The sequence below is a fragment of the Sus scrofa genome, chromosome 4, assembly GCF_000003025.6.
Source record: "Sus scrofa isolate TJ Tabasco breed Duroc chromosome 4, Sscrofa11.1, whole genome shotgun sequence".
Lineage (NCBI taxonomy): Eukaryota > Metazoa > Chordata > Mammalia > Artiodactyla > Suidae > Sus > Sus scrofa.
In genome coordinates this window covers 114,933,941-115,006,029 of record NC_010446.5, presented here as the reverse complement: position 1 = coordinate 115,006,029, position 72,089 = coordinate 114,933,941, and the positions used below count along the sequence as shown (strand labels likewise).

The window sequence follows — 72,089 nt, the reverse complement described above, 5'->3', positions numbered from 1 at the left end:
TGTTTTCCACTGATGTGCAACTGAACTGAAGGTACCATACCCTTTCTCTTCTTGAATATAGTATAGTTCTAATTTTATTGATGTTTTCAGGTTTGAGAAATTTTAAACAAACAACTAGTCTTTCTGTAATGCCCCATACTATGGATTTTGATTCAGATAAGAAATGGGTTTTATTTTTTTATTTTTTAATGATTTTTTATTTTGTTTATTATAGTTGGTTTACAGTGTTCTGTCACTTTTCTACTGTACAGCAGAGTGACCCAGTCTCAAACACACACGCACACACACACATATATACATATACATACATATGTGTGTATATATATATATATATACACACATTCTTTTTTTCACATTATCCTTCACCATGCTCCATCACAAGTGACTAGATATAGTTCCCAGTGCTATACAGCAGGATCTCATTACATATATACATATGCATACATATATATATACATATACATTCTTTTTTTCACATTATCCTTCACCATCCTCCATCACAAGTGACTAGATATAGTTCCCAGTGCTATACAGCAGGATCTCATTTTATATCCATTCCAAAGGCAATAGTTTGCATCTATTAACCCCAAACTTCCAGTCCATCCCACTCCCTCCCCCTCCCCCTTGGCAACCACAAATCTCTTATCCAAATCCATGAGTTTCTTTTCTGTGGAAAGGCTCCTTTGTGCCATATATTAGATTCCACATATAAGTATGGTATTTGTCTTTCTCTTTCTGGCTTAACTTCACTTAGTATAAGAGTCTCTAGTTCCATACATGTTGTGCAGATGGCATTATTTTGTTCTTTTTAATGGCTGAATAGTATTCTGTTGTGTATATATACCACATCTTCTTACTCCATTCATCTGTCTATGGACATTTTTGCTTCCATGTCTTGGCTATTGTGAATAGTGCTGAAATGAACATTTGGGTGCATGTGTCTTTTTCAAGGAAAGTTTTTTCTGGGATTCCTGGGTCATGTGGTAGTTTTATATTTAGTTTTCTGAGGTACCTCCATACTGTTTTCCATAGTGGTTGTACAAATTTACATTCCCACCAACAGTGCAGAAGGTTCCCTTTTCTCCACATCCTCTCCGGCATTTGTTATTTGTGGACTTATTAATGATGGCAATTCTTTTTTTTTTTTTTTTTTTTATTTTCACTGTACAGCAGGTCAGTCATCCTTAGATGTATACATTGCAGTTACAGTTTTTTTCCCCAACCCTTTCTTCTGTTGCGACATGAGTATCTAGACATAGTTCTCAATGCTATTCAGCAGGATCTCCTTATAAATCTATTCTAATGATGGCAATTCTGACAGGTGTGAGGTGGTATCTCATAGTACTTTTGATTGGCATTTCTCTAATAATCAGTGATGTTCAGCATTTTTTCATGTGCTTGTTGGTCATCTGTATATCTTCTTTGGAGAAATGTCTATTCAGGTCTTTTGCCCATTTTTCAATTGGCTTGTTGGTTTTTTTACTGTTGAGTTGTATAAATTGTTCATATATTTTAGAGATTAAGGCCTTGTCAGTTGCATCATTTGAAACTATTTTATCCCATTACATAGGTTGTCTTTTTTTTTTTTTAATGGTTTCCTTTGCTGTGCAGATAAGAAGTGGGTTTTATCATTTAAAAAAAAAATTTAGGGCTGCACCCATGGCACATGGAGGTTCCCAGGCAGGGGTCCAACTGGAACTATAGCCACTGGCCTACACCAGAGCCACAGCAACATGGGATCCAAGCCTTGTCTGCAACCTACACCACAGCTCACAGCAACACTGGATCCTTAACCACTAAGTGAGGCCAGGGATCAAACTTGTGTCCTCATGGATGCTAGTCAGGTTTGTTAACCACTGAGCCATGATGGAAACTCCAGAAGTGGGTTTTAACTTCAGTTTAAATTGTGCTCATCTAAGCCATGCAAGGTTGAAATCAATGAAATTAGAAACATCTGTTGAAGACTCTTACAAAATGGCAGTCATTAGGTAGCTACTACAGAGTATCATATAATTTAAATACTGCTCTAGCAGTTCTCTCAGAAGGCAAATAAAAGTCTTATATAGTTTTCATATTTTCTTGGCTTTGGAGCAACTATCATGATTTAAATCCATAGTTTATTGTCCTTGATAATTAACCTGCATGTTATTTCAGCATCATAATAGCTTTGTGTTTATGGTAAAATTGCTCAACAATAAAGACCTCTCTCCATAAATATATATGTATTTTAAACAAAAATGCAAACCTTCTCTGGGAATAAGTACAGATTTTTAAAGAAAATATAATTATCTAATTTTTTTTGGCCATGCCACTGGCTCGTGGAAATTCCCAAACAAGGGATGGCACTCATGCCATAGCAGTGACAATGCTGGAGACTTAAGTCACTGGGTCAATGATTATCTAATTGTAGAGAACTAAAACGTTGATGTTTCATGTGATGTTTAAATACAAATACAAATTGATAGTTAAAAAATGCATTAACATTTTTTAAAACATAGGTAGAAGTTTTGATTAAGAATTCAGAAGTTGGGGAACAGCAACAATTATTTCCTGATGGATAAGGAATTATAGAGGAAGAAAAGCTCCCTTAACTAAACGTCAGGTAACCTAACAGCTTCATTAGCTCAAACTCGCCATTCCCTTCTATAAATCATACTGATTAATGTCCCCCAAATGATCAAAACCAGTAACTAATATTCTCTTAAGTATGACCACACCTACTGCATCCAGCAGTTGAACTGAATGCCTACTAAGTGTCGAGTGTGTATCCTCAGATCTGTTTTTGCCAATAGTGTGTATTATTGTAATTACATGATTTATAATGTTGAAATATTGTATCTGTAAAAATCATGTTGAAATCTCTGGGAAGTTTTAATGAAATGACTATCTAAAAATTGCTTTCAGTATAGAAATGGGATAGATATTTTAAGACATTTGGAAAAAAAGCATCAAATTACTTCACATACATCTTTGTTCTTGCCACATTTCAAAGAAAACAATATTGAAAGCTGCATTCTGGGTGTGGTGAATAAATCAAAGATGGGAAAGTTAACCTTTATTTTATACATTTAAAAAAAATATTAAAGGTGTCTGTAGGTTACACTCTTCTAATTCATATTACTTTTGCACTTCATTTGATTCCAACAATTTTGCACAAGAGATAGGGTAGGTGTATCATCCTCTTTCTGCAAATGAAAATTAAGTTTTATTTAAGTTCTGACTCCCCAAGCCATGCAGCTAGAGAGTGACCAGAATGGAACTTTAACTTCAGTTGTTTAAAGTTAGACCCAATGTTTGTTCCTACCTCTTTTTAAGTAGAATATTTTGAAGAGAAGAATTAATTTGCTTTCCTGGAGTAAGTTGATTATGTATATGTTAAATATATATATGTATATATATATGAAAAATAATGAGATAAAATATTATTATCTAGTACACTAGTGAGTTGCATTGTGTCACCCCCAAAATCTTCCTCCACTTGGAACCTCGGAATGTGACTATATTTTCAGGTGTAATTAAGGAAAGGAGCCCAAGACGAGATCATTCTGGATTACGGTGGGCCCTATTTCAATGAGCATCCTTATGAGAGACAGAAAAGGAAAAAACATACAGAAACACAGGAGCTAGCCATGTGAATAAAGCTGGTTTGTAGAAATTAGAGTGTTGTGTTCACAAACTAAAAAATGCCAAGGATTGACAGAGCTACCAGAAGCGAGGAGAGAAATGTGAAGTGGAGTCTTCCTCAGAGACTCCAGAAGGAACAAATGCTTCCAAAACCTTGATTTCAGACTTCCTAATTCCAAAACTGTCAGTGAATAAATTTCCATTATTTTAAGCCACCAAGTTCAGGATAATTTGCTTTGGCAGCCCTTGAAAACTAACACATCTACTGAGACACATCAGTGAGCAGTAATAGGTGTACTTTCTGTCAGTATTAACTCATTTCAGGAATCTGATTACTAATTATGTGTTAGGCATGAAAAACTTCGCTATTATAAAGGCATTGCTTTTTTTTTAAAGAAACAGACAATATTTCTATACCTGTTCTTTTCTAAGGTCTCGGTTCCAGAAACAATGATTTTTTTTTTTTCTATTTAAAATGGCATTTTAACAAAAATCAAGAAAAATATCTATAAAAATACTTGAAAATTCCTGTGTGGTGCAGTGGGTTAAGGATCCGGTGTTGCCGCACCTCTGGCACAGGCCATAACTGTGGCATGGGTTGAATCCCCCAGCCTGGGAACTTCCACATGTCACAGGGTTGGCCAAAAAAAAAGAAAGAAAGAAAACTTGCAAGTACATGTCTTTTGTAGAAAGACCTCTTTTTAAAAATGATTTAAATAGCTGTTTTTAAATGAAAAATTCTGTGTTTTTATGTTGGTTCCAAGTGGTCCCACTTACAACTATTTTTGCTTACATTTACTTGTGAAGTAATGGGCTACCAAAGGCCAAAAGTGAAATGCAGATTTTTCTTTTCTAGTTTGACCCATACAATTGAAAATTTTAAGAGGATTGCAGTGGCCCAGGGAGAAATGGAAGGACTTGTATGCCTTGGAAATTGTGGTTAACTTGAATCAATTATAAATATTGATAAATTTTGAAAGGAAGTTTACTATTTATACGTTTAATCAAGTTAGTTCTTCAAAATGGGTTTTTTACTCTGAAAATTAATTCATGTTAGGAGAAAGGTGACACGAAAATAGTGTCCAAGCCCCTATTTAAGAGGCCACAAGTGAGATTCTTAAGTGTTTTAGCCAGGGTTCTTCAGAAAAACAGAACAATAGGGTATTAATTAATTAATCACAAGAGTTGGCTTATGTGATATGGACACTGCGATGACTCATGATTTACCGTCTGCAACCTGAAGAAACAGGAAAACTGGTGGTGTGATCCAGTCTGAATCTGAAGGCTTATGAACTAGGAGTACCAAGTTCTGAGAGCAGAACAACCCACTTCAGGAAGAAGAGGAAAATTCACACTTCCTCTTCATTTTAATTTATTCTGGGCCACAGCTGCTTGGATGGTGCCCACCTTCTTTTCTCAGTCTTTTGATTCAAAGGCTAATCTCTTCCAGAAAAACTCACAGAGACACATTTACAAATAATGTTTCACCAGCTCTCTGGGCATGCCTTAGTCCCCCCAGGTTGACGGATAAAATTAACCATCACATTAGGGTACCTGAAAAGTGCTCTTCTTTTACCTCTCAGCTGTGCTGCCACCCTGTTTTGGCTAATCATTGATCAATGTATTTGGTGAGTGATTTGCAATCTTGGCTATACATCAAAATTACCTGGAAGATTTTGTAAAATGGCTGGGCCTTACCTCCAGATATTCTTAGATAGTCTGGGGTGTGATTTGAGTATAAGGATGTTTTAAAATTACTCAGGTGATTATCAGCCAAGGTGGATAATCACTGAATTAGATAACCACCAACAACCAACCCCCAACCCAATGCTAGGAAAGAGTATCAGAGAGTGCTTTATTGAGATGGTCTGGCTGCTTCATGTAATTTTTAGCACATATGAATTTTTTTTTTTACCTAATATAATTTAACTTTTCTTAAGGAAAAATATAGATCACTCCACTCTGAAGAAAACTAGTATATTTATAGGCTTGGAGACAACAAACTCTATTCTATTCTACTTATAAGCGACAGAACAGAGCATAGTAAAATATTCCTTGGATATAGCACTGTTTCTCAAAGTATAATCTTTTATTATGAAAATAAAGTTAATTTACAATGTTGTGCCAATTTCTGCTGTACAGCAAAGCGACTCATTCTTTTTTAATATTATTTTCTATCATGGTCTATCCCAGGAGATTAGATATACTTCCCTGTGCTGACAGTAGTACCTTGTTGTCTATCCTTTCTAAATGCAATAATTTGCATGTACTAACGTCAGACTCCCAGTCCATCCCACTCTCTCCTCCCTCCCCCTTGGCAACCACAAGTCTGTTCTCTATGTCTGTGAGTCTGTTTCTGTTTTGTAGATGGGTTAATCTCTGTCGTATTTTAGATTCCACATATAAGTGACATTGTATGGTACTTGTCTTTCTCTTTCTTTCTTCACTTAGTATGATAATCTCTAGTTGCATCCAAGTTGCTACAAATTACATCATTTCATTCTTTGTATGGCTGAGTGGTATTCCATTGTCTATAGGTACCACATCTTTCAAAGTATAATAATCTAAATACTACCTACATTAATCAAATTGCTTACTAAGGATTAAATAAATGAACAAATACATAAATCAATCATATTCCTGAACTGCCCTCCAGACTTGCTGGAATTCTTATTCTGCACATCCCTGGTCCAGTCAGGCAATGCCAGAGTGACATGATGCAAAGCACTGTGATCTTTGGGACACATGTGACCTATAAGACCTCTTCTGGTTACTTTGTTCGTCTGAGGTTCGTGATAGACAGGTAAGAGTCATGTTCTGTAAAGTAAATGTTTAGAAGGGAACTGTTTTGGACAGATATTTGTCATTTACTGGTATTGGCCAAGCTGCTTCTAGATTTCAGATTTATGTCCATTAATATCTAGCTTAAATAGAATTCTTTCATTTTGTAAATAAATCCACTGTGTGATTAAAAAAGAAGTTCTAGGTATGTTCTTAAGAAGCAATCAGATTATTCTAGTGTCCATTAAGGTTAGAAACATGTTGGTATAAGAACTCTATCCTGTCTAAGCATTTACATTACTCACTTCTAAACTTCATTTTTACATCTCATTATATGTGTAAAGTAAAGCATAAATCTGAGAAGGAAGAAAATGAATACTTAATTTTAAAAAAGTTTAAATGTATCAAGTATTACAACTGGATTGGCTCTGAGAAAATCCAGTGCCAAATACTTGGAAATACAAGGTAATTACCTTGCTAATCTCCATTAATATGGAATCTATGGAAAAAGTTTAAATATACTCAAAGATTATTAAAAGACCACTTCAAATTTTTAAGTGATAATTTTATTAATAACATTTCTACATGTATATAGTTTTTGTATATGAAATCTCTGTTTTTTTCCTAGGGAATTATAAACTGACTTCAAGGAACATTAGAAGGTTAAGAAAAAACCTTTAAAGATGGAAATATCTTCATATATATTTAAATAGTTTAAATTCAGAGGAAAATGAGATATATAAGATTAAATTCCAAATTAGATTCTTCTCTAGTTTTTTCTACATTGACCACTTATCCTTTATGTCTTCCTTTCCTTTTCTGCCCTCTTAGGACCAATCTTTAATAATCTAATTTCTAAATAGTTTATTTCAAGCCATTATGGTTAAAGTTTCCATTGTCTCTCACCTGGACTATTTAAGTTCTTCAGTTTGCTACAGAAACACCCTCTAAATCATTCTGTACATTGGTAGACCAATTATATTTTCTAAAATATAAATGCTATCATGTTACTCTCTGGCTTAAAAATTTTCCATAGCTTCTTATTATACTAAAGATAAACCTCAAGTCATTTACATATATTACAAACTCTCCATGATTTGGCTCTTGCCTTAATTTCCAGTCTAACAGATGTGGTTCTCAATGGGAGCCTATAGAGAAATATTGAAATTTGTATGAGGTGTTATTCTTTGTCACAAGAACTGTGGGGGAAGGGACACTATAGGACTGGGATATTTTATATCCTTCATTTCGTAGAAAATGTCATATAATGAAAACTCCCTTGTAGCTCTTACATTTCTGATATTAGGTATATTAAAGACATCCACTTAAATTTTTTGAGCCAAGAGTGTAAATCACTTTTATACATGAAAAATATTATTTTTGAATGCTTTTAAGATTTTCTAATTTTTCCAGGTTACTGCTGTATAAATCAAGAGAAGAGTACACTTTATTTGGAAGGTTACCAAGAATTGCTTACCATTTTGGAAAGCCATGCCACTTGTGCAAAGCAATGGAGATTCAGCCAAGTTAAGAGGGGTTTGAACACTAATCTTCTCTGTAGTCTGGCACACTGGGTAGGAAAACTGACTTTTAATGATTAACTCCAACACAAGGACACAGTTTGGGGGAAAAAAAAACAGGCTGAAATTCAGTGTGCATATACTTACCAAAAAGTTAGTCAAGCATAATAGATACTAACTGTATAATATGCCTTGGTAAGTATACTGAATGGCAATATACTTACTCCTTGAGACAAAAAAAATCACCTAATTAAAACTGAACTCTGAGGAGTTCCCTGGTGGCTCAGCAGATGAAGGATCTGGTGTTACCACTGCTGTGGTTTGGGTCTCTGCTGTGGCATGGGTTTGATCCATATCCTGGGAAATTTCTGCATGCTGGGGCCCAGGCAAGCAAATAAACAAATGAAACAAAAATCCAAAACATCAACTCTGAGATTTATAAGGATCAGATAAGATTAAAAATATACAGAATTATCAGGGAGGTTTAGCAAGGAATTGAGATGAGTTGGCATTAGAAAATTTATAGCCTTTGATTAGGCAGGGTAGATGGCAAAGAAGAAAAAGAAAATTGTTAAAAACGCTGAAAGATAAATAGCAAAAAAAAAAGGCCCATTTTTTAAATTTGGAATCATGAAAACATAGTACCATCCAGAAAAATGGCAAAAACCATATATACATATGTCAACTTTGCCCTCTAATGGAAGAATCTTTTCAGTAGAGTTATGAACCACCATATTGCAGAATTCCTGTGGTTAATATTTCTATTGCATTTTGCATCACTCCCTGAAGTTGTGTAGAATAGAGGCCCCTCTTAGATTATTACCTCTTTGCTGGGGATATGCCTCTTAACAGGATAATTGTTTCAATTTTCAGTGCAACACTGTGTCCGTCATCTATTCATTCCACATACATTTTGTTACAGGCATATTTAATCATTTATTTCAAGCCTCAGTCATTTAAAGCTTTGAAATTGATTGAAAATAGAGGTCAGGTTAGAAAGAAGATATTTCTTTACCAGCAGAATGCTAATGTATTTGATTGAATGCATGAAGAATTGAACAGACTTTGAGTTGCATTTAAAGAAGAGGATAATGTAGTGTTCTCTTGCTTAAATATGCTGAAAATCCAGTGCATTCCTCTTAGAATGTTTTCTATTAATTCACTAAGAAAGAACATGTACATCTTTTCTGAGTGTTGGGGGAGGGAGGTAAGGATTGTCAAGAAGTTCAGCAAAACCAGAAGGGGACTTGATTATAGATTTCTGAACCAATTCGTCTGTTGTTCAGAGTAAGGAAGCTCCATACAAGAATATGCCTGTTTTTTCCACAGTCATTGGCTTTTCCCTCCTCAGAGCCATTTAGGGCTCAGTATTGCATATGAAAACCTTTTTTTAATGCCTTTCTCAAGCAGCTTCTGCAGTATGGATTTGCTCACTGAATCCCTAAAATATGGGTATTGTTGAAAATGCAGTTTATTGATAATTTTACTTCCTCTTAACATCCATGCATGGAATGAGGGTGAGCATTGAGTTTACAGCTTAAAATTGCACTAAAATTCTGATTATATAAAACTTAAGGAAGTTTCTATTGCAGCTCAGTTGTTAAGAACCTGACTAGTGTCCACGAGCATGTAGATTCAATCCCTGGCCTTGCTTGGTGGGTTAAGGATCCAGCTTTGCCTCAAGCTGCAGCCTAGGTGGAAAATGCAGCTTGGATCTGGCATTGCGATGGTTGTAGCGAAGGCCAGCAGCTACAGCTCTGGTTTGACCCCAGCACGGGAAATTTTATATATGGCTGGTGTGGACCTAAATAACAAAACAAACAAAAAAACTTAAAAATCATATTTTGCTTCTATTGTTTATTTGGCTGTAAGTTGTTGATGATAATCTTCTAAACAATTCTTATCAACCTTCTAAATTTAGTCCACATTCATTAAGATTTTAAAAGAGTGTATGGCTACCATCTTTTACTGTCAATCCTGGTGAAACAAATTAGGCTAATTATATCCTGAAGTTTAAAGTTTTGCTTGAGACTCTATTTGCTCTTGAATTGCAAACTTAAAGAGTCAATCTGTTCTTCCCAAGACGTAATATCCCTTAATTTTACTCTTGAGTTGGCCTACCAGCCTTGCAACCTATATGCCTTCTCTTTTCTCCCCATCTTCCACTATGTCTTATTTATACTGTTTAATCAACAGAGTGAATTGGAACACAGGTTCTGAAGTTAGACTCCCCAAGTTCAAATATCAGTGTATTCATTACTAGTTATGTGGCCTTTGAAAAGCCTTTTGTGGTTCAGATTTCTCATTTAAAATGAAAGTAAAGACACTTGATTTTATTCATCTGTTATGATGATTTGAGGAGAAAATGTATGTATGAAGGTTAGCACGGTAACTGACATGTAAACACATGCAAAAGGTATTAGTTATTGCTGTTGTTGATGGTGTTACCTAATTTCAATAAGTTTATTGTCTTAAATTATCCTATGTGCTATTTTTTTACAAATCGTAATAATATGGACATACGTAGATTTTAATATTCAAATAAACAATACATTTAACTTGTCTTTTTTTTTTTTTTTTTTTTTTTTTTGCCATGTCCATGTCCATGGCATGTGGAAATTCCCAGGCCAGAAATCAAACCCGCACCAGAGCAGTGACACAAGCCACAGCACTGACAATGCCTGATCCTAACTGTTAGGAAACATGGAAATCCTGTATTATTTCTTTAGTTATTTTTAGCATCATGACCAAATATCTAGTTTTAAATAGACATATTTTGCTGTGCTGTTTTCATGTAAAGTGCGCAAATAAGTGGCAAGCCATATTTCACAGAAAGTTAAAGTTATAATTATTTATTCCAGTAATTCTCAGGTTTTGGATTTTAAGAAATAATTTTAAAGGAAAAGTAGAAATCATGAATCCATTTCACTTTTAGTGTTTGTTTTTTAATCAAGAAAATATATGATTTTTCAAAGCTACTATAAATTACTTCTTTTAACAAGATGTATTAGTACTTCAAGATAATGATATTTAAATTTTTGTGTGTGTGTCTTTTTAGGGCTGTGCTGGAAGTTCCCAGGCTAGGGATCAAATTGGAGCTGCAGCTGCTGGCCTACACCACAGCCATAGCCACCCCAGAACAGAGCCACATCCACGACCTATGCCAGATCCTTTAACCCACTGAGCGAGGCCAGGGATCGAACCTGCATGCTCATGGATGCTGGTCAGGTTCTTAACCCACTGAGCCACAATGGGAACTCCAAAACAGTGATATTTAAACACTTATAATAAGGGTATGTGTGGAGCATACATGTATTCAGGGCGAGACAGTATTTGATGAACCAAACCTTCTAACTACTTGGTTGTTTCAGACAACTGATTTTACCTCCAGGAATACCACATCCAAAGAAATAGTGGACTCATTTCACTTACATTACCTTCTTAGTCCCTTTTTCCTAAACTTAACTAATCTGTAACCGTGGGAAACTTAAGCAAAAAACAGAAACAAACAAGTAAAATCAAGTAGTGAGTAGCATATAAAGTTTTGCCTCAGATACAGATAGCTGCTTTAGGAAGCAGAAAGCACGTCTTTTTTCATTTGATGATTAAAACATTTTTTTTGCCTGTTCCAATAAAATGTTCAAACCTTCACTTCTTAAACAAGAGGCAGCCATATTAGATCATTGATTTGAATTAATGTGATCACTAATAAATTTAAGTACAATTATGTGCTATATTTTTGCAAAGGAGAGAGCCCTTTAGGAGTGAGGAAAATAATTCAAAAGATATCAGACCCAGTGTAAGACTCTCTCAGGCTAATAAAAAAAATACATTTAAATATTAATCATAACTTTTCACATTCCTCATTTATTTATAGAAAGACCTCTCTTGACTGATGCTGGAAGTTACGGAGGTAAGAATTAAATTACTATCTTCTTAACAAGCATTTGATATGGCATTATTAATATCAGACAAAGGAGACTTTAAGGAAATGAGTTTGTTGCGAGATAGAAGAAAGCTTCAAAATGACAAAAAATGTCAACCTAAGAGGAATATATAACAGTATTTATTTTGTATTCCCCAGTATCAATATAAATGATGCAAAAAAATGAACTCAAAGAAAAAATAAGCAAATATCATAAATACCAACTTTAAGCCAGTTTTGTGTAATACCAACTTTAAGCCAGTTTTGTATAATTAACTACATAATAAATTAGCATATATAGAACATTACCAAACAAATTCAGAACACATGATTTTTTAGCTGTACATGGACTATATTTAATCAATTTTTAACTGTAGATATAGTATATGCTGGGCAGTAATGAAAACCTCAGTAAATTTCAAAATGTCAAAATCCTACAGATAATGTCTTTAGCACAGATTTTTCTTGGATCTGTTTTTTTAAAGGTTTTCTTTACTGTAGTTTTGTACATTTACCATTTATTAATATGCTTAGCATAAGACAATAAATATTCTGTTTTTACAAGTATTATTTGTCCCCAACTTTGCTGTTAACTATTTTCAGAATCCATTATTAAAGGACAAATTCAAAATTTAGCAGATACCTAAAGATTTAGTGAATCTGGTTAATTTTGATCATTTTAATTGTCATAATCAGAACATATTTTTGCTAGCTGTTTCTTGAGATATGAATATTAATTGCTCTTTTGTAATCACTTATGGCTGTTTTCATACACAAAATCTGTTCTAATCATCTTTTCCCAATCCTGCTGTCACAGAGATAGAAAACAGCATAAAACATTTTAAATCTCCACAGGTCACTTAATATTATCATCTGACCTAGCGGTAAAACAGGCTATGTCCTTTTACTAAACCCCAGGAGTCACTAATTTTTTTTTAGCATAATGAAATAATATAATTTACTTTTCTTGCTTAGAGTGCAGTGAAATTCACTTATCCAAATTACTAAGAACTTTGTTTCATTTATATATATAAATGACACAGCTGACACAACTTTGTTTCATTTATATATATACACACACATATATATTTTAATTTTTTCTTTTTAGGGCTGCACCCCCAGCTAGGTGTTGAATAGGAGCTGCAGCTGCCGGCCTACCAGAGCCACAGCAACAGCAACCCCAGATCTGAGTCGTATCTGTGACCTACACCACAGCTCACGGCAATGTCGGATCCTTAACCCACAGAGCAAGGCCAGGGATTGACCCTGAGTCCTCATAGATACTAGTGAGATTCGTTTCCGCTGAGCCATGATGGGAACTCCTTATATTCTTATTCTCTTTGTTTCATGAACATGAAAATCAATTCCATAGGATAATAATTTGTCTGGAAATAAGTGTTTTCCAACTATATAATATTCCTTCAATAAGAAGACAGAGCAGTGTAGAAGACAAGGACTGACCCCAAACCCAAAAGTGCTGCAAGGCAATGTCTTTCTATTCCCTTTACCGTCTCTGTGCTCTTTCTCTTCTCCTCTTCCCAAGTCTTATAGATCAGAAAACTCTCGTCAGACTTCCCACTTACACAGTCTCTCCTATAAATATAGATGTCCCACTACATACAGTAGAATCAGGAATACGCTATTGTTTTGATCTTTCCTGTCTCCCAATTTACTTTACTTAGCATATCTTCTAGATCAGAAACAGATCTTTATTCCTATGACATCAATGGATAATACAAAAAAAAAAATACTGCCTTTCTTTTTTGCTAAGATAATGTTTGAAATTTAAGCATCATCTTATAAAGGGTGACCCCCTTTTACATTGTCCGTCAGAAATACTTTAAGACAACATTTATAAATGTAGACCTGCTCTTTGATTTTGGTTCAATTTCTCAATTAAAGGATCACAATATACTAAAGTTGAATACCAGTTAATAGAAGACAAAAATTATAGCTGGTACTTTTACTATGGAGCTGTATATTTTTCACAGCTCTTTCTTCTTTCCCAATTTGAATTTACATAACAATAATACTCAAATTTAGATGTATTGCTCTTTTAAACATTCAGGGAACAGTCTTGAATTCTTATCATGTCAAAGTTCCTGTCATGGCTCAGTGGAAACAAATCTGACTAGCATCCATGAGATGCAGGTTCAGTCCCTGGCCTTGCCCATAGGGTTAAGGATCCTCCATTTTCCATGAGCTGTGGTATTGATTGCAAATGCAGCTCAGATCTGGCATTGCTGTGGCTGAGTCATAGGCTGGCAGCTATAGCTCCGATTCAATCCCTAGCCTGGTAACCTCCATATGCCGTGAATGTGGCCCTAAAAAGACAAAAACAAAAACAAAAACAAAACTTATCATGTCAAACTATATACTTTTAAGAAGAGATCCCACAATTTTATATATAACCTGTACTAAACTTTAAATATTTGTGCTTTAAAATAAAGTTTGTCAATGTTCACCAGGTGCCTGAGAAAGGCATATCTCTGAAATTTACTCATTCTTGCTTTTTTCATGTGCTTTATTTTTTTAAGCTGCTGAAGCTTAGATAGATAATACCGTAGTTAAAGAAACCACGAACTCTAATAAACACCAATCAAGTCACATATTTTCTATGGCACAACTAGAAGGTAAGAAGTAAATTTGCGCTAAGTAGGAAAACAGATATAATTGACATCCTATTATGAGAAAAAGATGTAAAAAAGAGTAAGTAGATGGTAACTGAAGAGGAAAAATACATCCAGATCACTCTGTGGATAAAATAGTACTGGTTTAATATTTCAAAGTCATGTCAAATTTGACATGTCTGAAAAGACATTTGCTGTCCCTCTTGCACCCCACCCATATCTGTTCTTTCTCTAGTCATCCCCATTTTAGAAAGTGACACTAATTTTCACATGGTCATTCAAGCCCAAATCCTTTAAGTTGTTTTTGAATCCTTTCAAACTTACTGTGTATTCGGTTCTTCAGCAAGTTCTGTTGGTTCCATCTTCAAAATATCCCCTGATTTTGATTGTTTCTTATCAGCCCCAGTTCTTCTCTACCTATCCAAACACCCCCTATTTCCTCAGACTGTGCAATTACTAAGTCTTCCTAGTAATTTTCATTTTTTTCAATACTTTTCCTTCTATACACACTTTTCTGCAAAGTAGCCAGACTGATCATTTATAAATGTAAATCCAATCACATACCCACCCTTCTGCTCAGATCCTGCTGTGTCTTCTTATGCATTCAGCATAAAACCCAAATTTTAACCTCACTTAAGTGGTTCTAGATGATTTTTCTACCAATCTCCTCTCCTATAAGTTTCTGGTTGACTTCCTTCTTTTGGTCACACCAGTTTTTTTTTTTTTGATGATTTTTCAATGAGCTGGGTTGATTCTGATTTCAGATTTCACACTTCATTTCTTCTTTGCTTACAATTCTCTTTTTCCAATTCTCCATGAAGCTCATTCCCTTATTTTATTCAGATTTCCATTCGTAGCATAATCGCATAATCTATGGAGAAAGGATTTCCTTGACCATCCCTTGTAAAATTCTTTGACCTGCTTTATTTCCTAAAAATAACCATCAACTTATCATTATATTGTTCTATATTTGTTTATTAGTTTATTATTTGCATCTTCGACTAGGACATAAACTCCATGAAGGATTTTAGCTAGTGGATCCTTCGTTTCCTCAGAAATAATATACTACACAGAGTATAATTAAATTAAATATATATTGACTAACTGTACCAATGAATAAACTGCAGTAGGCATCCACCCCCCCTCATGATCATCCAGTCTTTAGGCCTACAGTCTTAATTTCAGTACCACAAAGCCACATGTACTTGGATGACAGTACATAATTTTATTAAATATTAAGCTGCATGTCTCATCTTTAATTTCAAGTGTAGTGTTAACATATAAACATTCATTTTAAGAAAATATATTGTGTATCATTTCAATAAAAAATAGTACTAAGTAAGAGAATGACTCACTTTAGTCAAGAGATGGATAATGCAGCTCTAGAGATGACCATGCAAGGTATAGTATTAATAAATTACTTTCATTATTTGATAAATATAAAATCTTAGCATATAAATGTGACAAGTTCTGTAGCTCACATCCAACAACATTAGTATTGGCAGGCAAAGAAAACCAACTTCTCCCCAGAGGAACTTGGGAGAAATTTAGGTGTTCCTTAGTAGTTAGTATATGAGATTTCTTTCCAAACATTTTGAGTTTTAGAAAGGCAAACCAACATTTTAGACCAGTGGTTCTAAACTGGGGATGATTTACCCACCAGGAGACATCAGCAATGTTTTCAGACAGTTTTGGTTGTCACAGCTTGGAGAAAGGTGCCAATGGCATTTAATTCATAGAGACCAGGAATGCTGCTAAAATCCCACAACATGCAGGGGAGTCTCCAAACCAAACTACTAAAATGTTAGTAGTACCAAGGCTGAGAAACTGTGTTAGACAGGCAGGGCTGTAATATTGAGTCAGTCTGTTTGTTTAGTTTGGAACACAAAATAATTTTGAAACTCTTTCCAAACTTTGTGTTTACTACTCTGTGTTTATGAGTTCCAAGCTTCAAGCAGCCAGGGCCCTCTCATAACTTCTTTCTCTAATTCATGCAAACTCAAAGGAACTGCTCTTTCATCTTAATTCCTGCTACTCTTCCTGAAAATATGTAACTGACCGATCAATTGTGTAGTTCTGGAGACTATGGAGCCCAGCCGCCGCTTTTCTTTCCATGAGTTATTTGATTATTGCATTACTGTTGTACATGTCTTTTCACAGAAGTATTCATTGTCTTTTTCTCAAAACAGAGAAGGCCCTAAAATGACTATTGTGAACTATCAAGTAAAAACTGAGGTACGCTTATTGTAGGATTATTTAACTTTTCATGAAAAGAATAAATATTTTCTGTCCAAATAAGTTCACTATTTCTCTGTTTGAAAAAAGAAGCTCTGCCATTGAAAAACTTTGTTCATTTAGTCTGACATATATAAATAAATAAGCAACAGCATATTTAGAGCTGGAACTCTAGCTAATTCCATGACTTTTATGCCATCTTGATATACATTTGAATTAATAGTCTTTTGATTTCATATCACTTAATGTGTAACATGGTATATTTAAGTACTATATATATATCTAATATATATAGATATATATAGTTTTATTCAGTGAACAAAAATCTGAAATTGGCTTCATACAGACCTAGATTAAATCCATGCTCAAGCTACTAGAAGCTCTAATTTCTATTCTTTTCTTTTTTTCTTTCTATGGCTGCACCTGCAGCATATGGAAGTTCCTGGGCTAGGAGTCTGAATCAGAGCTGCAGGTGCAGCCTCTGCCACAGGCATGGCAATACCAGATTTGAACTGCTTCATCGAACTACACCAAATTGCATCAATGCCGGATCCTTACCCCACTGAGAAGCCAGGGATCAAACCCGCATCCTAGCATAGACAATGTCTGGTCCTTAACCTACTGAGCCACAACAGGAAGTCCCTAATTTCTTAATCTGACAGTGTTTTATAGAGTATTATAAAGAAAAATAAGGAACTCCGTTGTGGCACAGTGGAAAAGAATCCAACTAGGAACCACGAGGTTGTGGTTCCATCCTTGGCCTCGCTCAGTGGGTTAAGGATCTGGTGTTGCCGTGAGCTGTGGTGTTAGGTTGCAGACATGGCTCGGACCCTGCATGGCTGTGGCGTAGGCCAGGAGCTGTAGCTCCGATTAGACCCCTAGCCTGGGAACCTCCATATGCAGCAGGTGCGGCCTTAAAAAGCAAAAAAAAGAAAGAAACAAAGAAAATGATAGGTGCAAAATGTTTCACATATTCCCTGACACCCAGGAGGTACATAATAAAGAGGACTGGGTATTGTTATTAATATGTAAATATTTGATTTCCTAATGAAGCTGAAAGTTTCACAAATTTTTAGAAAATTCGGTCAGGACCTTTGTACCATATTGAGGTCCATGTTCCTCTTGATACCGAAGAAACATAATTTAATATATTCATTCATTTAATAAATACAATTCATCTTCTTTTTTTCATATGGATATTGAGTTATTCAGGCTTTTGTTTTGCTTTGTTTTCCCCAAGTACTTCAATTTCCCCGTTAGACTACTTTAAACTTCTGTAAATAAATAATACCAAATGATCTTATAGATGTGAATCTATTTCTGGCTTCTGTGTTGCATTTTATTGATGTATTTGTCTTTTTTATGCTAACATCACATAGAAAAGATGTTTATGCAATAACTGTAAATGGATAGTAACCTTTGAAAACTGTGTAAATGTTTTAAAAATTAAATTTTAAAACAGAAAAAAAGATATTTAAATATGAAAAAAGAAAACAAATTTCAAGTGTGGGTGAGATATGTTACATTTGCCATATAGTTCATTCAATTTTATTTAGGTTTTAAAAATCTGACATCTAAAATACCAACATGTTAGGCATTATTTTGATAACGCGTGTATTTCTGAGTGTATGAATAAAATAAATTTCTCAGGCCTCTTTAAGATAAACAAATTTTACACAAATGTTATTCTTGAGTAAACATTAAGCTGATTGATGACACTTGATATAGACAAGGTTTTATTTGTCATTCTTTGTCATGGACCATTTGTAGCTATCGACTAAAAATGTAAAAAAAAAAAGAAAAATGGAGAAACATTGTAGAATATTAGTCCCAATAGATTTTAAAGAGAAGAGAAGTCCTTATCACAGCTACTGACACAAAATAGGTGAAAAAAATACATGCGGGATGAATTGATACATGCGTGACAAAATGCATGTCCTGAAATACAGATGGCTCTGACCATACTCTCCACAATACTGTGATTGACATAATGGCAGCTTTCATATAATGGTAAAGGCTGAACATCCTAAGATAATATGTCAATTTTAAGAAATATCAGATATTGAAATGAGATAGGAATATGTAATGTGTTTATCTTTATTGCTCCTTTCATAACTATATAAGGCAGTTTACATTTAAACTTTTCTATTTCCAAAGTTTCTTTTAATCTCTTTTAAGGTGTTCTAGTAAAAAAAAAAAAAAAAAAAAAAGTCTCATACTGACTTACCTTCCTAACTTACTTTCCCAATTGTTACACAACAAAAGCAACAGTTTTCTTAAATCTTTGGATGGTTGGCTAATTCCAAGTCAGTTATGTGCTCACAGCAGGATAAAATTATAATGTATTTCTCTTTCTGAAGTTTGGATCTAATTCAGACCTTGGGTTGTGGAATTACAACAAAACAAATCTCACCATCTGGAGGTTTGCAAGTCATAATATTTTTTACCTTTATTGTCACTGCTTCTCTTTACAAATTCATAAGTACGTGAGAATAAACATACACTATTCCTGCAGTTTGTCAGTACAATAGACATTTATGACAAGTAAATTGCCAAGAAAACATTTACAATGAAAATGATTTTGATGATAAGTTGTACCTTAAAAGTAGAAATAAAATTTTCAGGCATCTAATTTTCATATTACAGATTTAGGAAGAGAATTTTCTCATTTGAAGGATTAAGTGTGTTGACAATTACAGAGTCACACAACCTACCAGCTAAAACTGCCTAACTGGTTGTAGAGCTCAACCCTTTGGAAAGCCTAGCTTCTGTTCCCTAGTTGCTAATGCTAATAAGCTTCCCGAATTGCTAAAAAAGCTGACTTACCGTTCAGACCATGCCTCATAAATGTTATACAACATCCTTGGGCAATCATGTTCAGATACTGCAGATTTTCAGGCTAATGAGTAAGACCTGTGAAGCTCGACATCAGTGAAATTTTGAAACACAAATGTTGATCGTTATTTCAAGGGTCTAGAAACATGAGACAAAAGCTTACCATTTGAAATTTTCTAATTGACTCAAAGTCCTAACAACATTTTTGGTTAAGAACTGAGGAAAGGTAAAGCTGTCATGAGTGGAGTCTCCTACAGGAGTTACTGGCTGTCTTATTTTTAGCTAGAAGCCTACTGAAACGGGTTTAAATGCTATAGAAGACAATATATTTACCCATCTGCTTTATTCCTTCCAGTAGTAATTGGGAGTCATAGTGGTTATTTATTCAATCTGCAGTTAAATTTTGCTCAAGTGAGCAATCTAAGATGCTATAGGAAATTTAGGACTCTTTAAATGAACATGACAAAAAAAAAAAAAAAAGGCAGAAAATAGCAAATGAGTACTCCCACAATATCAAGACTTTGCTTTTGTGAATACTGCCCACACCTGAAATCTAAAAATCAAGCAATATAGAGTATTTTAGATATATATCTTTTAACAAAGCTACTCATATAGTCATTCATTCAAAACATAATTCTTGAGAGCTGACTCAAAATTTCTTGTACTGTGCAAATTGCTGGTAAAACAGAATAAGGAAAGATACTATGCTCAAGGAAATTACCAAATCATAAAGACTTCAAATTAGTAATCAATGTTTGCAAACATGTTTTTATAGGTGCTATAATAAAGATAATGCAAGAAAGTGAATACAATGAAGAAAATCTTGTCATTCCTACTTGAGAGTGAGCAGGTGAAAACAAAGTTTTACCAAGAAGATGAAGTTTGAAAAGAATTTTAAAGAAACAAAGTTTTTTGAATCTATAAAGAGAAAGAAATTTGAGAATGAAGAAATGCACATTCTTGACCGATGATAAAAATGTAAGTTACAAAGCTAGCATGTCTTTTTGATGTAATATTTCTACAGAGAGCAATGATATGCAGTCTAACTTGAAATACCAAATGCCTTAAATTTAGGTGTGGGGACCATTGAAGCATTTTACTATCTTAACCTGGAGCCTATATTAAGCAAATAAGAATATAATCACATAATGTGGAACACTTTGCTGATGATTTCTGGGTTATTTCTTAGAAAAGAATTTTCTCTGTGCATAGGTGTTAATAGTCTGATCACATATTTCAAGAACAGAGAATCACATTTCTAACGTGTTATTGAAAGCAGTTGTTAAGTAGTTTTAGACTGTAATCTTCTGAAATATTGTAGAATTTCTTTGCATTAACCTGTGCACATTTGAGCTAATGTATTTTGCTACTAGAATTTCACAGATCAAATTCACCCGGTAGTTTATATTCTTTCCTCCTCAGACTTACTAATTTAACAAATGATTGGTTCGTTTTCAATCATAACACATATATGTAGCTGAGTTGCTTCCAGTTTGGAGGGAAAAATAATGCAATTTCTCAAAAGTATAACATGATGCCCCTGGACTACCAGAATTAAAGGTAAATTTGTCTTCTTTTCCTAATCCCCAGCTTTCTCTTGTATGTCCATTTCCAGGGGTGAGGGTAGGTGTCAGTATTTAAATTTATGGCCTTGATGGTATAGGACTATGAAACTCCTGTGTTAGCCTCCACAACTACTGGTTCTTTGTTACTGTTGCATGTTCAAAAGCGAGGTCTGCAACCACTTTTGAAGCATAAATTCCCCTTTATATTGCTTTTTTTTTTTTTTTTTTTAAGGGCCGCACCTGTGGCTTATGGAAGTTCCCAGGTTGGGGGTTGAATTGAAGCGGCAGCCGCCAGCCTACACCACATCCGCAGCAACGCCAAATCTGAGCCAATTCTGAGAACTACACTGCAGCTCATGGCAACGCTGGATCCTTAATCTATGGAGCAAGGCCAGGAAATGATCCCTCAGCCTCATGATACTAGCTGGGTTCATTACTGCTGAGCCACAACAGACTTTTACCGTTACTTAGTATAGGCTGATTATGGAAAGGGATTCTCCAGCGGGTACAATATTTCTAGTATTTCAGAGCTATAATGTAAATAGCAATGTAGGAACTGTGGAACTTGATGGTTGTTGCTAGGTGCCATTGATGTAATGAAGAGAGAAAATTGGAGACTTACAACCATGATCAGTCTTGTGAGGGTCAGAAAGCTTCCTGGGCAGGTTTTTTGGGACCTCGTATTGCCCACGGCCAAATGGAAGACAGCGGTGAAGACCAGTTACAGGACCAAATGATAAGACTGTGAGATCTGTAAAGAAGGTGGAAGTTTGGTCTAGACAGAGTCCAATGCCAAAACAGAGCTTTAATGAGAAAGGTGTAACCCTAAAACTTCAGACAGTGTATCTAAGCTGATGCGCTTGAGAATTTGGAGCCCTCAATTCACCCCGTAGCCTCAATACCAGTCTGCTCTGCCTCCCACCTGTGGAGAGTCCTCTGATGAGGCAGATGCCTTACAAAACAATGCTTTCCTTCCTCAAGATGAGATCTGCCCCACCTAATGTCTTTGTCATCCATAACTAGGGAATAATGTACCACATTTTCAAATGAAATTGTTTTCCAGTTAGAGAAAATATCTGAGCGAAAGTAATGATTTGAGTAAATAGCATTTTTGCTTAAAATGTAAAAATCACTATAGGAAAGCTGACCCTTATTTATTGTACTTAGTAGAGCCATGCTAATCAGCCAGCATTAAGCAAAGCCTGACTGTGAAAGAGCTTGGCCTTCTATGGGAGGAGATGGATTATATGCCAAATGAACTGCAAGACTCAGCTAACATGCATCAGCAGGAAAAACGAAAATACGCCCAGGAGTGTATTCTGAAAGTGCTGGAACAAAGAGGACAGACTAGAGACTGAAAAATGGGGTTTTTTTGATAGAAGAGTATTTTCTCTTGATACAGAATTTTACACACTGGCAAGCGGCTTGGAAACTATTCCTAATACACTCTTGGGTTGGCTCTTAAATTCTTAGAGAATTAAATGACCCACTTTAATTGAAATAGGGAAGCTAGATATCTGTGACAGGCTGACATAAAGGATAAAATTCTCAAAGAATTGGGTGTACGTGGTTCAGTCTACCATAAAAGATTGAAAACACACCAGATGACAATTTCTCAAGATGAAAAGACATGTACTCATAAGGGCACCAGCATCACTGAGAACCCCGCAGTGGTCAACCTTTCTCCATAGGGCTGGCGGGAGGACATGCTCTCTTGGATCCGTGGGGTGACAGGAACCCCACATAGCAAAAGCCAGGTGGCAGCACTTCATGCCAGAAGAAATGTGGATGCAGTCACTAAAATGAGCAGCAAGGTCAGAATAGCAGGCAGGGACACTTGCCTTGCCGTGATCTATGGAAATCCTAGTGCAACATGACGTTCTCAGTCAAAATAGATGGCTGCCGGCAAAAGAAATGAATGTGAACAGATTCCCCCACTATCTGATTGTAGCACATTCCTTTGAAAGCTTTCCCAAGCCTCAATGGCATACAGTGAAGAAGCCATAACTTAGGGATCATCTTGCTAATAGATGCTCTCATCTGTTATATAAAGGATTCGTAGTGAAGGTAGGGCAATTAAAATTAGAATAATAGCGGGCAGGATTGTTCAGATTGCCTCCACTTCTTGGGCATCTATGGTGCTGGTGTGTGTCAATTTTGTTGTTAGCATTAGTGAGGTAATATATAGTACTAATGAGCTAATTAAGAATACAATTATTAAAGTGTGATCGTAAAAATGTAGGAGTTCTTCTATAAATAAGTGGAGGTAAAGCACAAACACTCACACAGTTCAAAGCTCTGGCAGCTTGACGCTAAGATGCAGAGTGTATTCCAGGGAAGGGGTTTGGTGGTGCCATTCTTGCTGCTCAGGGTGTGCTGCCTCTGTAAAGTCTCCCTGCAAAACCAACTCTGAATGCTATTTTTGCTTTTCACCTTTTTTCATAAATGTGAAAAATGTTCTTCAGATTTATTCTAGCTAGTGAAAACAGGTACTAATGTAGGTCTTTTGTAAAGTGATGTGGCATAAAGCAAATTTTCAAAATTGGGAGATGCATGTATATATAACCAATGAACAGGCAGTGTGTTGCCCAATGTAGAGTCAAAATCCTTTGCCGAGTTTCAAGAAGTGAGCCTGTGTTCAGGGATAGAGCTGTTTGAGTAAAGAAGACATTGTGTCTCCATGAGGAAAGACCTTCCAAGAAGAGGTAGATGGCAATACATGCTGTTGGTGCCCCCTTATTGGGCCCTTTCCCCTGATGTTGGGAGGAGTTTCACAGGGCTCACAAATGCCTCTGGTGCAGCATATTGGCTTTGGCAGAGTGGGGCTACATTGCTTAGGAGATCCTGGGACCCCCATCTCCACCTCCAGGAGCTATTACTGGCTGATACAGGGTACAAAGGCCTCAATCGAGACCAACTATGTGGTGTAATCGCTGCTCCAGGATGAAGCCTGGTCTTCAGCTGAGACCACATCATTGCTTAACGTTCTTTCCCTGGCCTACCTTGCTTCCCTCTCTCCCTTTCTCCTAAAAGTACTCCCTCAGTAAATCGCTTCCACAAGTGATTTCACTTATGTCACTACATCAGGCTCTTCTTTTAGAGAACCCAACTTTAGAAGCATCCTCAAAGTGAGAATTTTATCTGAAACTGGAGGCAGGAAAATGGGTCTGATGGAAGGTTGTTGTATCCTGTGTGCCCAGTGTTTGGTCCATGGTTGAGGGGCAGTAAAAGTGATTCTGGTTCTCCCAGTTGCTGGAGAATGCAAGTGCTGGCTTCTTTACATATGCTTTAGTTCCATCATCTGTAAAATTAAGATAATAATAATGTATATGCAACTCATAAAATATACTCGTTACAGGGCCTGGCTCAGAATAAGTTCCAATACATGGTAGCTATTTTTATTATTTATTTTGTAATAGCTATTAGGAAGTAGTTCTTCATGAGACACATTAAATAAATAAACACTTTAATTTATTAATAATTATAAACAATAAATGAATGCTTCTCTATGTGCTAGCACCATCTTAAAGCACTTTGCCTGTATCCATATGATTGTTTGGTTTACTCTCTGAGATTAGTAATATCACATGTAGGTATTTTTGCAGAGGAGGAAACTGCGGAATGTATAGACACATGGCTTGCCCAAAGTCTCCCAACTAGTGGGCAGTAGAGATGGGATAACTCCAGACTCTGATTCCAGAGCGCACACTCTCAACCACTTTGCTGCCTCACCGTCATTAATCCTAAAGATGAGGGAGTTCCCGTTGTGGTGCAGTGGAAGCAAATCTGACTAGTATCCATGAGGATGTGGGTTCGATCCCTGGCCTCGCTCAATGGGTCAGGGGTCCAGCGTGCTATGAGCTGTGGTATAGGTCACAGAGGAGGCTCAGGTCCCACATTGCTGTGGCTGTGGCTATGGCTGCCAGCTACAGCTCCAATTCGACCCCTGGCCTGGAAACTTCCCTATGCCATGGGTGCAGCCCTAAAAAGCAAAAAAAAAAAAAGTCCTAATGATGACAAAAAATTTAAGAAAAAACTTGAAAGTAGATAGCATTTTTTAAGAAAGATGATATAAATATCGTGTCTCCCTTAATGCCACCATTTTCCTTTCAGTTTTTTGGTGGGAGTATTCAATCCTTTGGAGAGACTACATTTGCGGCACACACACAAAATCCCAGTAAATATCTTTTATTATTACTATTTGGTTCCTATTGTAATGCAAAAGTGGTTTGGATGGGAAATATGTGACTATTATGTTTTATCGGAAGAAATTTAGAAACAGCTTGGTGTTAAATCTGCTTATGTAAGTCATATTTTTTTCTATATAGAACTTGAAACTTTACGAATTCTTTCTTATTGTGAAGATTAGTTTCTGAGAACCATTTTGTATTTTGATTTGTAGGAAATTCTTTAAATAGTACAGGAAAGAAAATGCCTTCTTTGACTTCTGTTTCTTTTTAAATTTTTCTTTTGATGATAAAAACCAGAAAGCTGATGGTTAAACTTATATAATGATACATTTGTGGTCCATTTCATATAATCAACACATCTTCCTAGTTCTAAGTAAAGCATATTATTGAAGGCATAATTGTAATAGTAACTTAGAGTGTGTAGCCTGTCATTACGCTAAGCAGCTAATCTGTATAGTAATGTTATGAAGTAAGTATTATAACCCTCATTTTATACTGAAGAAGCGGGCCTCTGAGAGTGCAAGGAAGCAGTTACATTCACAGGGACTATAACACAGCAAAGCCCATTCTCATTTTAATCAACACGTTGTGCCATTTTCCTGAAGATGGAAGGCAGAATCGTTCAATTTTTAAGAAATGCAGGACCTACATTAGGCATATGGAGAAGTATTGGTAGGAGAAGGAATGTATTTTTTTGGTAGTTGTGTTATGCTGATCGATAGAGCTACCGCAATTCAGATACCTGCTTGTGATGTTTGGGCAAGTTTCTTTCCATTGATCTGTTAGAGGATGCGACTTTAAAGATCCAAACATATAGTCAATTCAATTAAGAAAAATTAGTCAAATTGTTTATTTTGGGGATCAATTTATTAGAAGGACTAAGGGTATTACATGCTATTGGATAGACCTGATTTGAATTGTGGCTTTTCTCCTTGTGAAAATTCTAACCTAGTTGTGCCTCATTTTCTTCTCCTATAAAATGACGGCGATACTGCTGAAAACATGTGGTTGTGAAGGCAATTAAAGATCATACGTTTGGAAGTTCCTTGGCGGCGGTGGGTTAAGGATCTGGTGTCACTACTGTGGCACAGGCTTGATTCCCTAGCCCAGTAACTTCTGCAGCTGTGGGTGCGGCCAAAAAACATTAAAAAAAAAAAGATAGTGCATTTGATACATAATAATTATTGCTACAGATTTTATATAGATTTTATGACAACCATACAGGAAGTTCAGGGATTTTTTTTCTGTGTTAATAGCATTATGCCACATAGAATCTAATCATTATGATCATCAAGCTAAGAGGATTAAAGTAATTAGTCTTTGTTGCTTTAGTACCTAGGAAGATATTTACATTAGTTTGCAAGTATTGCTGTCCAAACACCACAAACAAGTGACTTAAAACAACAGAAATTTATCCTTTCATAGTTCCAGAGGCCAGAAGTCTGAAATTGAGGTTTGGGCAGGACCACGTTCCCTCCAAAGGTTCCGGAGGAGGAGCCTCCCTTTGCCTCTTCCAGCTTCTGGTTGGCTTGTAGATGCGTCACTCCAGTCTCATGCCTCCAATGTCACATGGCTCTCTTCTTTGTGATTCAATTATACATATATACATATCCATTCTTTTTCAGATTCTTTTCCCATGTAGGTTATCACAGAATGTTGCATGGAGTTCCTTGTGCTGTTTAGCAGGTCTCATTGACCATCCGTTACATATACAGTAGTGTTTTTTTTACAATGTACAGAATTGTATGATCCATTCCAAAAGCAGGCTCAGACTTCTATAGAATTAGAAAATTGAAATTTCTCCAAGAAAACCCTTTGCTTTCTGTTGAAAGAACACAAAGTAATGTTTTCGCTCATTTCAAAGGTTTCAAAGGTTTTTACAATGACATATATACCCTTTTGTGTAACTAATTGATATCTTCATTGTTGAATAATGTACTATATTTGTTTAGCCTCTTTCCTAATCAAGTAATAAAAATTCTACCTAAGGTAACTATAGTGTAGCAAAAAGAGCCTTGAACTGGTACCAAAAGAGTTAGAAATCTGGGGTGGAGTCCCAGCTCTGTCATTACATAGTTAGTTACATGCTATCTGACAAATCTTACCTTCTTAGAACTGTATTCTTTTTGTCTTTAAAACAAGGATGATTATATGAGCTCTGAAAACTTACTTTGAGAATGGAAGATTAAAAACATGAAAATGCTTTCTAAATTATAAAGTGCTTATCTAAAAATGAATTGCTATTTTTACAATATTTACTATCAGGTCTTCTCTGTGGCTATACACTGCTTCTATTTTTTTTTTTTAATCCACTAGTGTACCATTAACTAGATTGCTGTGAGAATGATACCCCTTGGGAAGAAAAAAAAAAAATCTAACAAATGCTCCTACATCTAACCCTATTTTTAACTCTATAATAATCCTAGAATAACTTCTTGATCTTTTGGAAGTTTTCCAACCTGAATACCTGAATTAAAGCTTTAGAGATTTATCTTTTCCTTTACAGAGGGTTTCATGCTATGAGCAATATTTTGAAAGATGTCTAGGCCTCTAGCTCAATGTGCACTCTATATAGGGAGCAATGAAATATGATTTTTATTCTGATATACTTTTGAAAATATTTTAGTTATGAGAATGATTTTCATAGATTTCTTCTTTATGCCAAGTTTAATAGAGGTCTTCACAGAGCAATCACTTCATTTAAAGAAGAAAATATATTTTTGATCTATTATACACCTGCTGGTTTCTGTGAAATGCTATTTTCTCTGGTGTATAGTTTTTATTTTTTTGGCTAGTTACTGATGTGAAAGGTGTGGAGTTGGTAATATTTTAAAGATTTTAAATAAAAATTTAAAGGCTCCCGAGGCAGAAGATTCATGCTGCACCTTCATGAGATACTTTTGAAGGCTTTCATCTATAATAATCCTTTCAAAGTGAGAAGATAAGTTGGAAAAGGGGAGTTGATGTGAAAATAATTTTAAAAAGATAAAAATAGAAAAACTGATAAATAACAAACACTAAATCTCTGGTTAGTTCACAAGCTTACTTTTAGGTCATAATATTTGAATGCTGTAGATTTCCACTTTCTTCTTCTTTCCTCTTCTCTTTTTCCCTGTAAACCAACATCTATACTACTATTTCTCATCACTGACCACAAAAAGAAGAGGGCAGAACTAAAAAATGGAAATCTAACTAAATCGATGTGAGAAAAGCATCTCAATGTTATTCCATGGAAGTGTTACAATAGCAAGAAGTGGTAAGAAAGAAGTTAGTGAGAAATGTCGTCAATCTCTATTCTTTCCTCAGTGGATTCTAAGTGCATGAGCTACAGAAAGGAGACTCAACTTTATCCACCTTAGCTTAACCCTTGTAGACAACTGCCCAGATGTTGTTATCCTAAGAAAGAAGAGGACTCTAATAGCACATAACACAATTTCCCCTTCTGTTTCTGATTTTTAGCAGATCCTCCAAAAGTCAACTCAGTAGATGTGAAGTCCCCTTACTGAAGTGAAATTTCAGGTCACCTATGAAGGATGTTTAAAGAAAGTCTGAAACCAGTTCTGCAAGTGAAGTTTCATCAGTCACAACCTGCAATAAATGAGATGGGCATAGAATGTATTGGAGGTTTGATAAGACTGTTGAGAAAATCAGTTTAGAGAATACAAGTATACCATGTGGTTTCTCATTCCTTGGAGAAGGGCAAGTTGGCAGACTGGGGAGGTTAAGAGGAGTTTTTGCATCATCTAACACTCAGAAAATATAAGCAACAAGTACTGCCACACATGCACAAAATGGCATGCCTCTTATTTTTATGTCTAGTTTTCCTAAGAAATAATTAAATAAATTTTCTTTAGTCACATGGGACAGTAGTTTTTCAGCAAATAAAAGTTAGCGGGGAAATTTTATATCATTAAAAACTTGAAGCATGTAGTCAATGACAGATTCAATAAACATAAACATTTATTGATTTATGAATAGATGTTGGATTTTAGATAGAGCTGACAAACAGATAAGATGGCCCCAAAGAAACACATCTTTAGGGGATTAAGGAGCATCTAATGAAGGAACTTGTCCTAAAGGAAGACATAACAGGGAATGAATATCTAAATCTTAGAACAATATTGAAGTCCCCAGAGCGAGTCTTGAGAAGAAAGCCAGTTGCAATAGCATCAGAGTTCTGTTCTTCCTGGACACCTCCCTCCTCTCTCCTGTCTTGCTCTAGGATGGCTTGGACCAATGCAAAGCTTTAGCATTCTGAAGACCCAAAGGAGAGATCCTGACCCTGCTAGGCTAATAACGGTCCCAAGTGGATGGATATCCATGCTCCTGGGAACTCTCGTACTGAGGAGAAAATAGGGACTTTTCCCTGGTGCCTAGTATAGTGTTTGGACACCAGAGAAGTCCATTTGAGAGGTGCAATGTTGGGATTAAGTATGTCTTGAAGGATTTCTGGGGACTTGGCAGAGGGCTGAAGATAGCAGCTTGGTGAAAGAACTGGCATAGCATAGATAGCTAGTTTACGCATACCCCATTGAATGATGAGGAGTATAGAAATGCTGTTTACAGGGAGGAAGCTAATTTTTTTTGTTAGCCTGATTTTTTTTTTTTCAAAAATCTCAAAGAAGTAGGGAGGTAGCAGTAACTGAGTGGACTGTATAATATTTTATTTTAGCAGTGTGAAATAAATTTGTTATTCTGTAAGTGCCATCCTTCTACAATATTTGCATGGTCAAAATTCATTCTATTACAATTTCTTGTTCCACAAAAGAGGATTTATAAGGCAATGAAACCCTGAAAATAAATATTAGTCTATCTAAGCCTAATATGCCCCTAGATAAGTTAAAAAGGGGGAAAAAAAAAGGAAAGGAAAAATGCTAAAACAAGCACCTATGGCTCTATGCCCAGATGTTTTATTTCTTTGAAAAAAACCTGTTGGAGATCAACACCTGCATATTTTCCAACATGATCTCATTTTATAATAGGTGTTTGGTGAGTAGACTGTGGTTCCAGGTGTCATTGTCTCACCATTCTCTGGCATTCAGAAGTGTATCATTTGCATGACAAATGACTGCACCCATCTTGGCAGGGAAGAGTCTTTCTGCTGTAGGAAGATATGCAGAAAGGGACCTGCTGTTGAAGCCAGTTTAGCATAACTCCTGTCTGCTTGGCGAGCTCCTTTTGGACTTCTGTTTGTATCTATGGGGTAAAGGCCTGAATCTATTGATTCATGTTGCAGCTAAGGCAATAAACAGTAAGCTAAGAAATGCTTGCTACCCTTTGAGTTAAATCTGCTTTTATGTTAGTAATCCAACAGACGCTTCTGCTGTATAAATGGAACAGACTATTTCTGAAAAACAAACTGGGTCAGTGATGACATATCTTAATATTCCTCTAGTTCTTTAGAAGTATTCATGAAAACTGATATACTGGCCCCCATAGAGCATATAAAATCCATTCTTAATACTTTCCTTTCCAAAACTCTGTGTTACAGACTAAAGAAAAAAAAGAGCCCCCCCCAATAAACAAACAAAAAATCTACCTTTGTATCAATATTTCAATTGATCAGATGTGCAGCTATCAGATAGGCTCTTTTCCATATCCCACCTCCTCACCACAGCTTTGTTTCAATGTGAACACACTGCACAAAACTGTTTAGAAAAGATGTATGAAAATATATCCTTTTGGTTTTTCCTTAAGTGTATAGAAATGTGAGGGCACAGCTGTTTGTGGATAGTCTATTCTATGTGAGTAGTTGAACAAAGGAAAAAAAAACAGGCAGAATGGATAGAGACAGAACTAAAAGCCACATTTGAAACCACAGGAAAAGAAAAATTTCTCCAGTTAAAATGCTAGACAGATGATACTATTTGCAATCTTCATTTAGTAAGTAAATCTTATTAAACCTTTATCAATATAAGCTGCTATTCTAGGCACTGGAAGTAAATTTCCTGTCCTTCAAGAGCTTGTAAAACTTCTTGGGGGAAGAAAAGTTCTATATATAAGAAAAAGCTGATAACTATGGATTTTTTTTTATTATTATTATGAGAAGAAAAGAGATTCTAAAATGCTATCAGAGCAGGTTAAGTGCCTTTAAGAATTTATTTGTCCAAATTTAACTTAAAGGCCCATAAATGTATATTTCTAACCAAAGTTTATTTTCTAAATATCAAATATCCAACTGTATATTCAACATCTCCACTTGGATGTTTCAAGGACCTACAATAGGAACATGTTTAAGATCTAACTGGTAATTTTATAATGAAAACAGCTCGTGTTTCAGTGTTTTCTGTCACACTCACTGATCCTACCATGCATTCGGTTGCGCAAAACAGAAATCCTGTGTTTCTCTGAATCAGCTATGACATTCCTTCTTCCTCACTGGCATGTCTAATTCACTACCATTTCTTGTCTCTTCTGTTGAGCCTCTTAAATCTGAGCATCTTTCCTTATGTGCCACCACTGTACTCCCAGCTACAGTCTTCTGTCATTCAGGTTCCTCTGTTGACTTAGAAACTGGTCTTTTCCCATTGACTTTGGACTCTTCCCATTCTTTCTCTGTACTGCAGAGAAATTTTTACTTTTTTCAAAAAAACCATTCATATGGTATTCTCTCTAAAGGGATTCTTTCAATGCCTACCATGCTTTTAGGATAGAGATCAAATCCATTCCTAAAGCAGATCAGTTTAGGGGTTCCCTTGTGCAGTGAGTTAAGGATCCGCTGTTGTCACTGCAGTGGCTCTGGTCTCTGCCCTGGTGCATATTTAATCCCTGGCTTGGGAACTTCCACATGCTGCAAGTGTGGCCACCAACAAAACAAAACAAAACAAAAGCAGATAAGTTGATTCTTTTAGAATAAGTGATAGAAAAAGTGGCTCGAAGAGCTTAAGCAAACGGGATTTTTCAACTGTGTTTATGTAAAAGTTTATGAAAGTGGCTCACCACTTCAGGCACAAGTTAAAGCATCTGTTCCCCTTCCTCCATCCAGCAGAGCCTAGATGTCTTAAGACTCCCTGACACCCTCATTTGATGCTAATAAGAAATAATTATTTGTCATTTTCAGCTGCTGATATTTTGAGAGTCCCTCCCACCCCAGTTTAACTGAGGGAAAACTGAATATAGAATTCAGTCTATAAATAGTGTATCTTTAAATATGTTTTCTGCCAAAACAAAACACCAAACTATGTGGCTTTGTAGGGGCAGGGAGAAGGCAGTAAGAACATGTTATAAGATACTGGAAAAAGGAACACCACAAGATTCTGCTGTGAAATATTTGGTAAATGATCATTTAGAAGGCAGAATATGTAATTTTGAGCTTTAGGTTAAAAGGTTTTGATCAAGTAATGGCAGTTTGAGTTGGTCATTACTTGCTCCCTTTGGAAAAGTGTTTCAAGTAAGAAATGAGCTCAGGGTTTAAAAAAAAAAAAAAAAAAAAAAGGTTTCCAAATGAGAAAGAAAGGAGAATACAGAAGCTTAGAGACTTACAGAGTTGAAAATTCACCTGTCAAAAGATTTTCAAATTAAGGTCAAATCCAAAGGTAAAAACCAAATCAAGGGTGTGGTCAAACATAATCAAGAGATTATGTTTCTGAACAAAGATTAAATCAAAGGAATAAATGTCAAAATTTTCCTTGAGTCTGATTTTATTTAAGTGGTCTTCAGTAAATCCTTTCATTTCAACAAAATGTCTTAAAGAGAGCAGTGAAATGCTGTGGTCAAATGGAAACTGATAAACACAAATAACCTAAATTGAGTGTAGAAAGAGGTATATCTTAGGAAGAATTGAAAGTTTGTCTATTGTCATGGAGAGCCAGCTAGAAGCAAAGAGGTAAAAACTAGAAAAGTTTTTGAGAGCGAGGCATCACCAAAGTGTTATGTATCTTGGTTAAAAAGACTGCAGTATCCTAGATGTAAAATTTCCCTTAGTCCTCGAACTCTCTACTGGTAGAAAAATTTGCTCAGTGGCAAGGAAGGCACACACCAATGCCGTCTCAAACTACGGCCAAGGAGAAGATCCCAAGTACAGAGCTAAGTACCAGGAACAGAGTTGTTAATTCTTTGGGACAGACCTGGAGCCTAGTCAAGACACATTCCCTAGCTTAGGATCAGTATTGAATTTGCCCAGTGGGACCTCAGAATTTCTAAGAAAGAGGGATTACTGTGAATATGTCTCTCCTTCTATGTGAATATCCTGACCTTGTTCCCTCACAGTACTTAGAATTTGTAAGGTAGCAGATAACCTGTCTTTAACTGCAAGTTATTTGATTCAAGAGAAGCTCCAACAACATCTCCTTCGGGTCACAGGATCTTAGGCTTCGATCCTAATCTTCCTTCAAGAAAAGTCATTTGGTTTCTTTGGGGAGGGAGGGAGTGTATATTCTGCCTTGGTATGGAAATGAATACTGTGGTAGGTTGTTTTATTGGTTCACACTCATTCATTCCCTCGCCACATTTGCCATTCTTCCTGGTACCTCTGTCTTTGGCTTTGGCCATGGGGCGCACTTGCCAATTTGATATGAACATTTGTGACTTTTGTCATATCTGAACACAGGTTTAACTGTAGCCTAGTGACTTGACTGGGATCCTCAGATTCCGGTTGAGAAGACTTATGAAGCCAAGCCTAGCTCATCCAAAGCAGAGCCACAATTGAGCCCAGCAGAGCCAAAATGGAGCTGTGAATTGCATGTAATGTATATGAGAAATGAATACTTGTTACACTGTTTAAAAATAGTTCTTAGTACTGTTTCAGCCAAAAAATACAAGTTTCAAATATTTTAAACTTTAATAAAATGAGAAAATTGTTAGAATACTAGGTGAAAACAGCAGGGTATAAATTTGTATGTACAGAATGATTCCAATTATATAGAAAGCTATTTAGAGCTATGTATATTATATGACAGAAAACCACTAAATGGTTATTTTTAAATAGCAGATTTAAGAGATATTTGGGGCTTCTTATTTAGATGAACTCAATTCCTGGTTCAGCCATTTACTAGCCATATGATTTTAACTTTTCTTCCTTTGACCATGTCTCTGTCTACCTCACTGGGATATTGTGGAATTAAGTAAAATAGGAATGAATTTTAATATGTTAAAAAAAATCAGCACAGTACTTCAGGGTAAGCTGTAGATAAATATTAGCTAATATTATGATTACTATTTTTATATTGTTATTATGATATACTGGGCATATGTTACTTTTAATAAAAAATCAAAATCATAAATGTAGGAAAATTAAACTGCCAAGCTCTAGCATGAAAACATCATAAAATGCTAAATCGTCTCTTGGTAATAAAGAACGGCATGTAGTCAAAGGAATAGTGAGCAGCTAGTAGGATAAGCCCAGAGCAGCAGTGTGCTTGCTGGAGCTGTTCTGATTAACAGGATATGGTCATCAGGGAAGCTGACTGATTAATCTTTACGTATTGTAAAGCATAAGTTGAAAGTGACCTAGAAATGAGAAAAAGGACAAGAGGAGTCATTGCAAAAGATATTTCTCTCTGGAAACTTAAGAACAGTCTTTGTACGCAGTGGGATGCAGTTTGATGAAGTCCTGACTTATGTGCTAGGAAAAATACCTAATAAAGACTTGATGCCTGCAGAGAGGGAACAGGCTGAAATCTAAGCTTTTACACTTCTTTAATGGGAAACAACCCAGAGACTGTGACTTTTTAGCAGAGTTAGAGGATATCATAAGTATAGATACTTACAAGTTCTCTAAGATGAAAAGGATCTTCTGAGGTCAAAACTGCCAGAATCTCGCTGGGTCAGCAGTGAATAAAACAGACCCAAGATGTTTTTATAAGAACTAGAAGTATAAATATAAGTATGTTCAGATCCTAAAGATTGTGATACAGGAGTAGACATTATTTTTCATAAATTATTTTTATATTGCAATATATTCAGAAAACATTTTTTATTATATGACGCCATGAAAAGAGCGCTAAACAAGGAGCCATAAAATCATTTAATCTGACTCCTAAATTGCACCATGACTTTGTATGTGATACCGTCTTGGGCTGTCAGATGCTTCATTTATATGAAATTATGGTTGCATTACATGATCTTGTATGTACCTTTTCTTTCTAACTTTTTCATATTCTTTCATTTCTTCAACATCTTGATAGAGACATATTTTGCTTAACATTAACCTATAACTATGGATAATTTATGCCTAAAAATATGCACTTTTACAATTGAAGTCTAGTATTAAACACAGTTTACAAGTCATATGAATGCAACTCAGTGCATTTTCAAAAGTGCACAACCATATAATCAACACAATATATCAAGAATATTACCAGCAACTCAGGTGTTCTCTCCTATCCCTTTGAGATACTACCTGAGGGCAGCCATCATCCTGTGTTACAATAGCAGAAAATATATTTGTCTGTTCCTGAAGTTTTTAATAATAGAATCATATAGCATGTCTTTTTTCCTCTCAGTATTATAGACATCAGATTTTAACAAAGACTTGTAAAACTACAAGTAGATAAGTTTTGTTTTGTTTTGTTTTGTTTTCTTTTTAGGGCTGCGCCTGTGGCATATGGAAATTCCCAGGCTAGCGGTTGAATTGGAGCTGTAGCTGCCAGCCCACTCCACAGCCACAGCAATGCAGGATCTGAGCCCCATCTTCAACCTACACTACAGCTCATAGCAACACCAGATCCTTAACCCACTGAGCAGAGCCAACGATCAAATCTGCAGCCTCATGGATTCTAGTCGGATTTGTGACTGCTGAGCCTCAACAGGAACTCTCCAGGTAGATAAGATTTTAGTTGAGATGACACAGATGGAAAATGGAATGCTAAATGTACTGATAAAATCTGGAATTTATAATCTAAAAGAGTGCCGTCCAGTAGTATCTGTTTTCACACATTACAGGAATTGATCTCAAGTAAAATAAAAACTAAGCTAAGCTAATATGTGAGCCAGATAGCTTAGTCCAGTCTTCCAATTTGTATAAGCAAATGCCATATTTTTGTTAGTTTAAAATGTCTTTTGAAACTATTTAAAGTTAAATTTTACTCTATTCAACAAACTTATTGGTGTTTTGCTACGTGGAATGCATAATATTAGTAGACAAGAATCAATAGCATGATTAAAAGTTATGGTTTCGGTGTTCCTGTCACTCAGCAGTTAACCCGACTGTATCCATGAGGATGTGGTTCGATCCCTGGCCTTGCTCAGTGGGTTAAGGATCTGGCATTGCCATGAGCTGTGGTGTAGGTCACAGACAGGGCTTGGATCCTGTGTTGCAGTGGCTGTGGAGTGGCTACAGCTTCGATTGGACCCCTAGCCTGGGAACTTCCATATGCCATGGGTTTGGCCCTAAAAAGACAAAAAAAAAAAAAAAAAAAAAGATACAGTTTCTATTAATGTAAGCTTATAAAGTATTTTAAATCAAATTATTTTTGTCTGAGTAGAATACATGAATTGCCAATAGAATTATGTGTTTTTGTAGAAGTCAAAGAATTAATAAATAAAAATATAAAAAAGATAACTTGATGGGGAGTACAGAGAAGTAGTTTCAAATTAACTGTAAGGTATAGGGAATTCTAGAGAGCTGCCACTGGAGGTAGAAGTTGGAGACTACCATGGAGTTGAAAATATGGAGAATGTGGATGAGCTAAACCATGCGATGATGTCTTCCAACCAAAGGGGATAACCTAAGAAAAAAAAAAGATCAGTTATCTATTACTATTACTTCATAACAAACACTCCAAGAAGAAATTCCACCTGTGGACTGGAGTATCTGCTCCTGCCCAAAAACTTTCAGTCTGTTCCTGCCTAAAAGCTTTCAGACCTACCCTACAAATTTCAGGCTTGCCAGCCTCCACAGTCATAAGAGCCAATTCCTTGTGTACACACACACACACACACACACACACACACACACACACACACAATTATATCATATCATCAGTGAGTGAATAAAAGCTTGATCTTTACTTTCCAAAAGACAAAAACAAACAAAAATTTTAAAAAAATACTCCAAAATTTAGTGGCTTAAAACTTATTTTACTTATATATTTGCAATTTGGGCCAGGATTATCTGGGATGGCCTATACTTGTTGCGTAAGTTGTTTTTTGTTGTTGTTTGTTTTTGTTTTTGCTGCGCTTGTGGCATGTGGAAGTTCCTGGGCCATGGATCAAATCCACACCACAGCAGTGGCCTGAAGCAATGCAGTGACAATGCCTGATCCTTAACCCACTGATCCACAAGAGAAGCCCAGCTCCATGAGGTTTTAACTGAGGTAAATCCATTGTCAATATAGCTCCCTCTTGTGGATAGAAGGCAGGAGCTTAAGGTTTGCTGGAAGCTCAGTGGGGCTGTGGGTCAGAGGGATCTCTGGTGGCAGTAATCCAAAAGGGAAGGTTTCAAGGGAACTAGGCAAAAATGTGGATATTTTTAGGATCTAGCCTTGGAAGTCACATAGCATCACTTCTCCTGTTCTCTAATAGTTGGAGTTGTCACAAAAGCCTCCACAATTTCAAGGAAGTACATAGACCTCCTGATGGGTGAACTTTAAATTTCTAGAAAACGTGTGGCAGAGAGTAGAATGGTGGTTGCCAGGAACTAAAGAGTGTGGGGAAAGTGGGAAGAAGTTGGTAAAAGTTTGCAAACTTTTAGTTATAAGATGAATAAAATGTGGCAATTGTATCTATCTAATCTATCTATCTATCTATCTATCTATCTATCTATCTATCTATCTATCTATCTACCATGTATAGTGTGGTGATAGTGGTTGACAGTACTGTTTGTATAATTGACACTGATTGGCTAAGAGAGCAGATCTTAATTAAACATTCTTCTCTCCTCTCCCCTCCCCCCAAAAGTTAAGTATGTGAGATGCTCAATGCCTTAATTAACTAGATTGTGAGACTCCTTTCACAATATATACATATCAAGCCATCGCATTGCACACATTAAATTTATTACAATTTTATTTGTCAATTATTCCTCAATAAAGCTAAAAATGAAATAGAAATTATGTAGGACAGGAGCTATTTTTTTGTGTCCATCTTTGAAAAATAAAATATGCCACCAAAGCCACTGTCTGTTCTCTGGGTATAGTACATATCATCTCTTCACATTTGCAAAATATATTTGCCTTCTTTCCTGAACCTCCCCACATTCTCTTCATATTATGGAATAAACCTCACACTCAGACTTGAAGTTTGTTAGTTCCATGTGTACCATTTTTTTAAATTAAAAAAAAACCAGTGAACTAAAGAGATGAGTTATGTCCTTTGCACACGATGATAGGACAGGCATGAGTAAATCAACATGGACACTCTCACTCAAAACAAAGGGAAATAGGAAGTTCACAGCTGTCATTGATCCATGACGGTCGTGAAGGCACATACTACCAGTTTCTTAATTATGGATAATTACTACTCTATGTGTTATTCTTTGGGATCTTGGCTCTACTGCCTAAAATCTTATTAGTTCATTCTTTTTTTTTTTTTGCATTTTTAGGGCCACACCTGTGGCATATGGAGGTTCCCAGGCTAGGGTCGAATCAGAGCTATAGCTGCCGGCCTACATCACAGCTACAGCAACGCCAGATCTGAGCTGCATTTGTGACCTACACCACAGCTCACAGCAATGCCGGATATTTAACCCACTGAGCAAGGCCAGGGATCGAACCTTCATCCTCATGGGTCCTAGTCAGATTCATTTCCACTGTGCCACGAGGGGAACTCTCATTCTTTCTTTTCCATAAAACAAACAAACAAGAATTGATAAAAATTGAGATGGAAACTGAGTCCCTTTCTCATCCTGGTTCACATCCGTAAGATTATGGCAATTCAAAGAATTTTTTTCATTTTGTATTGTGTCTATCTCTTTTGGTACAAGCTGGCAGTACTTCTACTAACATATTTCTCTCAGTGTTGTGGGTTATTGTGTAAATCTTACTGTGGTTCTCTCCACTAGAGAAAAGCCATAACTTTATGAGGCTATTGTGAAACAATGTCACCACGCTTCTTAGAAGCTCTGTTGTTTAATGGAGAGCATCTGTGAATCATTCATTTATAATCTTAAGCTGGACATTGTCTGAAAGGCTCTGTGAATCTCAGCCTTACATCTTTCTGAGACCTTATAATCTTAAGCTGGACATTTGTCTGAAAGGCTCTGTGAATCTCAGCCTTACATCTTTCTGAGACCTTATAAAAAGTTCATAGAGTCCCACTTAGGATTTGACCTTTGGCTTGAGGCCCTGTCTTAATATGAGAATCATTTGTCAAGATTGTATTTAAGAATGAGAAGTGATTTTATTTTTTAATCCAGTACATCCTGGCTTTTTCATAGTAAACAGTTTCTTAAATCAGCTTTAACTTCTTACATTTTTCAGAAGCAATGAGAAAAAATGGAGGTATAATTTTTAATGTTTTGCCTATAAATGTTCTTAGTTACGTTATTGCAATCATTAAGTACATTTCTTATTATCTACCTTCCTGCGGGTAACAGAGTTGCCAAACTTTCTGCCACACCAGAGCACAGATTTCCTCCCCTTCAAATTTTCAATATCATTTTTCTTACACTCCCTGAGGTCTCCACCAAGAGCCTCTTTGAGGCCCTGAGAGCTTACTGAGAGTCTCCTCAAAACACTTCCAGTTTCTGCCTGCCATTCAGCCCCAAAGCTATTGCCATGTCTGAGGATTTGTAGATCAGCACCCTAGTTCAAGGTACAAAGATCAATGACAGCTCGTATTCCTGCATGATGTACCACTCCCCATTTTAATACCGTACACTGGGTCTATGAAGCAGAAATTTGGGAAGGGCCTATATACATGGTTCTTGTTTGAGTCTCTCATGCAGCTGTGGCTGGACAATGCTGTAGCTAAACTGGAGTAGTTGAGAGCGGGCTCAGCCTCTCTCTCTCTTTACACAGTCTCAGAGATTCTCCATATGTTTGCTCTGTTGCGGGGGGGGGAGTTAGAGCTTCCTTTCCATGCAGAATGAGTGTCATCAAGGTGAATAAAGTATAGTCTTTTCTTACTTAGCCCTGGGATCATGAAGCATCATATCCATCATGTTATAAATCATACATATAAAGAGAAGGAAATTAGATTCCACACTTGAAAAATCTTTGTTGGAGTTCCCATTGTACCTCAGGGGAAATGAATCTGACTAGTATCCATGAGGGCACAGGTTTGATCCCTCTCCTTGCTCGTTGGGTTAAGGATCTGGAGTTGTTGCTGTGACCTGTGATGTAGGTCACAGATGCAGCTCAGATCCACTGTTGCTATGGCTATGGTGTAGGCCAGTGGCTACAGCTCCCATTTGTAAAGCAGGGACACTAATTAGGAGGCCAGCAATTTGAAAAAGCCTCAATTAAAGGTAGTGGTTGCGCAGATTTTAATAAATGCATTTAGAGTAAGCATTTTTAAGGTAACACGGAAAGAAGCTGGATGTGACTATAAAAGGGAAAGTGTAGCCAAATGATGATTTGGAAGATAATTACAAAATTTACTCTGATGCAAATAGAATAAGAAAAGCAGGTTTGGAATTTGAGGAAGATAATGAGATTCATTATGAACATATTAGGTTTGAGGTATTTCAGAGCAACAATACTGAATAACCAGCTGAAAACACAAATTGGAGCCTGAAATAGAAGTTAGAAAATCTTCAGCAAAATCTAGCTAAAGACTAGAATGCAGATGACATCCCAGTAGGACATGTATTTAAAAAAAAAGAAAAATGAATCAAGATTGAACTCTTGAGAGTCAGTCGTTTAAGAGCTAGTGACTGAGAGTAAAAGGAATAATTGAAAAAAAAGCAGAAAATGGATCAGGTAAGATCAAAGAATCCAAATTAAAACAGAACCTGAGAAAGATGTAGTAGTCAACAGAAGCAAATTCATCAGAGATGAAATAATGCAACATGATAACTCAAAAGAATCCTCTAGATATTGGGATGAGAAAGTCTTTAGGGAGTTTTGCAAAATGTTTCAGTAGAAAGGTGGGAAAAGAAGTCATATTTGGTAGGCAATTTCTGGGTCTTATTATTTGGATTCATCCTGTATTTCATATAACTAGGCTTAATTTATATTGACTTAAAAATACAGAAATTAGCTCTCTTAGAAGTCCTCAAAGAAGTAAATAAAAACAATAACAGAAAAATTACTGTTTTAAAGTGTAAAATTAAAATGTACACTTAGGGAGTTCCTTGCGTGGCACAGTGGGTTAAGAATCCAACTGCAGCGGCTCAGGTAGCTGTGGAGGCAAGGATTCTATCCCCAGTCTGGCACAGTGAGTTAAAGCATTGCTGCAGCATTGTTGCAGCTGCAGCTCAGATTCAATCCCTGGCCCAGGAACTTCCATATGCTGTGGGTGTGGCAATTAAAAATTACCTTTAAATTCCTGAAATTTTCAAGTTTAAATTTTTCATTTTCCTTTTTCAGCTGCACCTATAGCATTGGGAAGTTCCTGGGCCAGGGATCGAGTCTGAGCCACTGAAACCTATGTCACAGCTATGGCAAAGCTGGATCCTTAACTCACTGCACCACATCAGGAACTCCTTCAAGTTTAATTTTTCGCAAAAACAGTTCCACAATGAAATGTTGAAAGAGTATGCTATAATCTGAAAAAATAAACACAAACATTCTGATAAAACTCCTAGAATATAGTAATAGGAAAATATATTTTGGACCTCTAGGAAAAGTGACTCATAGGAGAGGGAAATCAAATTATCATTAAACATTTCAATAATAATGATTTTATGCTAGCAGATAATGAGATAACGCATTTAATATTCTAGGAAAGAAAATGTGAGCCAATGACTTTATGTACAACTAACTGACTTTCAAATAAAAAGACTGTGCACTGTTATAAACATACAGGTACATAGCATTTTCACAATCTCTTCCTCAAGAAATAACATTTCCATACACATTTCCTGAGGACTCTACTAAAGAATTAGATTTGGTTACTAAATGATAGAATAAACATAAGCATGAGTACTGGTGATAAACATAAAAAAAACATTTGGCTTCAGAATCAGGATTAAACAATTGTTATAAAATCAAGAAACAAATGGGAATTACATTGTGGCACAGCAGAAATGAATCTGACTAGTATCCATGAGGATTCGGTTCGATCCCTGCCCTTGCTCAGTGGGTTGGGGATCCGGCATTGAGCGGAGCTGTGGTGTAGTTTGCAGACGCGGCTTGGATCCCAAGTAGGTGTGGCTGTGGTGTAGGTCTGTAGCTGAAGCTCCACTAAGATCACTAGCCTGGGAACTTCCATGTGCTGCAGGTGCGGCCCTAAAAAGCAAAAAATAAAAACAAGAAACAATGGTTATAAACGAGTAAACGATGGTGTACCTATACTTTCAGATCATTTAGAAGGGCTATATCCTTTAAAAAAAAAAAAAGAAAGAAGAAGAAAGTGAGGAAATTGTATGAAATGTAGAATAAAATTTTTGATTGTTTTAAAAGTTATTAATTGAGATTAAAATTTGTTATTTTATATCAGATGATGTTGGAAAGAGAGGGAGGGGTAAGAATAGGTTAATGGCTAATTTCTTTATTGCTTATAGGTGGGTACCAATGTATAATGAAAGCTAAAATGTCATTGACTTTATGTGTAGTTATTAATGCAAAAGAAAATATTGAAATAAAAATTAACTATCCTAAAAATAAAAATAAAGTTTGTCTAAATAAATAAACTACATAATGAAGTGGTTATATAAACTATATAACTAGAACATATATATCAATCATATCAGTATGTGCAAATGAGTGTAACGAGCCTATTAAAATAATAATTTTTTATATTGCCTGGCAAGCAGTATATTAGAAAATAAATTCACAAAGGGATTTAGAAAGGATTAATCAAATAAAATATGGTATGTCTACCAATGAGACAAGGCAATAGATGGTGTGGCTGTCATATAATTAGGTGCAGATTAATTCTAGTTTATCTGAAGTAACCATCATTCTCTCCTTTATTTATTTATTTTACAGTATAATTTTATTGCACACTGTATGTATTACTATAGGGTATATTTTTGAATTTTGATTAGTTTAATTATTTAAAAATCATGTGTCATGTTCTCTTTAGGACTTATTTTTCAAGTCTATTAATGCTAACATCTATGTATTTATAGTTCATTTGCTTTGACTGCTTTATATTTGATGTGTATGTGTGAGTGTGTGTTTGTGGATAAACTTATTCATCTTCTTTTCCATTGCTACTCCTTTAGGTTTATTCTAGGCTTTTGGTATTGTACATGGTATTGCTATGGATGTGTATTCCTGAACCTACACGAGGGAAATAGTCTCATCTTTTTTTTCACCTGGTTAATTATATTTCTAATTTATTTTTTCACTCATTTGACCTGCCACCTCTGGCTTCTGCCAAGTTCCATACCTGCATAGATCAGTGTGGGAGCCTCTATTCTGTCCCCTTGGTCTATTTCTGTCAATATATTGAAAGCTTTATTACCCTGGTTTCATAAATGCACTTCTCTGCTCTAGGCTCCATGTTCCCATCCAAGATTCAATATCGACTTTAAGTGTTATTTCCTCTTAGTTTCCTGGAGTCTTTCCACAGTTCGTCAGCCTTTCCTTGTCTTTTAGGATCTTGACACTGCTGAAGTACTGGTAAGTTATTTTTCAGATTTTCTCAATTTGAGTTTGTCTAATATTTTGCTGTCATTGGATGTGGTTATTTATTTTTTTTTTTGGCAGCAAAACTATAGGAATGATACTGTGTTTTTCTGAGTGCATCCTATCATGGAGTGCATGATGAAGATGTTTTTATTAATGATAGCCTTGATCACTTGGGGAAGGTGTCTTCTGTGGGCTTCCTCTACTGTAGCATTACCATCTATCCTCTTTTGGCTGATCAATATTTGGAGAGAGATACCTTGATATAATGCAAATTCTACTTCTCCTCAAGAAGAGACTTTCTACCCACTAACTGTAGCATCCATTAGTAAATCTGATCTGCAGAAATTATTACTGTGAGATTTGCTTAATGCTGAGTTGCTATTTTCCGCTTTCCTTCTATATTTACTAATTGGGATTCTATTATAAATAAGAGCCATCTTGTCTCCCAATTGAGAATTTCTCTATATCAATATAGAGTTGTAGATATTTCTTTTACATAATGTGTTAAATTTTAATATTATCATTATTTATGTTGATGCTCAAACTCACACTCAGCAAAAAAGATGCTTTTACACGGAGGGAAATGTGGGAACTGAAAATGAGGGAGATTCAGATCTTATACATACATTAAGACATGTTTTCATTGAGTGTATTTGTCCACATTATTTTACATATTAATTCTCATTAGTTTCTTGATTAGCATATCTGGATGATTTTGTCAAAGTTATACGGTGCAATTTCACCATAGTATAAAATCACAGATTAGGGAAAGCTTTTCTCACCTTGGGGAAATCAGGGCTTTTTATTCTTGTTCATTGACTTTTATCTGGCAATTGAAAAAAGTCCAATGTTATAAGAAAAATTAAAAAAATAAAATCATCAAAGAAATGCTGGTTTTATTTACAGTTTCACATAACCTTGGAAAGTATGGGCTCAGGGACAAATGGAAGTAGGAGTTCATTTGAACATGTTCAGGACTCCTGCTCTATCTACATTACAGCTGCTTTCTGTGTTATTAGATGCAAGTTTCAAATTACTTTATTTTGGGAACTTGGCTTCTAGCATCTGCCATGCCTCCTGTGGTATAGTTTAGTCATCAAATAGCTGAATCTATTCAGCCAGATCAACAGAATTATAAAGATGGACTATTTGGCATGGCTTGGATTACATACTTATCCCTGAACACGTCAGTAGGGAACAGGAGACACGAATCTGTCATTAGGACCCCTCGAGATAATCATATATGGTCGAAGTGTGGGAGAAATATTTCCCCCCAAAAGGGAATTTGGTCTCAGAGAATGAGTACTCAGGATATAAACCACAGTCCTTAGTCTTAGACAACAATTTTAAAGATAAAAAAGAATCCATTGTGTGTGTGTACGAATGAAATTGGATCCTGGAAGTCAAGGAGACCCAAGAAAGCATGATATATCAGAGGAGCCAGAAGGACCAAACGGAGCTGGTGTACAGGACGTTACAAAGTGTTAAGAGATGAGGTATGTATAGCAAGAAAATGAGGTGTGTCATAGGAAATGAGCTCATAAACAGTTGAGTTTTCCAGAATTCCTGTTGTGGCTCAGGGGGTTAAGAACCCAACTAGTATCCATGAGAATGTGGATTTGGTTCCTGGCCTCGCTCAGTGGGTTAAGGACCCAGTGTTGCTGCCAGCTGCAGTGTAGGTTGCAGATATGGCTCGGATCTGGCATTGCCGTAGCTGTGGTGTAGGCCTACAGGTGCAGCTCTGATTAGACCCCTAGCCTGTGAACTTCCATATGCCACAGTAGCAACCCTAAAATGAAAAAAGAAAAGGTTGGGTTTTAAAATTTTATCTTCTAATTTAAGTATAGATGTATACTATTTTTTTTACAAGTGTACAATAGAGTAATTGACACTTTTTAAAGGTTATACTCCATTCCCAGTAATTGTAAAATTTTGGCTATATTCCCTGTGTGGTACAATATAGCTTTGTAGCTTGTTTATACCTAATAGTTTGTATCTCTTAATCTCTTCCCCCTGTATTGCCTCGCCCCCCCCATTGCCTCACCCCCCTCCCTCCCTTCATTGGTAACCACAAATTTGTTCTCCATATCTGTGAGTCTGTTCCATGAAATGCTCAGAAGTTTGAACTTTATCCTGGAGTTGGCAATGATATATTTATGTATTTATTTTTGTCTTAACTAGGACAGCAACATTATCAGATTGCATTTTGCAAAGCAATCCTTTTGCCAGGGTTATTGGATAGCCAGGGACAGAAAGTTCTATATAGGTGAAGAAGTATGAGAGAGCTCCACCTAGGGGCAGTTTAAAAAAAGAAAATAAAAGGAAAATCAACAACTTCAAGCTTGTTTTATTTGAAAGAAATAGTTAAGTAAAATAGGATTCCTGGTTTTGGTTTACCAAATGAATAAATGATTATATTATTCACAAATAAGGTGATCATACACCCTCATTTTCCTAACATTGCCCAAGTCTATATGCATTGTCCCAGCATAAGTATTAAGTAGTGACCCCGTTTACTCTGTGTCTTGTTTTGATCATTAGATTATCTATAGAGTGTAAGATTACAGAAGCAGAGATGGATTTGAGGGAGAAAATAATAAACTATTTCAGAACATATGCTTGTGCTAAATCCAATTTCAAATGACCATATCAATCTGATTAAATGCTCCAGTGTATTATAATTAATTTGTCTGTGTTGATTAGATCAGTTGTTTTTCACTCTGAATAAGAGATTTGGTTCCTAAATTGAACTGTGTGTTTCACTTTGTTCCTTCTCTCTTGACTGCATATTTAGTTCTAACCAACTATCTTCTAAATGTAGACTTTGGCACAAGAGAGCTTGAATTAGAATATGTGTGTGTGTGTGTGTGTGTGTGTGTGTGTGTGTGTGTATTAGATACATATGTATATCGCAATTAGCACCAATTTGTTACAGTTCTTGAGGGAAAAAAAACCCTCAAAAACTAAAACCCTAATGGTGGTGGACAATACATGCTTTTGCATGTGAATTCAAGCATATGCTCAGGGAACATACTTTCTAAACCATAACCTTAGGTATTTGGCCTGATAAAATTGTTTTATGGTGTTTCTCATGCTGCTTATTTTCTGCTACAAAACGCAGAAACTGAAGTAGACCATAGATTTGGAATTTTAATGGTTTACATTGACAAAGGAACAAAATCTTTTAAAAAATATTCCTGTACTTATTACCTTGTTTAATTAACATCTTTAATGTCAATGATACTGAATTTCTTACTTTCATTTATCTTTATCACATTGCATTCTGGACATCTTCCACAAAGTATAAAAAGTAGCACATTAATTTAAAAAGCACATTTCCTTCTCCCCGGATTAAATTTAAAATGTTTGCTTTGTTAAATTTCCTCCTATATTTTATATATATACATTCCTTAGGGGGAAAATAACAAATTAAGCCAGAATATCTTGAAAATAAATTTATTTCTCCTCAAATTCATCACTCAGCCTCAGGATATGTTCTAAAGTCTCAACAGCTATATACTTCATAATTTTATAAATGCTTCTGCTATTTTCCAACACAGTATTTATCACAAAATATTGTTATAGTTTTACCGATCACCTAAGAATTTTAAAAAAGCAAATATATAAACATTCTTCCTAATTTTTGCAAAAAACCCTGGTCATTCCAATGAAAAAATAATAGACATCCTGGAGTTTCCACTCTGGCTCAGCAGTAACAAACCAACTAGTAACCATGAGGATGTGGGTTCAATCCTTGGCCTCACTCAGGTCTTAACCATCCAGCACTGCCATGAGCTGTGGTGTAGGTTGCAGACATGTCTCCAATCCTGCATTGCTGTGACTGTGATGTAGGCTGGTAGCTACAGGTCCAATTCAACCCCTGGCCTGGGAATTTCCATATGCTGCATGTGTGGCCTTAAAAAGCAATAATAGTAATAATAATAATAATAATAATAATAAATATCCTGAAAAATAATGTTAAATATTCTTCTGAACCCGCAAATCATTGCGTGTTAAATAATGAACAGATATGGGATAAACTGAATTTTAGTGATATATTATGAAAATAGTATGTTAAGTATTTTTGGCTTTATAAAGAATGATAAGAGAGTTCTGTGGTGGCCTAGTGATTAAGGATCCAGTGTTGTCACTGCTGTGGCTCAGGTTGGATTCCTGGCCAGGGAACTTCTACATGCCACAAGTGTGGGGAAAAAAAATAGAAATTTCCCCATGAGATTGATAGTGAATATCTTTGTCTTTAATATGGGAATGCAAGTTTAAGCTTCAGGAACCTATGCAGATGGGGGAGTTCCCCTCGTGGTTCAGTGGTTAACGAATCCGACTAGGAACCATGAGGCTGCAGGTTCGATCCCTGGCCTTGCTCAGTGGATTAAGGATCCAGCGTTGCTGTGAGCTGTGGTGTAGGTCGCAGACTCGGCTCAGATCCCGCGTTGCTGTGGCTGTACAATCAGGCCGGCGGCTATAGCTCTGATTTGACTCCTAGCCTGGGAACCTCCATATGCCGTGGGAGCGGCCCCAGAAAATGGCAAAAAAGACCAAAAATAAAAATAAAAATAAATAAAAAAATAAAATAAAATAAAGAGCCTATGCAGATGGGGAGAGGTTAGTCAAAGAGTAATACATTCCACTTATAAAATGAATACTTTAGTGTAATTTAATGTACAAGATGGTGATTGCACTAAGTTTTGTAAATAAGTACTCAGTATGTTGGATTAAAGAGTAACTGTATACGAAGTAAAGTCTCTAGATATGAGCCATATGAATATGGCTTTTGCAGGGTTCACTGACCTAAAAAGATCTTGTGCTTGCATTTTTGCATTGAAAATCGAAGTGTGTTAATGCCTTAACTGTTAAGAGATGGAGCTGGGCTACTAGAAATAGTGCTAATGAGCATAATGCATATGGACCGTATCTTATTTTTGTGCCCCAGTGCCTACTACAATAGCAGTAAGGATAAATGATTAATGGATAAAAAGATGATTAATGTGTTCATTTATTACTGAGAAAATTAGAATATTTGCAGTTTTGACTGAGACATTATGGAGTCTTAATATAGTTTTGAAATTGCTAAGAGTGTTAAATAGCAAATATAGGGTATGTAGCCCATATGCTAGTAATTTAAAAAATCAAATCTCTGATTATGTAACAATCTGGCTTGCTTACCTCTCACTCTTGGCACAATCAGTATATGAGGTGAAAGGAAAAGAGTACACCTATTCAGATATTAACTGTATTTTCCTAAAATAGAATTCTCTGCCAGGATTCCGAGACAGCAGTTTCAGAACTAAGTGTATGGAAGGACAATTTAACTGAAATATCTTCTATACTTCTGACTGCTGGTGGTAATCTGGTTGGCTAATGAGTGTCTGTGTCCTTGCTCATTGCTCATGAGTGTTTCTTCTGCTTTGCCACACGACACCTGAGTATGATTTTTCCAGATGGAGGATATTCTTTAGTCAAGAATATAGAAAATGAAGCTACAAAGGAAGGAGAAAACTTTATGGTTTCAGCATATTTGCATTTCATCATTTACGTATTTTGCTTTCTGTATATTCCTAACTAGCAATCTCTATTTCTGCCGCCAAGAATCTATGCAATGCCAACTCATTCTTGTATAAAATGATGAAATTGTGCTTCCTGAATTTTAAATGCAAAATCTGGCGTGCTCGTTTGCATGCAAGGGAGTTTGTGGTTATGGCCAACATCCACATTTCTCTTCAATGACATTCAAAACATATTTAATTATGAACAAAGAAGAATAATATTTAAAGAAATCAAATGGCGTACTTTTTTTTTTTTTTTCACAAATCAGTTGCATCTTTGGTTTTTTCCTCCTGTTTCCTAACATTTATACTCTGTTTTAGTGAACTTTGTTTCTTCACTGTCTCCCATTTGCCATCATCCTTCAATCTTTGCTTATAGATCTTTCACATTCTGGAGCACCTTACCATTCTTTTTTATTACTGTTCGAGTTCTCCATGTTTTATAATATTAAATGCTTTCTTTCTCCTTCCCAAAGCCTTTCAGAAACATTTCAGTCCCACTTAAATTTCCTTTTTGCACCTACTGACAATCTCCTCTTTACTGCTTCTTAATTGTTTTAAACAAATGTATATCTGATTTATCTATAATAGTAATCAGACTTTTAGTGACAAGGGCTATGTCTTATAATTTTTAATATTTTCTATTTCACTAAACTAAGTGGTAAGAACAAGAATCAACAAGTGTTTTTTGACCTGAAATAAATAGATCTTGAAAAATGCATTTTAGGAATTCCCACTGTGGCACAATGGGATCTGGTCAGAATGAAGTTTCAATCCCCGGCCTGCACAGTGGGTTAAAGGAGCCAGTGTTGCTTTAGCTGTGGCATAGGTCACAAATGCATCTTGGATGTGATCCCTGGCCTGAGAATTCTGTATGCTGTAGAGAAGCCAAAAAAGAAAAAAAAAATGTATTTTATATTAGAAAACCTGTTGTCAAATCTTTATGAAAAATGCTTTGAGACCAAGGAGGAATAAAATGACGTGACAGTATAATAGAGGCTACTAAATTGAGACCTGCAATTGTGATCACAGAAATTGTATACCCAGATGAGGAGGGTGATATAAAACATACTCTATTTTGGTTATCTATTGCTGAATGATGAACCTCAAAACTTAAGCCAACAATAGCTCTTTATTGTCTTTCTTGGTTTTATGATTTATCTGAGAATGTTTGGGAGGAGCTTCTGTTGCATGTGGCATTGGCTGCAGCTGCAACCACCTGGAAGCTACACTGAAACATCCAAGGCAGCTGACTTGCATGTCTGACAGTATAATAATGGCTGTTGGCTGGGAACTCAATTGAGGATGTTGATCAAGAGTTGTAGTTTTCTCATCTGTGTGGCCTCTCTGTATAGTTTTAGGGACAGCAGTGCCCCTCTCCCTTTTAGTCAAGGGGACCTCTCTCCATAGTTTGGGTCTTTCAAAGAATAACAATCTGAAATATAGTGTTACACACGTGTAAAGTAAAAACCACAGATCTCTTTAGATCCAGCTTTAGTAGTTACATAGCCTCTCTGCCACAAGAGTCTGTTGGTTAAAGCAAGTAAGAAGGACAGACAAAAAGAAATAAGGAAATAGATGCCATTTCTTGATTGGAGGAATGGCAAAGAATTTGCTGTTATCTTTAATCAAAAACATCATCTCTTTGATTTTCAACTAAATAAAATTCTAGACATTCATCAAATGACTACCTAATTAGCTGATACTTTGATGTTAGACTTTTCAACTTTTAAAAGTTAATGTAAATGGCTGAACTGGATTTTCCATCTTGCAGTGTTAAGTGGCACTTAGATTACCAAAATATTATTTTTAGAGAAGAATATTTCATAATATTCATATCCTTTATCAGGTCTGTGCAAAGCAAGTGTAATTACCTTTCTTCCTCCACTTATACTATCATGTATAAAAACTTTTACATTTTATTCCTCTTTTCACTTGTCCACTGAAGAAGACAAAAGCCAGGGATGTCTTACAGACTGTGCATCCCCAAAAGTGGTCCCAGACAACATGTCAATCAGTAGCTAGAATGATTAAAAGCTAGAATGATTTCAGGTTATTTCCTATGTTTTTGTGTACAATTTGATGGAGCTAGCTGACGTTTTTCTCTGAGATTCCCATAAAGTCCACTAAAGTGATGTGATGTTACTAGCTCTGTGAGTTCTTGAAAATTAGGGTATAATCTTAGTATCGAAATCATGCAGAAAACTGAAAGCACCATCAGAAGTTCTCAGTGCTGAATTGAGAGTCCAGCATATGTTATCTGAGTTACCAGTACAAAGAAAATGGTATTATTTGTAGTTTCTTATGAAAAGACTATCATAGTGATTGGACTTAAAAAATAGTATTTTTCATCAGAAACTATGAACCAAATATTATAAAGATCGTCTTAACTTTTTTTCCACACTGATCCTGTGACTGCAATGTACACTTTAGAGAAAAATATATGAATGGGTAAATTATAATACTTATATAATTACAGGATATGCTACTAGCTTAGAGAAATAGAAAATACATTAAACTAGTTTTATAATTTGTACTACATTTTTATCATTTAGTATATTTTTTAATTCTTCATTTTTAAATAGATTCAGACTTACAAAAAAGTTGCAAAGATAGTCAAAGGATTCTTATACACCTGACAGTCTCTCAAAATGTTAAAGTCTTACATAACCACAGTATGATTATCTAAACCAGGAAATTAATACTTACACAATACTGCTAAATAATCTACAGGTCTTATTTAAATTCCATTAATTATCTCAGTATCCAATCCAAGATTACAAACTGAACTCAGTTATCATGTCCATTTAACTTCCTTTAATTCCAGATGTTTTCTTAAGTTGAGGTCATTTCTATCTGTGATGAGAGAATGGGGGGAAAAAAGTTCCTGAAAAAACATGCGCTATTATCATTATTTCTAGAGTATTAATTCTCCTTCATATTAGGATCTGAAAAAAAAAACTGCGAAATTTTGCTCAATTGCTTTTCAGCCCCCGAAATAGCTCCTTACAGATAGATGCTATCCAAGGTAACTAATCCTTTCAAGGACATGAGTTTGGCCACTAGATGACAATAGAGTTCCTTTCTATTTGTCAAGATTTCTTTCAGTCTTGCCTGGGTTTCCAGTTTAAGGACTACCACCAGTGGCATCTTAACCAAGACTATAATATTCTAATACTATCTGGAGGTGACACATTATGCTAGAAGATTCAACATTGTACATTTTCTTATAATTATCTGTTTTCACGTCTGTCTCTCCTCCTCCACTGTGAAGTACTTAATGAACCTGGTCATCTCTTATTTATTCTTGTGTTCATGATATCCAATACTCCTATCAATATATAGTTGATGTCAGTACTTGCTTAAAATATATGTTGAATAATGAATATTCAATATATATCTATACCTTTAAAAAACAGATTTCAAACAAAATAAGGACTAATAAATTGCCACCTGTTTTATGTACACTTGATATCGGTTGATGTTTTGTTTTTCAACAGAATTGAGAGTTATCTCTAAATCTGTTCTTCACAGGCTGGTTTGGAGTTATTAGTTACACTGGGAAATAATACTTAGTAATTGTCTAGTCTTTATGTTGAAGAATCTTTTAGTTAACTCATGCAATCCTCTTGATCATCTTTCAGCCAACTGTGACAAAATAATCAAGGTTTAGACCAATTAAAGGTAAATAAATTGCTCTGTGGGCTCCTTGTAGAGGTCTTGCTTTTTTTAATAGATGTCATCTTGTTCCCTTCTTTCATCTTTCCATTAAAATGAGAGCAATAGGACTTCTTTATAATGAGCTGCTGTATTAGGCATCTTGTGATCGTGGGAGACACAGAGAAAGCTAGGGACAATAACCAAGGTCATAGGTCCACCTTTATTGAGTTACTGAAGAAACGACAGCAATTGTCCTCATCTGGAATGTTTGTCTATGAGATAAATAAGCCCTATAGGTTTGTGCCACTATACTTGGGCTTTCTATTACCTAAATCTTGATTCATTCCAAATGAATAAATGTCCATAGGTGATTTGGAAGGAAAAGCTACTATTCTTTATTAACCAGCTTTTAAATTCCATGAAGCAGGCTTATCATTATATTAGTGTCTAGTGACTAATAGAGGGCTTCTTACATATTAGGGGGCTGAAAAGTATTTGCTTAATAAATTTATGAATGAATGGTTTCTGAGATTCCTCAGCAAAACTTATTTTTAAATGGAAGTATTCTCTTTTTAAGAAGGCCATTCTTACTCAGAAGTAAATAAATAGATTTTTAAATAATTAGTTAAAAATGCAAAACAGAAAGACAACCTATTGAATGGGAGGAAATATTTGCAAATGACATGAACAGTAAGGGGTTAATATCCAACATATATAAACAGCTCATACAACTCAACATCAAACAAACAACCCAGTTAAAAAAGGGTACAAGACGTACACAGACATTTTTCAAAAGAGAATATGTAGATGGCCAAGAGGCATATGAAAATATGCTGAACATCACTAATCACCAGGGAAATGCAAATCAAAACCACAATGAGCTAGCACCTTACGCCCGTCAGAATAGCTATCATTTAAAAAAAACAAATAACAAATGTTGCCAAGGATGTGGAGGAAAGGGAACCCTCATACAGTGTTGGTTGGAAAGTAAATTGGAACAGCCACTGTGGAAGACAGTTTGGAGGTTTCTCAGAAAACTAAAAACAGAACCACCATATGACCCAGCAATTCTATTTCTGGGTGTATATATACACATATGAAAAAAATAAAAAACACTAAGTTGCAAAGACATATGACCCCAATGTTCATAGCAGCATTATTGTCAATTGCCAAGATGTGGAAGCAACCTAAGTGTTTATCAGCAGATGAATGGATTAAGAAGATGTGAAATGTTGCCATTTGCAGAGACATGGATGGACTTAAATAACATTATGCTAAGTGAAATAAGTCAGAAAAAGACAAGTATGTATGATATCACTTATGTGTGGACAAAAAAATACAACTAACTCATGAACATAGCAAAGGAAGAAGCACACTAACAGACACAGAGAACAAACTAATAGCAACCAGTGCAGAGAGGGAAGTGGGGAATGGCTACATAGAGTAGGGGATTTGGAAGAACAAATTATTATGTATAAAATAAGCTACAAGGATATATTGTACAATACATGAAATATACCCAATATTATATAATAACTCTAAATGAAGTATAACTTTTAAAATTTATGAATCACTTATTCTACATTGTAACATATAATATTGTGTATCAACTATACTTTAATAAAAATCAGAAGTGATGCTTGATTTTTAATTTTTTTCTGCACATGATCTTTAGGATTGCCAACTATCTATTTCCTGGTTAATTGATAATTATGTATTCTGATTGAACAGTCCTCACTATATATAGTAATCCTCCCATCATCTCTAAGATAATAATAAATTCTACCTGACTTTGTGGCTTGGCTTAATCCATGACAGTTGTATGGTTATTAAATACTTTGCTTATTAAGAATGACTGGAAAAGTTTCTCCTTTGTTACCTTCATTACAGAAAATCTTGGTACCTGAGGGGTTAATAGGTGAAGCAAATGTAGGAAGATAAATTTTAGGTGTTGAGTCTGAGATGTGTTAAGTTAATAAAAGAAGTAGTAGAAAATTAAATACTAGAAGAAGCATTCATCATTATTTTTTCTCATGTTCTTTCAATATACATTTGTTGTACTAAATGCATTTGACTTTTTCAAGTGATTTTTTTCTGGAAAACTGGATCTAAGAGCTAAGGTACATGGAACAGTGTGAACTCAGAACCACTTCAATATCATTCTGGTTGTCAGTCAATGTTCGTAAAACAAACTACAGGAGGATGTAGATGAACCAAGCAGGTAGAACATGAGTAGGTAGAGAGAAATAGCATTTGAACAGCTTGATGGGGGTTTTATCCTGATACCTCTGATCTTTAAAGAATATTCAGAACCATGTAGTTGGATTTAGAGTGAATGTAACAACTTTCTTTTCTCTTCTTAGATAAATGAATTGCATAAAAATAAAGCATAATGAATTCTCAGAATTTGTGATCCTTTTACTTTAATGATTTATTTTTAATAATATATTTTAATTTTTAGAACATTTTTAGTTTTACAGAAAAAAATGATCAAAAAGTAGAGTTCCCATACAACCCCTTGTCCATACATGCACAGATTTTTCCTGTTAATAACATCTTCCATTAGTGTCGTCCTTACTACAATTGATGAACAATTGTGATACAGTATTATTAATTAAAGCTTGTCACTTATACTAGGATTCACACTTTGTGTTGTACCATCTGAGTTTTGACAAATGTGGAATGACATATATTCACTATTACCTTATCATATGGAACAGTTTCATGTCCCCCAAATACCCTGAGCTCCGTTAAGGTATCTTTCTCTAACTCTCCTTCTGAAACCCTGGCAACCACTGATTTTTTTTACTCTCTCTATAGTTTTGTCTCTTTTAGAACATCTTATATCTGGAATGTAGGATTTTCAGATTGGCTTTGGCTTTTTTCACTTAGAAATATGCATTTAAGTTTCCTCCACATCTTTTCATGACTAGATAGGTCATTTCCTTTTAGTGTTGAATAATATTCCATTGTCTAGATGAACCACACTTTATTTATCCATTTACCTTAGGTTTCTTCCGAATTTTGCCAATTGCAAATAAAGTTGCCATAAACCCACATAGGTTTTTACGCGGTATATGTTTCACACTCCTTCGGTTAAATACCAAACAGTGCAATTGTTGGATCATATTGTAAGAGTATATTTAGTTTTGTAGAAACTGCCAAACTGTCTTCCAAGTTGCTATACCATTTCGCATTCCCAACAGCAATGAATGAGTGTTTTTGTTTCTTCCACATCCTGGCCAGCATTTGGTATTGTCAGTGTTTTGAGTTTTAGCCATTCTAATATCTGTATACTGATAGCACAGTTATTATTATTATTTTTTCTTTTTAGGGCAGATCCTGTGGCATATGGAAGTTCTCAGGTAAGGGGTAAAATTAGAGCTACAGCTGCTGGCCTGTGCTATGCCACAGCCACAGCAATGCCAGATCTGACCTGCATCTGTGACCTACACCACAGCTCACAGAAACATCAAATCCTTAACCCACCAAGCAAGGCCAGGGATTGAACCTGCATCCTCATGGATACTAGTTGGATTCTTAACCCTGTGAGCCACAATGGGAACTCCCTCGTTATTTTTATTTGCAATTCCCTGATAAGATGTTGAGCATCTTTTCATATCCTTATTTGCCATACATATGTTTTCTTGGATGAGGTGTTTTTTTTCAGAATTTTGACCAGCTCTTAATTGGGTAGTTTCCTTATTCCTGAGTTTTAAGAGTTATTTATATATTTGTGGATGCCAGTACTTTGTCAGTATATGGTTGTAAATATTTTATCCCACTCTGTGTCTTGTTTTTTTTGTTCTCCTAACAATGGTTTATTTTTAAAGGAAATTAATTTGAAGACCAACAATGCAACAATTTTAAGCTGTATTCATAATTTGTAGGGATTCTCCACAGGAATAAAATATTATGTGGCTATAGTTATTTACAAGACTAAGGAAATATAACACATAATATAGAATTAAATAATCCTCAATTACTTCCTCCCATTGTTTGAAATAATTTCTGAAAAAATATGTGCTTAGTGGTAGTGTTGACTATTGGTATTGTTGATAAATAGAGGTTAAAAAAAGATGCTTCTAGGATTTATTAGAATATAATGTTGCCATAATTGACAAATTGTTTATAACTATGAGCCTTTCCTTGTGTATGTGTGTGTGTGTGTGTGTGTGTGTGTGTGTGTGTGTGTATACACCATAAGCAGATGCTTGCAAGTCTTTCATGGTGTTACAGATGATAGTGGGTTTCACGAACTATTTATTGATAAACAATCTAATTATTGAAAAATATGAAATTTAATAATGCAAAAAGTGTTAATGCAATGTAATTTATACTAACTAGCCAAATTATAGGTTGATTTTGATCGAGGAACTTAGAATACTATTATATTAGGCAGGATTCCCAGTTGCAAGCAAGCTACCTCTGGCTGATTTAAGCAAAACAAATAAACTTATTGTAACATATTCATAGCTCAGTGTGACAAGATGGATAGCTAGTGAACAGATTTTGTACTTTCTATTCTATTGAATCAAGTCGTTTCTGAGAAATTGCTGTAAATTATGGACTGTATCTCCCTTCACCTGTGAATCCATGTGGGTCTGGTGCCTGGGTCTCATTAAGGAACTTGAGCATAAATGATGTGTCACTTCATGAAAAGGCTTTAAATTCATTCCCATTTGTTCTCACTTTAACTGCAGATGCTGAAAAAGCCCTGGGGCTGATAGAGGATCCAGATGGAAACAGCTCAAGCCATCCACTGACCAAAACACCCTTGAAGTTCATTGAGTTGGTGAAATATAAACTTCTATGTTTTAATCCACTGAAGTTCTGAATGATTTACTCAAGCAGCCACAGTTATTAACTGATATATGCATAGATTTGCTGGAATTCTAGGTGATCAGACTTGCAAAACTGGCAACAGTAACGGAAAAGTAAAAGAGCAAACCACAGCTAAATCTCAGCACCGAATCAGTTGGGTGAAGACACTTCTGTTTTCACAGCTGAATGCTGGAAATTGTACTTTTGATTGCTGCTGGCACTGGACACTGGGTATTGCTGCTCACTCTGCCACCCCTGACACACCAGGCACCTGAAGTGGCTGCAGTCTCTGCAGTTACTACTAGGATTTGTTTTCTATCAGCTTTGATTTAATGTATAAAACCTCAACTTCCCAGATGATATTGGACGAATTATGTTACACATAGCTGTCCAGGCTGAAAACTTGTGTGTTGGAAGTGCTGGAAAAATAAGTGACTTTTTCTGGCTTTTTTTAGTAGAAGACAATCACCTAAACTCTTACGCTAGAAAGTCATCCAATCGTTAGAAGGTTATTCAGATATACTCTAACCTAGCATTCAGGAGATCCTTGGTGGCTCAGTGGGTTAATGATCCAGCATAGTCTTTGCCATGGTGTGGGTTCGATTCCTGGCCTGGGAGCTTCTACATGCTGTAAGTGTGCCTCCCTCAAACAAACAAACAAAAACTAGCATTCAACACATTAATTTTGAGAAGTAGGCTAGTTACCTATTACTGTAAAACAAATTAATTCCAAATATGAAGCCCTAAAATAAGAAATATTTAGTATCCCACAGTTTCTGAGTTAGGAATTCATGAATGACTAAGCTGAGGGGTTGCATCTCATCACCTCTCATAAGAGACCCAATAGGAGCTGCAGGAATGAGCTGACTTGACAGGAGCTGGAGGATCCACTTGTAAGATGGCTTACTCACAGGGTTATTGGCAGGAAGCATCAATTCCCTATAATGTGGACCTCTTCATAGGATTGACATGCGACCTCATGACGTAGCAGCTAAAATCCCCCTGTCTGAGTAATCCAAGAGGGTGCAAGAGAAACAAATGCTACAATTTCCGTTATGACTTAGCATTGTATGTCACACACCATAACTTCTGCTTTATTTTATAGGTCACAGAGATCAACCACAATGCAATATTAGAGAGAACTACACAAGGATGTGACTATCAGGTGGTGGGAACCAAGGGGGCCATTTTGGAGCATGGGCATAACAGGAAGAGTGAATTTTATTTTGTCATTATACATTTCAATTTTCACTACAGAACTTTAATTGTAGAGTCTGTAGGTTCCAAAACAGAGGAGGTTATTTTATTAATCCAGGTACTACCAAATGTTTCTCTGAGTTTAACTCTTTAATTGAAGTATCTACTGATATCTGGGGTTTTGGTCAATTCTGTGGGGAATAGGTTTTTTTTCCAGATCTTAAAAATGACTGGCAAAAGCATTGCAGATAATGTCTATACTTCATATCCCCAAGGCAGTATCATGTACATGGCTGGTAAGAACTGGTAAGAATGAAGAGGTGAGATGAGAAATCAATGCTGTTTGGTTGTGAAGATGAATTTAAGCATATAACTTAGATGCCAATGCCTGAGGGAGGAAAATTACAGAACAATGCTGAGTACCTAGAAGAAACGATGGACGTACAGGACCAGGTAATACCACTTTGCCCTTTCCTGATGAGAAAGTATGTATTTGGGGAAAATGTCAGCAAAGGAAATAGTGTATAGTTGGAGCAGAATGAACAAGGAACAGTGTAGGACGTAAGGCTTAAAGTGGAATGGGAGACCAGATCTTGTAGTTTTACAGGTAATTACAAAGACACTGAATTTTACTTTGGTATCAGAAGATTTGGGATGGATTTAAGTAAATAAAAAACGTTAAAAACAATTTAAGGGATAGGGCAAATGCAGAGATATAGAATAAGAAGATAATATAATAATAGAGGCAAGAAATGATAATTGGTTAAACTAATAATATCTTGCAAGAGAGGATCGGATACTGGATATATTTTGATGATAGTTAACCTATTTTGGAATTGAATATGAGGTATGTGAGAAAAAGACAAGCCATGGATGACATTTGGATGTTTGCCTTGGGCTCTTTAATTAAGTGAAAAAAAATTTAAGAAAAACTCTCTTATAAATGGTGGGGAGAATCAAGAGATTGGTTTTGTACCTATTACATTTTTTAAGGTATGCTGAACATGCGGGGAAATGTTGACGAGGCAATTCAATATACCAGACCTGGACATCCTGAGGTATGGAGGAAGAGGATGGAGAGTGAGAAAGGAGACTGGGAAAGCAATAGGATGGCGTCTCAGAAGCCAAGTGTAGAGAGTGAGGCAAGAGAATGGAACCATCAAGTTGCATGACAAGGTTAAGTATGAGGAGAACTGAGTCTAATTTATTCACGTTGTTGTCACTAACGACCTTAAAAGCTTTGTTTTAGAAGAATGGAGACTGCAGTCCTACTGGAGTGAGATCAAAGTGAATGTGAAGAGATGAGTAAGCAGCAAGGAGCTATACTGTAAAGAAGAGTAGAGAAAGGAATAATGTCTGTAGAGGGTATGGGGTGGGAGAGGGAGAGAGAGAGGAAGAGGGAAAGAAAGAGGGAGAGAAAGAAGGGGGGAGGAAGTGAAGAGTGAAGGGGGATGGAGGGGGGGGAGAAAAAGAGAGAGGAAGAGCAAGAGTATTTTTTTGTCTTTTTTTTTCCCCAAGAAAACCCAGAGGCCATGTGGAAGAGCCTGGTACTTAATTAATTTATAGAGTTGAGACCTTTAATTTATACTTATTCAATCCTTCCTTGGTTTTCATAGAGGGATAATTTATGTGTCAGTGGTTATTCATTCCAAGCAGCTGAGACAAAATGGAAGTAAGAAATTGATATTGTTAAAAAAATCATAAGAAACCTGATGCTATACTCTCTTAGAAAACTCAAAAATGCATAGTATATAGTTTAAAATTTTTAAACTTAAACACAAATCTTAAAGAGTTCAAAGTTCTACTCATCTATTTGACAATCAAAAATGTTCTTTGGGGGACACAACATTCAGAGATTTAGAGTGAAACAGATTCCACTGGTTTCTGGCACAGAGTTTCTCAATCCATGAGCCGCTGGACCCAGATGTTTTGGTAAGGAGGCCACAAAAACTAGTATAAGCATTCCATTGTCTGCAGACCAATAAATAAAAGCATTATACCTTTAATGTGTGATATAAATAAAGGTATAGAGATATCTTCCAAATCAGAACAATTTGGAACCACATTTAGAGCCATAAAATATACATATCTGGAGAGAGGACAAGATGGTGGAGGAGTAGGAAGATACGCTCACCCTCTCCCACAAACACAACAAAAAAAGCACATCTACAGAATAAATGACTCGCACAGAACAGCAACCAATCGCTGGCAGAGGAACCTAAACTCCAATAACGGCAAGAAATTCGTGACATTATTGGGCAGAACAGGAGAAAAGAGGAGAGTGAGAGAAGGCGAATCCGAGCGAGACGGGGGCTCCCGAAAGGGAACTGCGGAGGAGAAAGGGATCCCGCACCCTGGAAAGTCACCTACCGGGCGAAAGATCAAACGAACCGGAGGAATCTCCAGATGCAGAGAAGAGTGTAGCAGTAAGTTGGAGTACGGAAAAGCCGATCAAGAACCCAACAGACCATCTGAACTACGGGCAGAGTCACCAAAAATTGAGACGCCTGGGTGGGGGCTGGGCACCGAGACCTCGCCTCTGAAGGTTAGTCCCCGAGAGGGGGCCGGGGGACGCCTGGGTGGGGGCTGAACACCGAGACCTCGCCTCCAAAGATTAATCCCTGAGAAAGGGCCGGGGGACGCCTGGGAGGGGGGCTGGGCACCGAGACCTTGCCGCCAAAGGTTAGTCCCCGAGAGGGGGCCGGGGGACGCCGGGTGGGGGCTGGGCACCGAGACCTCGGCTCCAGAGATTAGTCCCCGGGCTAGGGGGGCGGGGCAGAGCGGAAACTGCTTGGGAGGTCTAGAAACCAGTTGACGGGGCAGAGACTGCCTGGGAGACTAGAAAACAAAGCTGTCGCAGAGGAAGGGAGCAATACTCCAGGAGTGGGGAAGGGGAAAGCCACATCAGAGGGAACCTGGGAGAAGAGCCTGGTCTGCGCCCGTGCTGGGGAGGGGAGAGAAGAAGGGGTGGGTCCCCATAGAATACCCCCCACGCCACAGCAAGCTTACAGGCCCGCTAGCTAGCTGAAAGCTGTGCTTCCCAGTGCATCCCCTCCGCCCACCCCCGCCACGCCCTACGCTCTCATGGACCTGGGGCTGCCTGCCATCCAGGAGGGCTGGCCGCAACAATTGCCTGAAGCCTACCACTGCAGGGGCTGTCCCTACACAGGCCTGCTGGCCCTTTGGAGGGGCTACACTTCCGCAGAGCAGCACCAAACAGCACCAGCCCCCGAGAAAAGGCCTGCAGCCTAGAAAAGCTAGAACAAGCTTAGCCAGGCTGTGAATAGATCGGCCTAATTCTCGGACGGTTTTCTGAGTCGGGTTGCCCTGGGGAGGAGCCTCTTCGGTTTCCAACGGCCCTGCTACCCGCCCAAGCCCCCAGGGGATGCTCTAGTGGACCAGCTGCATAGGACTGCCAGCTCCAGGCAGGATCCCCTGCAGCCCAGAAAAGCTGCAACAAGCTCAGCCAGACTGTGAAAAGATCCGCCTACATTCTCAGGCTGTCCTTCTGAGTTGGGCTGCCCTAGGGAAGAGCCTCTTAGGTTCTCAGTGACCCAGATAGCTGCTCCAGCCCCCAGGGGGTGATGCACCCCTGAAGAGCAGCTGCCCAACACCGCCAACCCCCTGGAAGAACCCCACAGCCTAAAAACACCAGAGTAAGCTCTGCATGACCAAGTGAAATCTGCTACCATCGTGGTGTGGACCTCCCAGTCCTGTCTGCCCTCAGGAAGTCCTCCTTTGCTTCAAAGAAACACTGTTAGCCCCATCAACACTCCAGAAAAGCCACACTGCCTCAAAAAAGATTGACCAACAACGCCAGCCCTCAGGAAATATTCCACGGCAGTGACAAGGCAAACACTGCCCGATCACGGAGAGCACAACTCCCTCAGGAGAAAGAAAACAACAAGCAAGATGAAGAAGCTGAGAAACCACTCCCAGTCAAACCAACAGGAGAACTCACCTAAAACAGTCAACAATGAAACAGATCTTGGCAGTCTGACAGACCTGGAGTTCAAAAGAGAAATAGTGAAAATACTGAAGGAATTAAGAGAAGATATGAACAGTAATGCAGATACCCTCAGAAAGGAACTAGAAAATATAAGGAGGAGCCAAGAAAAACTAGAACATTCATTTGCAGAGATGCAAACTGAACTAGGGGCAGTAAAAACCAGAATGAATAATGCAGAAGAACGAATCAGTGATATGGAAGATAGAATAATGGAAATCACTCAATCTGGTCAACAGACAGAAAACCGAATCAAAAAACTGGAAAGCAATATAAGAGACCTGTGGGATAATATAAAGCGGGCCAATCTACACATAATAGGAATTCCAGAAGGAGTAGAAAAAGATAAGGGAATGGAAAATATATTTGAAGAAATTATCGCTGGAAACTTCCCAAATCTAAAGGATACTGGATTCAAGATACAAGAAGCACAGAGGGCCCCAAACAAACTGAACCCAAACAGACCCACACCAAGACACATCATAATAAAAACGGCAAAAGTTAGTGATAAAGAGAGGATCCTCAAGGCAGCAAGAGAAAAACAGAATGTTACCTAAAAGGGAACCCCCATAAGAGTATCAGCTGATTTCTCTACAGAAACACTACAGGCCAGGAGGGAATGGCAAGAGATATTTAAAGTGCTCAAAGGAAAAAATATGCAACCTAGAATACTCTATCCAGCAAGAATATCATTTAAAATAGAAGGGGAAATAAAAATTTTTCCCAACAAACAAAAACTTAAAGAATACAGCAACACAAAACCCAGGTTAAAGGAAATATTGAAAGGGCTTCTCTAAACCAAAAAGAAAGGAAGGAAAGGGAAGAAAAAAGAAAAGAAAAAAAAAAAGAAGAAGAAGAAGAGGAAGAACTAGGACTGAGGAAACTGCAATCAGAGGGAAGTCACTCAAATAAGCCAGCATACAGATTTAATCATGAACATGCTTCAAACAAAATAAAATTAAAAAGAAAAAATAAAAAAGAGTCATCAAAACTATAAAATGTGGGCAAGGGATGTCAGGAGGTAAATAACCCTTTTTGTTTATATGTATGTCTCTCTTCTTAATTTTAATATAGTAATGAAGTGTTTGAACTTACAGGACCATCAGGCTAAAACACACATTTATGGGAAGGGGTTAGCATACTTAAAAAACAGGGCAATCACAAGCCAAAACCAAATATTGCATTTGCAAAAAATGAAAAAAAAAACCACTCAAGCAGATAATAACAGGAGACCATCCAACCAAAAAAAAAAAAAAAAAAAAAAAAATGGAGAACCATAGAATCAACTGGAACACGAGGTTCAAATGGCAATAAATAATCATCTATCAATTATCACCTTAAATGTCAATGGACTGAATGCCCCAATCAAAAGACACAGAGTGGCTGAGTGGATAAAAAGGCAAAAACCTTCAATATGCTGCCTACAAGAAACTCACCTTAGGACAAAAGATACATATAGATTGAAAGTGAAAGGGTGGGGAAAAATATTTCACGCCAATAGACATGACAGAAAAGCAGGAGTCGCAACGCTCATATCAGACAAAATAGACTTTAAAACAAAAGACATAAAGAAAGACAAAGAAGGACACTATTTAATGATTAAGGGATCCATCCAAGGAGAGGATGTTACTATTGTCAACATATATGCCCCAAATACAGGAGCACCCAGATACACACAACAAATATTAACAGACATAAAGGGAGATATTGATGAGAATACAATCATAGTAGGAGACCTAAATACCCCCCTCACATCAATGGACAGATCCTCTAGACAGAAAACCAACAAAGCAACAGAGATCCTAAAGGAAACAATAGAAAAGTTAGACTTCATTGATATCTTCAGGACACTACATCCAAAAAAATCAGAATACACATTCTTCTCAAATGCTCATGCAACATTCTCAAGAATCGACCACATATTGGGACACAAAGCGAATCTCAATAAATTTAGGAGCGTAGAAATTATCTCAAGTATCTTCTCTGACCACAATGCCATGAAATTAGAAATCAACCATGGGAAAAGCAAAGAGAAAAAACCTACTCCATGGAGACTAAACAACATGCTACTAAAAAACCAATGGGTCAATGAGGTAATCAAGAAGGAAATTAAAACCTACCTTGAAACAAATGATAATGAAGACACAACCTCTCAAAATCTATGGGATGCTGCGAAAGCAGTGCTCAGAGGGAAATTTATAGCAATCCAGGCCTTTCTCAAAAAAGAAGAAAGATCCCAAATGGACAACTTAACCCTCCACCTAAACGAATTAGAAAAAGAAGAACAAAAAAGTCCTAAAGTCAGCAGAAGGAAGGAAATTATAAAGATCAAAGAAGAAATCAATAAAATAGAGACTCAAAAAACAATAGAGAAAATTAATAAAACCAAGAGCTGGTTCTTTGAAAAGGTGAACAAAATTGACAAACCCCTGGCCAGACTCACTAAAAAGAGGAGAGAAAGAACCCAAATAACCAAAATTATAAATGAAAAAGGAGAAATCACAACGGATACAGCAGAAATACAAAAAACCATAAGAGAATACTATGAACAACTGTATGGCAACAAGTTTGACAATCTGGAAGAAATGGACAATTTTCTAGAATCTTACAGCTTGCCAAAACTGAATCAAGCAGAAACAGACCAACTGAACAGACCGATCACTAGAAATGAAATTGAAGAGGTCATAAAATCACTCCCTACAAATAAAAGTCCAGGACCAGATGGCTTCACAGGTGAATTTTATCAAACATATAAAGAGGAATTGGTGCCCATCCTCCTGAAACTCTTTCAAAAGGTTGAAGAAGAAGGAATACTCCCAAAGACATTCTATGAGGCCACCATCACCCTCATTCCAAAACCAGACAGAGATACCACCAAAAAAGAAAACTATAGGCCAATATCTTTGATGAATATAGATGCAAAAATTCTCAACAAAATCTTAGCCAACCGAATCCAACAACATATCAAAAAAATTATACACCATGACCAGGTTGGGTTCATCCCAGGTTCACAAGGATGGTTCAACATACGCAAATCAATCAGCATCATACACCACATTAACAAAAGAAAAGTCAAAAATCATATGATCATCTCAATAGACGCAGAAAAAGCATGTGACAAAGTTCAACATCCATTCATGATCAAGACCCTCGCCAAAGTGGGTATAGAGGGAACATTCCTGAATATCATCAAAGCCATTTATGATACACCCACAGCAAATATAATCCTCAATGGGGAAAAACTGAAAGCCTTCTCACTCAAATCTGGAACAAGACAGGGATGCCCACTCTCACCACTGCTCTTCAACATCGTTTTGGAAGTCTTAGCCACAGCAATTAGACAAACAAAAGAAATAAAAGGCATCCATATAGGAAGAGAAGAGATCAAACTGTCACTGTATGCAGATGATATGATACTATACCTAGAAAACCCTAAGGACTCAACCCCAAAACTCCTTGAACTGATTAATAAATTCAGCAAAGTGGCAGGATATAAGATTAACATTCAGAAGTCAGTTGCATTTCTGTATACCAGCAATGAAACATTAGAAAAGGAATACAAAAAAATGATACCATTTAAAATTGTACCTCACAAAATCAAATACCTCGGAATACACCTGACCAAAGAGGTAAAGGACCTATATGCCGAGAACTATAAAACTTTAATCAAAGAAATCAAAGAAGATGTAAAGAAATGGAAAGATATTCCATGTTCATGGATTGGAAAAATCAATATTGTGAAAATGGCCATCCTACCCAAAGCAAGCTACAGATTCAATGCAATCCCTATCAGATTACCCATGACATTGTTCACAGAACTAGAACAAACAATCCAAACATTTATATGGAACCACAAAAGACCCAGAATCGCCAAAGCAATCCTGAGAAACAAAAACCAAGCAGGAGGCATAACTCTCCCAGACTTCAAGAAATACTACAAAGCCACAGTCATCAAAACAGTGTGGTACTGGTATCAAAACAGACAGACAGACCAATGGAACAGAATAGAGAATCCGGAAATAAACCCTGACACCTATGGTCAATTAATCTTTGACAAGGGAGGCAGGAACATCAAATGGGAAAAGGAAAGTCTATTCAGCAAGCATTGCTGGGAAACCTGGACAGCTGCATGCAAAGCAATGAAACTAGAACACACCCTCACACCATGCACAAAAATAAACTCCAAATGGCTGAAAGACTTAAATATACGACAGGACACCATCAAACTCCTAGAAGAAAACATAGGCAAAACACTCTCTGACATCAACATCATGAATATTTTCTCAGGTCAGTCTCCCAAAGCAATAGAAATTAGAGCAAAAATAAACCCATGGGACCTCATCAAACTGAAAAGCTTTTGCACAGCAAAGGAAACCAAAAAGAAAACAAAAAGACAACTTACAGAATGGGAGAAAATAGTTTCAAATGATGCAACTGACAAGGGCTTAGTCTCTAGAATATACAAGCAACTTATACAACTCAACAGCAAAAAAGCCAATCAATCAATGGAAAAATGGGCAAAAGACCTGAATAGACATTTCTCCAAGGAAGATATACAGATGGCCAACAAACACATGAAAAAATGCTCAACATCGCTGATTATAAGAGAAATGCAAATCAAAACTACCATGAGATACCACCTCACACCAGTCAGAATGGCCATCATTAATAAATCCACAAATAACAAGTGCTGGAGGGGCTGTGGAGAAAAGGGAACCCTCCTGCACTGCTGGTGGGAATGTAAACTGGTACAGCCACTATGGAGAACAGTTTGGAGATACCTTAGAAATCTATACATAGAACTTCCATATGACCCCGCAATCCCACTCTTGGGCATCTATCCGGACAAAGCTCTACTTAAAAGAGACACATGCACCCGCATGTTCATTGCAGCCCTATTCACAATAGCCAGGACATGAAAACAATCCAAATGTCCATCGACAGATGATTGGATTCGGAAGAAGTGGTATATATACACAATGGAATACTACTCAGCCATAAAAAAGGATGACATCATGCCATTTGCAGCAACATGGATGGAACTAGAGAATCTCATACTGAGTGAAATGAGCCAGAAAGACAAATACCATATGATATCACTTATAACTGGAATCTAATATCCAGCACAAATGAACATCTCCTCAGAGAAGAAAATCATGGACTTGGAGAAGAGACTTGTGGTTGCCTGATGGGAGGGGGAGGGAGTGGGAGGGATCGGGAGCTTGGGCTTATCAGACACAACCTAGAATAGATTTATAAGGAGATCCTGCTGAATAGCATTGAGAACTATGTCTAGATATGTTGCAACAGAAGAAAGGGTGGGGGAAAAAACTGTAACTGCAATGTATACATCTAAGGATGACCTGACCCCCTTGCTGTACAGTGGGAAAATAATAAAAAAAAAAAATATATATATATATGCATATCTATCCCATTCTTGAGTCTGATTAATTTGTAAGTTTATCCAACCATACTCTTTGAGTTTCTAATTTCTCACAAAGCAATGTACACAAATTAAAAATATACATTAACCCTAAACAATTGTAATTTGCATATTGTGCTTTTAAATAGGATTTTAATTTATTGGAGTAGAACTTTATTTGGATCAGATAGTATCTTCTTTCTGTAGAAGACAAATTAGTTCAGAGCCTGTCTTGACTTACATAGCAATTACTTCTTCATTAGTTAAAAGAAGTTGACAATTCACTGCACTTTCTTAATTGTACCATCTTGGTTTTAGAGTCAATAATAGCAACAAGATACCCTGATCAGGAAAATCCCAGTATTTACTATTGAGGTAACAACAAAGAAAAGTGGCAGACAGTTCTTGTCTGATAAAAATATATGCAAAGTAGCTTTGTCTTACTTCCTAGAAAAATAAAAAATAGATTAGTTCCCTTCTCTTTGTTCCCACAGCTTTGCAGCTCTTCACCTACATACAATATAAAACAGATTAGTTTCTGATTACATAGAAGGGGATTCATGCTATTTGGGGGATTACATTATACTTTTAGGATTATATCATATATTTTTATTGTGAAAAATTATACAGTAATATTACAGATAATAAAGAATGATGTTATCTTAAAAAAAAGAAATATGATACACATTGACAAATCCTTTGAGATACTTGATAATAAATAATTTATAGGGAAATTTGTAGATTCTTGCATTTAATTTAATCTTTAACTCACTGTAATTTGAATTCCTTTCTTAGCACCCCACCACCTAAATAGCTTTTAATAAAAGTTGCCTTTGAGCTCTTAACACTCTCTCTCTGCTTTTTAGTTTTTAATATCCAGGTAATCTGCCTGGCATTTTCTCACTTTACACACAACTCTTCCTTCTCAAGACTCTAGTCTCTGGGCTTCTGTGACACTACAGCTTCTAGATTTAACTTTCTGAGTTGTCTTTCTCAGTTTCTTATTTATTTATCTGCTTGTTTGATTTTCAAAAATTTTTATGCTCTTTGTTTTGTTTGTTTATACTCTTTCTTATCCTGATGTTTAGAAATTTTTAATTCTAAAGGATTTTGTATTCAAATGGTGTCTTAAAAAAACAAACAAACTCTACCAGTATTTCTTAACTCTGACTTCACATTACAATCGCCTGGGGAGATTTTACAAAACAGGACACCCACAGAAGTGTTATTTCAGAATTCCTGGGGTGAATTCTGGGTGCTTTTATATTTTTTTAAAGCTCCCTCGGTAATTTTAAAGTATAGCCAGATTTGAGGACCAGTGCTATTTACATTCTCCGGGAGTGATCTCATCCACTCATAAAGCTTCAACTACCTGCTCCTCACAGAAGATTTATAAATATGTATCAGCAGCTCCAGCCTCTCTCCTGAGCCACAGGCTTGTTACAGATAATTGCTCAGTTTGGATTCCTTCTTTCCTTTACTCCCTGAATGTTTTTGAGTGTTAGCAAGTGCTAGGCGCTCTGCTAGACACAGGGATTCACAAATGAGCTAGATATTGTTCCTGCCTTCAGGGAATTTAAGTAATATATGAAATAAAGACAAATACATAGACAGCTACAAACTATGTTATAACCACAATACAGGTAAGAGGAGAACATAGGATATACAGCTAACCCACATTAGGCAGAAATTTGGAATTTGGGGGAATTTTGTCTCAAAGATCTACAAAAGACAAAATATGTCTCAAAAAATGGAAATATATTGTCCAGATATAAAAGATTTGGTGATATACAGGGAGAGAGAGGATTACTGACAGGAATAAGAATAAAACTCGGAATATTTGGAAAAAGTACACACACAGGTTTCTTTGGCAGAACTTTTTCTTCTTTGTGATTTTCCTAAAATAGCTCTGCTATTTTTATAACTAGACTTTCCAGAACAAATGTATCTATCAGTTAAAGGGTTTCAGTCAAAATTTATATAAGAAACATTTATATGTATGCCCTCAAAAGCAAAATCACATGTGGGAAGTTGCCAGCTACATTCCAAAACGTAAATGGTAGGATGTTAGATTCGTGTATACGTATTTTAAAAATCACATTGAATATAAACAGGAGACACATATCTTCACTGGTGCTGGTCCTGAAAGAGGCAATCAGACTCTCATACGCAGTCTGTGACATTTCTCTGTCATCATGCACTTTGTCATTGTCTTGAATATTTCAACTATGTCTTTCATATTTAGCTTTGTTTTCATCTAGAGTTGTGTAATAAGTCACAAAAGTTAAAAAAAAAAAAAAAGTTGAGGTAGGATTCATAAGAAGGTAGCAAGGGGCATGACAACAAGGATTAAAATGGAACCGCTACAGCACTATACAAAGAAAATTACTAGCAGGAATATGAACAAAGCTGAATTTTGCAATTCTTTCATGCCTAATCATCAATCATGTGCCCTGAAGACTCACCAACCTTTCTTGTCATAGAGTTCTTTTAGATGCACCAGAAGGATGGAGGCCCTCAGTTCCTTTGAATCTGATAATTGGTCTAAAATGTTCCTTTCATCACTCATCTATTTAGCATCATAAACTTTTTTTTTTTTTTACAAATTTTGTGGGTTACAATTTACATATCATGCAATTAGCCCATTAATGATGTACCATTCCATCATTTTTATTATATTCACAAAGTTGTGCAACCATCAATCAACGCAATTTTAGAACACTTTCCCTACCTCAAAAAGAAAACCCACACTACTCAGCCCCAGGCCCTTAAGTCCTCATCTCCCCAAACCTAGAAGAAAACTAGTTTTGAGTTTTTTTAATCTTTGTCTCTGTAGATTTGCATATGTATTTTTTATATAAATAGAATCAAACAATACAGTTCTTGTGACTAGCTTCTTCCACTTAGCATGTTTTTAAGTTTCACCCATGTTGTGGCATGTATCTGTATTCATTCCTTTTTTCAGCATCAAAAATTTGGTTTATTTTTAGTGATCTCCTAACTACATTAGTGCTGGGGTCCAGCCCCGGCCATCAGGGGCGGCAGACACAGGAAGAATAACGGAGATGCACACACTCTCTAGTAGCGCTCAAGCAGTCTCAAATTTATTGGTGAACAGCAGCAGCTTATATAGGGAAATAATGTAAAACTTACATCAGCAAAAAAGATCATTATCTCATAACCGTTCCAGGGTTACAGATTAAGTTACAGATAGAAAAAGGTACCTGGATCGGGGAACGTACACCATAAACCCATTATAGAGTAAACAAGCAGAAAGCTAGAAGCACAAACAACCTTGTAAATGTCAACTACATCTCATTGTCCTTTAACACATATGTCTGTTTGCTACCCAGCAACAATCTTACTTTAACTTCTAACATTGATAGATTTTTATACTTATACAATAAAGTAATAATCATCAATTCCTAATGCCTACATACTATATTGTAAGAACTAAATAATTGTGCTGCCTAAGTAAAGCATGCCAATAT

At 36.3% G+C, this 72,089-nt stretch overlaps 1 long non-coding RNA gene across 1 annotated transcript; it reads left to right on the top strand.

Annotated features, from left to right (window-relative positions):
- On the top strand, positions 45,047–57,974 carry LOC110260361. Its single transcript, XR_002343543.1, has 2 exons — positions 45,047–45,421; positions 57,853–57,974. It is a non-coding gene; the product is annotated as an uncharacterized LOC110260361 (long non-coding RNA).